Below are 72,089 nucleotides of genomic sequence, written 5' to 3'. Positions count from 1 at the left end.
GGGAAGGGAAGGGAAGGGAAGGGAAGGGAAGGGAAGGGAAGGGAAGGGAAGGGAAGGGAAGGGAAGGGAAGGGAAGGGAAGGGAAGGGAAGGGAAGGGAAGGGAAGGGAAGGGAAGGGAAGGGAAGGGAAGGGAAGGGAAGGGAAGGGAAGGGAAGGGAAGGGAAGGGAAGGGAAGGGAAGGGAAGGGAAGGGAAGGGAAGGGAAGGGAAGGGAAGGGAAGGGAAGGCCACAAGCTGTTCCATAATAAATCATCCCATTTAATGACAAATTCCAAAACATGTATTAAAAAGGAAGGCATGCCCAGCTGTCTGCATTTTTTGGCTTTGTAGGCTACTCTCAAGTTTTCCAGCAATGTCTACACTGGGCATTGTGGAACTAGTGCAAGGATCCCAGTGCTTGAGTTCAATCAAGCTAGTAAATCTGGAGATGATCCATGCAGTGGTCTGTCCAAAGCACTCATTCTGAAAAAATTCCTGGGATGACAAAAGAGACTGTCAAATAGTATGTACAGTGCCTCTGAGGAAGATAAAGACTTTAAAAGCAGCAATAACCCCAGAAGTATGCAGACAAAATCTGAATGGTCACATAAAGTGAGATCTGGAAGAGAATTTATAGCTTGGCAGAGTTGCAACTTCAGTTTCTTCCTTTCTGCAGATAACAATATATTCCTTCTCTCATATCTCATTCCCTGCACTTGTCTAAATGATGTGGTCAAATTAAAAACAGCACAAGCCCTAGAGAAAAGAAAACAGGCCTAAGGAATGAGGATTTTATAAGCAGCCCAAGATTCCAGTCTCCAAAATCCCCAAGGCAGCTTTGAAAATCTCAGCCTAAATGTTCAGCTGAGTTCCTATCTGCTTTCCTTTCAAACTGCAAATCCCAGTTGTTCTCACCATTTCCTAATGCTCACTGTGCTTATCCATGAAACATAAGCTGAGGTTATGATGAAACCTTTGCCCTGCATTTTCTCCATGGATACAAACTGGCTGCCAATGCACTAGAGCCCTGCTACCATTCCCCTCACATTGCATCCACCAACAGCTGCACTCCAGGATTTAGGAGGCTTCAGAAACCATTTTTCCTAAGGATTTCCAGCCATGTAAAAAGCATTGTTGGTCGCCTGGAAGTTTTTAATATGATGCAGAAGGATGTGAGGTGGTTGCAAACACCAAGAGCTGTGGAAAGGAAGTAGGCTTTCTAGATAAAAGTACTTAAGATTAATTTAACATGCACAGGATTTCCCAATTAAAACTTCCACATTAGCACTGCATTTTAAACAGTTAATCTCCTAACGAGACATCCCCAGCAATAAGAAGTGAATTGCAGGACTGAGTAAGGCCCTGAGGCCGGCATCTGGAAAAGGCTGTGCTTCCTAAATGTTGGATTTATGCTGCTGCCACAAATTCTGCAATCAAAGAGCTCCACTGCCACCTACTGCCAAGATGTCTTTTCCCACCAGAAACCACCACTAAAAGTGAGAAATCCTCTCTGCTTCTGCACAACGTGCAGACAATCAGGCAACTCAAGCCTTCACACACACAAATTTTACACTTTTTGTGAAACCCTACTCGCTGGAAAGGCAGATTGTTTATTTTTCTGTGCCTCTTCTTCATAATATGGTAAAAGCTGAACAATGTGGGAGAGTCTATGCAAAAGACTGGTTTTCCCTTTCTTATTCCCAGATGTTAACTTGGAATCCTGGCTGACCTGCAGGTCATCCCTCATTTTCTACTAGATGCTCTATTTTTCACATTCACATTTTTTTAGGGATCCTCAAGGAAAAAGAGGAATAAAATAAGATATACATTCAACTTTCATTATCAGCTCAAAAATGCAGTTCTGCATCTTAAAGGCCTTACAACCAGACTTCTTTGGTTTTTATTCTCTGTGATGTTTAGGAAAGAAATAAACACTTTCAAGAGCTGTAAAATATTGCTGGTATGTAATCTATTTTGATAGACAATCTGTAATGATACCCCCACTGACTCATCCAAAAGAGTTACACTGAGATGGACCAAAAGATTTACTCTGAGGTTGACTTCTCCCCTTCTCTGAGGGGACAAAGACATCACCTCTGTGATGTGCCTGATCTCCAAGAGTCTGGCTGTGAAGGAGTCCTGCACAGCACCTCACAGCACCACTGTGGAGACACTACCTTAATTGAAATGAACTTTTATTGTGCTTTCCTTTTGGGGTCTTTTTGGACAGCTAAATTGCAAATCAATTAACATTTCCAGAGGAGCTACTCTCTTGCCTTGTAGACAAAGTCACTGACAATTGCTCATGAAATAAATTTTTGGAAGCAGCAGAAAACAAAGGGAATTAATATTTCAGACCATAATGAAAGATCTTAACAAACAGTGAAGGGGGGAAGAGAGAACATCAGGATTAATGAATGTCAGCTGCATTCTCTGTAAATTCAAGCCAACTTGAACAGGCAAGGATCTAGGATTTGGGATACAGCACTCTATACCTGGGTGGTTTTCCTGCTCTTTGCCTTACTAGTACATGCAAATAACATTAGAGGTGCATAGGTGAGAGAATCCCCATCCTTGTGTTTATAGTTGTTTGGTAGCATTGAGGCACAGCTTGACTCGAGCTGCTGCTAGGAAAATCACAGCATTACATATCATCTGCAAGCACCCTGGGGGAAAAAATATCTTCAATTCACTGTGGCAGTGCTGTCTCTGACTGAAGTTTTGTGCACACACTCAAGAAATATCAGCTCTTCCTACATTACCATCAAAATAAGCACTAAACAAGCAAGATAGCTTAATTACATTTTTTAAGACAAGACTTTCTTCTTCTTCTTCTTCTTTTAGACAGGAGCTCCTGCAAGTACAGATGGGGTGAGATTCACTTGTTTAATGTCTAGGGAATAAAACTCCAGACATCCTGACACTATCTCCTCCTCTGCCTTCAGGCTTAGCAGTACTCCACATTTCAAGCACAAACTCAACTACCAAATTTGTGTATCTCCATTCTGTATCTTTTTAGATACATAATATCTCACAGCACCAAAGGATTTCTGTGTTTAGGGCCTGGAAGAGAGCTGGTTTTTTTCAAAAGCACAAAAGCAGCACAATAATCCTTGAGAAAGCATAAATTTTCACACATTTGCACTTGAAAAGTGTCCTTTCACTTCTTATTTATCAAGAGAGTAGTTCTGAAGAAATAGTTCTGTTAGAAATTATTTTTTTTTCTGTTGCCCTGAAATTAAAATCTTGTATTTATCTGTTCATTGTCTAATGTGCTTTAGGGTTTTTATTGCAAATACATTCAGAATTTTTGTCTCTTTTAAAAAACAGTGGCAAGAGGTAACAAAAAGCAAACAAATTTTGTTCTGCCTTTATGGAAATTCTGCCTTTTCTTCCCACTGGAAATGCTTAAAACATCTTCCTTCCAGCAATAACCTCACTTGATAAGTTTTGTATGGCATACTATGTAATGTTAACAAAAGAAACTTAAAAGTTTTACTTGATCTATTCCTTCTATCCACTGTGTTTAACTGCATCTAATAGAATAGTTTCCATCAGGAATAACAGACTTTAAAGTCATCTCTACAACTGCCCTTCAGCCAGCAAAGTCAGTCTAAATAATTATATGTTTTCATCCTGTGTTTTTACACAAAATCACAAGATGAACACATAGCAAGAGAAGTCCAGAAACAACCTCAGGAAGACGAATCTGCCCCTCCACCCTTTCAATATCTGCTGTCTTGGGTTCACCCCAAGCTGGCCAGACCATCACACACTTGGCCCAAGTAATTTGTCACTTTTACCTATTTTAGCAAGATGTGCCCATGAGACACTTCTGAGCAAAAGTGTAAAAGCTCATGTCCTATAACACAACAGGAAGTCCTTAATCCAAAAGTATTTTGCAAATGAAAAGCCAAAACATATTGAATTCCTGTCTGGGTTTAGTTTCATAGAATTAGGGGGGTTTTACTCTGTTTTTTTCTATTTCTTCTCCCTCAAACTGTCTTGATAAACTTTGTCTTTATGTAAAGAAACATCCAATAGTATTTGAGCTGAACCTTCTACAATGTTCAGCTGTATCCATGGTAGGAAAAACAGGCTATTCATTTTCAAAAGAAAAGAGAGTAAATATGAGAATCAATGGAGAACTGAAAATAAAAATCTATAGGAAAACTATGAAGATGGCTTTGGCACGCAATCAATTTCTAACAAACTCTACATACTCCTTTTCATTATTGTTGTTTGTGAAGAACCAATCCTGCAATGCATTTCCTATTCTAAGTGACCTTTTTTAGTACTGGAAGGGCAAGGACAAAAGGCCAGAACCTCAGGCCCTGTAAATTATGTGGCTTGATGGGCCATAATAACACTGTTCTAACAGGAAGCACAATAAAGCAAAATCCTGATGAGCTACAATGTAAACCCAGGATTTTTACTGTTTGCAGTGAACTTGAGAATCCACTTAATGAGAAGCTTCATTAACACACAGCAGATATTTTATTATACAGGTTAAGAGAACAAAACCCCAGCTCTCACACAGAGAATGAACCTTTCAGAGCCCCAGCAGCACTTTCTGACAAGAGACTGAATGACAGGATGTCCAAATGACAGCGCTGGAACTTCACTGGGAAAAATAAAGACACAACTCTCCAAATGACAAAGGTTAACCACACACAGAGACCTGTCCAGGCTAACAAGAATGCCAGGTTACAAAGGCTTTAGCTGTAATTTCTCCTCAGTTTTGGTTCACTGTTAATAACATGACCCCTACCACAATAGTCATCACCACTGTCAGCTGTTACAGCTGAATGTTCTGGCTGGCCAGCACAGCTCTTTCACATCTTTCTCTCACAAACTGCACTACTGATAGTTTCAGGCAAAAGTTAATGAAATATCTGTAAGACCTGCATACATGGTCATAAAGTTCTCTTTTAAAAATCTTAGTGGCAAGCCCAGGTCATTTTAGGGCGTATCTTCCTGGGAAAAGCAGCATTTCCTGCAAAAGTATAGAAAGAAATGAGACCTTTTACACAGCATCTCTGTTTACTTGGAGATTCAGGTTAGTGTAGGCTTTTACAGATCCCTCAGTTCTGCCCACCTCAAAGGCAGTTATCTCACCTCCAGCTTGGCCCTTGGATAGAATAAGTATTGCAGCAGGATTTCTTGCTCAGGAGCTGATAATTCATGAGATATTTAATTTTAATATTCCTTGTTATTTATGCTTTAGCTGACTAAGTAAATTAAATAGCCAAAATTGTTAGAAATCAGTTTAGTACAGAGTACCATCCCTCATTTTCTACTAGATGCTCTATTTTGAACATTCACATTTTTGATAAGGATCCTCAAGGAATAAGAAGAATAAAAGAAAAGATATACATTCAACTTTCATTATCAGCTTGAAAATGCAGTTCTGCATCTTAAAGGCTTTACAACCAGGCTTCTTTTGTTTTTATTCTCTGTGATAGTTAGGAGAGAAATAAACACATTCAAGAACTGGAAAATATTGCTGGTATACAATCTATTTTCAAAAGGAAGAACACAGCTCAATCCTAGACACAAAAATAGTTTTGCAAAAGTATTGTCTTTATGCAAAAGTGGTTAAGCTTAAACCACCAGAGTTTAAGAAAAAGCACTTTTCTTTGGGGTTCTTTTTCAGTGTATTATGCACAGGGAGTTGCAATGAATTGCTCTTGACATTAAAGAGGAGATGATCAGTAAAATGTTCTGCACATCTTCCAGATACTGGCAATAACAGCACAAGGCAACAAACACACTCTCCTTATTGACGTGGTCTTTGTGAATACCTGTCAAGAGTGGAACATACCTGAGCTGAAGTCTCTGCTCCACAGTTCTTCCAGTCACAAAATAAAAAAAAAAAAAAAAATAAAAAAAAAAAAAAAAGCAGAGGTTGAGATAAAGAAACAGAAATTCAAATGGTAATTGTGCAGCTCAGAGAGACAGGATGCTGCTGAGCTGAGTGATACCTGGGAGCTGAGACAAAGCTAAACTCAAAAATGAGTCAAACTCAAAGCTTAACTCAATAAACTCAAAAATAAATTTAACTCTAAGTTAAACTCAAAAATAAGTATTACTTAGCAATGCAATGATTTTACATACTGATTGTGCCTTCAAAGGGCCTGTGCCTGGCTTTCAAAGGTGGTTCTTGCACTGTCATCTACGGAGCACTCTGCTGAGTGTAAGTGACACTCAGAGATCCATCCAGTCCTCAACTACATGAAAGAACAAGTTAGATTTGACTTTAACCCTTGTCATGGCACATGATCAACTTCCTGAACTTGCTTTAAGATTTACAACTATATTAATATATAATGAAGTTTATGTGCCTCTCACTTGGATAACCATGGGTGAATGGTGTGCTGGTTAGACACAGAACCCTCATTTCTTTCCACATGGAACAATTTGATACCAAGTCAGCCTCTTCATTTCTGAGCTGCCTTCTGCCACAGCTCAATCAAACTGCAGTGACAAGCAGGCTGGAATTCTGCTAAGGTTTTCCAATTGATGGCACAGGACCCCATAGCTTTGGCAGAATCCTTTACCAAGCATTTTCCCCAAGAAGGAAAGCTGTGACTCTCCTTACTTGGCAGTTGAATTATTAAGCTTCTGGTTTGAAACTTTCAAGTTAAATGAAGAGGAAATTTATGAACAACGTAGACTCAAAGTTCTCTTGGGTTGAAAGAAAGAAAAAGAAACAAAAACCCTATGGTATTTAAACAAGAAAAGAAAGGAATATAGAAGCTCTGAAGAGATTTCTAACCATCTAAAATAAGACTAAATATTTCAAAACCCCCAACATAATAAGGTTAAATAAGATGCTTGAGAAAAGTACATATTAAGGTTGTTTCTCTATAATGAACCAGCCTAGGATAACCTATTTTACATCTGAAGAATGAATGCAAGCCCCTTTACCCTGGGAACTTTTTGTAGGGTAGAGGCATGAGTACCTTTTTAAAAAGAGATTAACTATGGCCAGGACTGACTGGATACCTGACAAATGTAGGCTAAGCTCTTCATGCCTCACTCCTCCATCTGAGAAAAATTCTATTTTACTTGAAGGAACAAGGTTAATGTCAAGAAACCTTGCCAGAATTTCTTCTAGATACTTCAGTCACTTTCTTTAAGGCCTAAAAGACCACTCTTGTCTGCTGTGCCATGCTGATGCATGAAGATTAGAGATGCCAAGCCACATTTTTGGATTACCCAAAAGCACATTTTGGTGCTTTGCAAGAATTCCAAGTGTTGTGTCCTGGCTCTAAAATAACCACCAAAAATAAGACAGTATTAAGAATTGCACTGTCAAGACAAAAAAACACTTGCAACGTGAACCTGTCCTTTTATGACTTGACAATGGTAAAATGAGAGCTTAAAGGGAAGAGCATTATATTAAGAAAAATATCTTTGCTCCATCTTATGTATTGAAATGGTCTTCAAGTTTTACTGAAGTATACAAAACCGAGAAAACAACCCTTTATTTTGGAAGCATCACACTTCTGAGAAGCTGCTGCAGTGGCCAGGGTGAACCTAAATATTCTTATTCCAGAGGGCAAAGCAGCAGCCAGAAGGACTCAGTGGTGGTAGGGCAGAAGGCACCAACACAGAACACATGAGTATACCTCTGTCTGAAAAGCCTGAGTACATCTGAAGCTTCTTGGTCTTCTGGCAGAAACTTCTGGAACAGGTAGCCAGGGTATGACATTAGCTCCCTGATGGGGTGAATCCCCACCCCACAGGTCTTGAAGGACCAGGCACTCTACTCTGGCCTTTGAACCTCACTTCTTTCATTTAACTCATGGTTTTCAGGATTTTCATGCACACAACATTTTTAGCTGTCTCCTTGCCCTTCACAGGTTAAATTTTATTTTTAGAGTTGTGCATGTATGTCCAGGTCAGCAGCTGCTACAAATTAGGAAACAAGTTCTGTGCTGGAAGAGCTATGGAGTGTTTTTTGCTCCAGTAAGACAAAGAGCCAGGCTCTGCATTACATAATCCACGTGTCCATCACTCTCAAATTTGAGCACAGTTTCTAAGTAATTGTATAGAAAAACTGTTAAGCATAATTAAATAGCATTTCAATCCCATCAGATCCTCATATTATTCTCTTTAGAATTAGTTTTAGACTTCTAAAAACATAATATTAAGTACAGATAGTGAAAAGGCATTAATTAGCTCCATTTGCTCACTTTATGAAGCTCCACAGTGCTGCATTTTGCAAAAATGAGATACAATGAAGGATGCTGAAATGTAGGAATTGGTATATTAAAGATATTCCCATTGCTACCAACAGACTTGAAATAAAAACTGAACACAATCCTAAACTAACATTGTAACCAAACTCCTCACTTAGATTTCTGTTATTTCCCTTCTTCCCTCGCACACATTTATTTGTTCTCCGACCAAATTCATGGTATCAGAAGCATTTTAAGGTAAGTCAGATAGACTTAGGTGCTAAGAAATACTTAAGAGAAAATCCATCCCAAATCTGCAGCTTCAAAAAGTTCATGAAGAATATGGACATCTGAATACAATGGTAAATGTTATGTGATGTTTCTTAATTAATAATATTCTGTATGAATTTTTTTTATTAATGTGGCAATCCTGTGTCACGTACCAAAATGGGCACTACAGCTCTGAATTCCATCTGAGGCCTCCTTTGCACCAGCAGGGTTAGGGGGAAGGAGCTGACCAGCTGAAATTGATACACAGGGTAAATTGTTTTCATACTCTGATCTTTTGGAAGGGGCAGAATCTCCTCTCACCATACTGCATGCACACAGCAATGTGAGGAAAGAAAACCATGGTGCTCTGCATCAAACATAATTAATACACATTTAATATGGAAGCTACTATGTAGCAACAATCAATTATTAAGAATACACATGTTAATTAAATAGCAACCTTCCAGAATTTCTGTTTCTATTAATGCTTCTCAGTTTGGAAATCAGAGCCATTCTTGGGAGCACGTTGACTTCTGTACTGGTTTTTGGGTGGTGGTTTCCTGAAAGGTGGGAGGTGACAGGTGCTGCTGCACAGGGCTTTTCTATTGTCTCTTACCTTACTCACCTGCATGCATTCATGTGTCCTGAGTCATCCAGCAGTGGCATCACAATTATGGAGAGCTAAGATTGCACTGCATTTAGGCTCTCATTAATCAGTTCCCTTGTTCATATGATTTCCTTGTTAACTTTGCAGAAGGCTCTAGAATACTACAGTCCTGTTAGGCAATACTAAAAATGTGCACAGAAGACACCTCTTAATATAACATCACAAATTAAATCAGCAGCCCCACTAAGCATTTGCAAATAGGCATTCAGTTATGGATGCATCATGATGCATTTCTGACTTATTTCAGTCACTTCCCATAAACATTCCAATGAACACATTTATTCTGACACAAATATGCACTGAAAAATACCAAAAGTGATGTGAGTAATGCTGTGGCCATGCAGCTGCATAAGTGCTTATGGTAGATGTCTTTGTGTGTATACTGAAAGCTTTTTGTGGAATTATGGTTCATCAGAGCATAGCACAGAAAAAAAATAATTTGCTATTCAATATATTATTGCAATTCAGACGTATTCAATATATTACTGAAATTCAGAACTCCAGAGATAATTGATTCGTATTAAAGGCAAAAAACCCACAAAAGCATAGATTCAAAGGGGCATTAGAGAGGTGCTTTATGACTCTAACTCCATTTTAGTGGAAACTTTAGCTAGGCAAACTATCATTTGCTAAGTGAATTTGCATTGTGATCAGGATACTAGGGTATGGCAGCTAGTAATATTTCCAAACATTTCTTTCAATATTGCCTGGTTTTATTTAATATACAAGCTTGTCTTTTTATGCCATACTGTCTTCACATTTCAGATATGACCATTCTATTTAAAATAGTTTAATAAACATATTTCTAGAAATGACAGACAAGTATTAGCTGTTACCATCCCTTTAAAATGTGCAAACTTATTTTTAGGCTGAAATTATTTGAATTTTCCATCAAAACAATTTACAACAATTTTATGAGTAGTTTAGATTAATTAGTCCTGTAAATCTTTCATTGATAGTTTAGTAAATGTGTGCTGCATTTACTAAAGTAAAATGTGCAATTAAATGCAATGTGGGTGCATTTAATTTAACTCCATTTTGCTCTGTTTCTTCAAATTACTCCAGTATCACCTAACACGAAGATGATAATATTTTTGTCCAGTAATTACCATCAAATGAAAATCAAATAAGAAGCAAACTCAGATCTTTGTGCAGAAAAATATGTCAACATCCATTTGAATTTAAGCATGGAGTGTTTTTTTCCTGTTAAAATCATTATGGATGTCCACATGATTAAATCTAAGCAGGCCACCAAGTGGTAAACTGGATCAGGGCCCAAACATTTAAAGGAAAAATCAATCCTACCAAGAAATCCAAGCAGAGAAAGCCAGGGTTCCCACTTACCAAGATTTAAGAGAAGAGTCAGAAATGATTAACTGGAATCAATTTGCACATATTGTATGCACTGTATTTAGATCACACAAATTACTTCATAGTAGCAAATCAATACTTCCATTCATTGCAAGTTCCAAGACTGATTATCCCTTGCAACTCTGAAAAGACCATAGAGCATTTATATCCATTAATAATTCACACAAGGATAAAGGCATTCCCTAGGCGCTTAGATTAAAATAGATACTTTTAAATATACCTTTGATTAATATAAAACTAAACTAAAGAGCATTTGGGAACTTGTTTTGCAAACAGCCAAAGAAAAATTGAAGCAGTGTATTTGCAGATTCCTATTCTGTTACTGAACTATTCAGAATCTTACCTCATAGCAATCCCATCCCTTTGTAAGCAATTATAAATACACTATTTATAAATACTATTATAAATATACTAGGTGAGCAAAATTTGCTTATTTGGAAATGACCACCTGAGCTACATTAAAAAAAACTAGATCCCCAGAAGTACCTGGTTTTTAGGCAAATAATCCAGATGGAATAAGATAACAACAATTCCTGAGAAAAAAATAGATCCAAATACAATGATGTGTATATGTAGTGTAATATACATATATTGTATATATGTAAATACATATATAGTGTAATACAACGATGTGCTGGTTGGGATGAAAATTGGAAAGTACAAGTTTTAAGCAGAATGCCCTCAGTACTAATATAGGTGGGTGCAAACTCATTCTGTTTGCTGGCAGAATTGTTCTCAGCTGCAACCTGTGAGATTGTATTACCTGGGAGCTGAGCAGACAAGCCCACTGAGAGCCAAAGCAAATGCCTGCACGTTCAGGGCTCTGCCTGTGGGGCTATTCAGCTTCCAGACCAGACCCCTCTCATCTCTCACTTCCTGAGTGAATTGCTTCTCATTCTAGGGCAAGTCACTTCATCTTTTTGCTTCCCCTCCCACTCCTGCATCTTTCCCACTCGGTGTAAAAGCTCTGCAGAGCAATGCAGGCGTGATTTCAGCTGGGACTTCTGGAGGCTTCTGTAATATGAGCAGCAGCAATAAATCGGGAGAGGATAATAGAAGTGTCAAGCGAGCCCTAAGTGCAGCAGCAGAGCTGTAATGTACTGTAAGACACCCTACATCTAACACCATCCTTCAAGGACTTTGCACAGCATGGTTTATTCCACTGCAATAATAAATGTATCCATGATGCATCTCCAAGTATTACCCAGCGTTGAAAATGAATCACAGTAATGTTACCTTCGCTTCTCTCCAGCAAGAAGATAATACTTTTGTGGATGGGATACCACTCTGTATAGTTTTTGACAAACTGGAAATACTTTAGTGAAATAAGGCTGCACGGGGAGCACATGATTCATTCTGAGGCAGCAGCGTATAAAAAGACAGGGCTGAAATCACTGTGGCAATTCAATTCATATCTGTTTAGTTATGCTGGTTTGTTTTGCTATTCCTAATGGTTCTAGATTTCCACAGGCACTTCCTTTGCAGCTCCTCCCATTCCCCATGATCAGTACTTTCTGGGAGGTTCTTGAGGTGCTGCAAGCTAAGGAGGAAATACCAGCAGGTGTGTGTATCACTAGCTCATAGAAAGATTGGAGAGTAATCCATATGTAATTTTTAATTCTCCATTAAGTCAATGGTGCCTTTTTAAAACTTGAGAAACTACTGTTGGTTTTCTTATTTCTCTCTTTCTGGTCACTGGTAATCCCATGAATGTTACTGTGAAGAGCATAACCATTTTCTATTCATGCTGTTGCTTTTTTTCTGGCTGTTTGCTCAGGCCACATTAGTCTTCATTCTATTTCAGCAGTTTGGGCTGATAGAATGTTTCATGATTTTGTAAATCCATCTAAGTATCAAATGTTCTCCTAAAACCTCAATAAGTTCTGCCATGTAGCTGTTTCAATGTTATCTACTAGTTTAGCAATGTTCAAAAACCACACATTTGTCAGTCTCAGTGTCCTCTTTGTAAATCAGTGCCAACAGACATTGCAGTGAACAGCATGTTTTGAGTCTGAACACCCTGTAGTTTAACCAGTATTTTCTATAGCATCCCAAGAAAACTTGGTGTGTTCCCTTAGTTCCCACTACTCTACAAAAACACCTTTCTCTTCCATACTACTGATCACATCTGTTAATCCTCTTGGCAGAAGACTTTCTTTTTTCTATTGCTAATAATTTTGGAAGGCTAATTTGTGATTTTTTCTGAGCATTATTCCTCGTCAGCTTTTGATCATCCTAATTGCCTTATTATAATCTGCTCTCCTACAGTGATAAAGGCTTTTAATGTTTCATGTGCTAGGAACGAAAGGGAAAAAAACGTGAGCAAAAAATCTCTTTTTTGTTCCCAAAATATTACCACCTCCACAGTTCATAACTATTAGGGGGAAGAATTCATTTTGGCCCTCTGTTGTGTCAAAGTTTCATCCTTTCAGTGGCCCCACTGTCTCTTTGTGATTTTGTTCACTTCAGCAGCAAAATGGATTGATCATTGCAGCTCCTTTTGCCACCTATTTCACATGTTACTTTAACATCCCAGAATAATGATTTGGACTCACTTCTTTAATTTCTCTATGAACTGGGCATGCCTTTTTTCAATACAACTCCTTGTAATAATGAAAAAAGCATATCATCATGTTTGCCCAGGACCTACCTGAATTTTATAATCTCAGTTTTAACGTCCTTTTCTTCATTACAAAGACAGGCTTACAAAGCAGAGATTTAAAAACATGACTGAACTTGTGTGGATTTATCCACCATTTTGAGTTCTGTCCTTTGAGAAGTTAGGAATGGCTCCAAATAGTACAGTCTCTACCACCCTCCATGTTATTCTGCCTTTGAATTCCAGACTTCAGAAGCACACACCAGAAGCTTACAAGCAGTGCCACCAAATTCCTCATTAAAAAACTTTCCAGATTGTTCTTCCAATAATTTTATGGCCCATTTAATTCAAAAGCATATAAACTTAAACTTGTGACTTTTTCACCTGTTTTTCATTGTCATTCAACCAAAACTGCTCGTGGAAACATGTTGGTTTCAATATTTCCTCCAGAAGGGCTCCTCAGGTTTATAGTGGAATTAGTACTCAAAACAAAAGATAAAGTAAAAAAAAGAGCAAAGAGAAACAAAACCACTTCTGCCCAGGTATTGTCCCAGCCCATTAATTCCCAGGAGATTATCCTAATTTAAATTAGAGAAATAGTCTGCCAATGGTCTGTGAATACCTTTTTAAATAGCAAACTCCAAAAGTAGGAGGAAGAACAAGATAACAGCACTGGCTTGACAGTACTGCAGAAGAAGTGTTCAGTGCTTGGCAGGAAACCTGGGCTCCAGTTGTCCTTTTTGTTTGTAGCCCAGAGCTTGTTTTAGAAGGTATTTGGGACAGTTCTTCCTTATTGACAGTTACTGAAGTTTTACAAGTCTGAAGAAGGGACATTACTCCAGGTCTTTTGAATCCCAGCACATGGAAGATTTCTTCTGGATATTAGCCTCCCTCTGTCACCCCTTTGTAAAGCTCCTATTTTGGCAAATTGTTCTTCTGTATAGAAGGGAATGTTTCATTTGGACAAGAGAGACCCAAAGGCTGCATGGTCTGGTGGCTACAGCATCTGCCCAGAAGACTGGTATTCAATTGTCAGTCTCAGAAAAAAAGGGAAAGAAAAAATTATTTGAAACCTTTCTTCATCATTTCCTGAGCAGCAATTGTCTTAGAGAATTAGCAAATTACTGAGCACAGTGTCATAACAAGGCTATGCTGCACTGGGGAAAAGGAAGGTCTACTAACAAGGTCTACCTGCAAAAAGGCTTGCCTCACATCTTTTCTTGCAGGACAAAACCACTGAACAAACTTAGAAGGTTTTTATTTTTTAATTTGTTTTTTATTTAATTTTTTAAATTTTCAGTCACATAATTATGCTCAGATGAAATTCTGTTGTCATAGTATTCCTATTTTAGTTCTTGCTGTTCATCACATGAAAGAAACAGCTTTTTTTAATATTTAATTGTAAAATAGTGAATTATTATTATTATTATTATGAGCCAAAGGAAAGTAAACACACATTGAACTTGGCAGTCCAAACACTAAAACCACATCGTTCTCACTACAGTTATTTTGCAGGTTTACTTAAGTAATCAGCACAGATTTGTGTGAACACTTTTAAACTGATCTGCAACAAGTTTCTTGTGATGTAGCCTAAGAAATCATTTATTTAAGGTAAATCAGTATAAGCCTTTTGTGAAACCATTTAGGTTTATATGAGTGCTTCAGGACTGTTACTAAATTGATTAATTTAAATGTGAGTTCAGTTAAAGAGATTCTGTTTTTGTGTGGAGAGAAGGCCTAAAGGTGTGACAAAGTGTCTTATCTGCACTGACTCCATACCTATTTTTAATGTTTATTAGATTTTTAATCTTGTTAATGTTATGGCCTTCTTTTGAAAGGGCAAAACACCAACCTTATTTATATATTCTGTGATCTATCCCGTGCTAAAAAACAACTGCCTGTTGCTAATCCCCTAACTAGCTGTGATCGAATCCCAAAATAAACGTTACTGATTAAGGTGGCATCCTGCTTATTCACCTTAGCCCTCAGGATAATGAGCAGCACATTGCTCAAAGAATGGTTTCTTTCCAGGCTACAAGTAGAAAAAAACACCCTATTAAGGGTAGGCCTAGTGACAGCTCTAAGTACCATCATATTTTCTGGAAAAATCCCCTTGCCCAGGATTTCTTCTCCTGGGAAGCTGAGAAGCCTCAGAGAAAAAGGAAACAATATTATCTCATTTGCTTCTCCTGTGTTGTGCTCCTTTGGAATGTGGTTTGGAGATTGTTTCATAGGTTTCATGTGAATTGTTTTGACTTAATGACCAAGGTCAAGCTGTGTCAGGGCTCTGGAGAGAGTCACAAGTTTTTCATTATTATCTTTTTAGCCTTCTGTAAGTCTCCTTTCTGTATTCTTTTGTATAGTTTAGTGTAGCATTCTTTAATAAAATATAGTAACATAAAATAATAAATTAGCCTTCTGGAGAACATGGGGTCAGATTCATCATTTCTTCCCTGTGACAGGGGACCTCAAAAGTACCACAGGTCTCAGTTAGGGGTTCTCTGAGGTATCCCAGCAAAGCTGGGGCAGGATTGCAAACCAGAAGCTGATCACACTTAGAGAAAATCACACCTTTTGGATTCTGCAGGACACAGCATGAAAATGAGATGCTCTTAAAATATTGAGGTATAATCAGAATGGTGATGGACGTCAGTCCAGACAGCCCACAGACTGTTTCATACATAACATACATAACAATTCTTTTAGTGAACTTTCAGTCCCCCCAAAACCAAGGAAGTGTGTTTTATGACCTCCCTACTAATTAATAGAAGAGTGTGGTTCTTCTGGTGCCAGACTCTGGATATTTGCCACACCCACACTTATTTCTAATCTTTTTTATTGCTTGTCCCCTAGCTTCACATTTTTCCCAACACAAAGGAGAATCTCTCTTCCAATTTTACAAGATGTGAGGTATGACTTTAAAAGCTTAGAAAAGAAAAACCTCAGCAAAGGCTATCTACTCCTGCATTTCTGGGGAGTTTCCTTCCCTAACTTCTCATGAGTGTGTGGAGGGGTTTAGGATTTTTAGGATGAAAGTTACACAGTATCAGAATTACTTGGAAACAGTTCTGTTTTGATTTGTCCCTTTAGAAAAGACAGAGATCATGTAACCATGACCTTCAAAACCCTGGGACCTCAAATCTGTGGAGCAAACTTGAACCAAAACGAACTGCCTGCCTCTAGGCACATTTTCCTGGGATTAAATGACTTTGTCATGACATATAAGCAGATTTATTGGAAGACTGCTATGATATTTCCAGGAACATGATCATTATCATCACATTTTTCCGTGCAACAGCATGGAATAATGCATGGGAATAAACATTCTTCTAACACCAAGTTGAATTCAGAGAATAAATATAAGGATGTATTTCTACTATGGCAGCTGTGGTTCTGTGAGAAAACTAAAATGTTCCTCTCTTACATCATTAATAATAGATAGCCATGGAGCCAGCTACACAGACTGGGGGGGGGGGGGGGGGGGAAGAAAAAAAATAGAAAAAAAGAAGAAAAAGGACAGTGATAATTGATCCACAGCTATGCCATATATTGTGCATTAACAAATAACTTCATAGTTTAAGGAATGTGTTCTAAGTAATAACCATTAATACACAACAGTAAATGTGTGCAGTACATTACAAAAGCCTAAAGACATGTTCTTTTGTCTGGATTGCTTACCAGCTACCAGTTATAAAAATTCTAATGAGGCTCTTATTCCTCTAATGTCAGTGTGGTACCAGAGTGCCTTTCTATTAGTGCATTAAGCTACATGACTAGCATTTTCCTGTTTTTCTGTCCCCAGGTGGAAAATTACATGTATTTAAAAATAATTAATATTTTATTTGTTATCTGTGATGTGCATGCACTTTCACTAGAAAATGCAGACAGAATAGGATCTATCACATTTTACTGTACTGAACATAGAGTACTAGGCAAGCCTGCTGTACTAAAATAAATATACTTATGTGCTGAACATTTCTATTACTTCTCACTAAAGTTACACCAGAACATCTGTGAGTTACCCAAAGAAATTCTGTGGCTGTATTTTATTGTGCTGTTTTGTGTATTACACTCACTATTCATGATTCAACTTTCCTGTTAAAATCTCTTACTCTCCCTTTAATTTCCATGGCATAAACATCCAATGATTGCAAATCTCAAATACATAGTACATATTTTAGTCAGATTTAATAGGAAAATTTTGATACTCCAAAATGATTTTTCTGCTGGAGACGTGACATAAACAGCATTTTACTAAAGATGCTTTTTACCTACATTTGTATTAGATCTGTACAACTTTTTTGACATTGCAAGGAAAGCATGGAAAGACATATTTAAAAGATCAGTGCAGTTTGAAAAATCCGTGCAGTTGTCAAAAGCATGGGTCCTTCCAGTGGGCTTCTAGCATTTGCTTGGGAACTAGACTCCCAACAGACCAAACAACCCAGAGGCCAGGGAAATGTTACACAGGAATGTAATGTTACACAGGAAAATTCCCTTACTCATCTAACCTATCTAGATTCCTATAAATGGTGAATACAACATTTATTCCTGCTTAATTTTTTTTATGCAAATATCTCCCTTTTCCTCTTTAAAAAAAAAAACAGTGGAAAAGTTCTTTATGGAGAAGATCACAAGCTCGGCAAAATGGAGATGTGAAGTTCTCCCTTAAGAAGAAGGAGTTTTTGAAAGAGTGATCTATTTTATACAGCAGCCTGACATTCAGAGTGCACTGAACTACTGCAGTAGACAACCCATTTCTGCACTGGAGTAGATTCTCACAGCCCCATCCTCAAAACTCAGCAGCCATTTCAAACTGATCTCTCTAGAATCTAACTCCACTGGTTCATGTTTCTATGTTCTAGAATGACCTAAGTTCTGAACTGCATTCCCACTTCAGACACCAAGACCTGTTCACAGAACTACATTTTTTCATTTTTAACATCAATCTGTTTTTATCATTGCAATGGCTTTGTGGTTACAATGCTATCATGATTAGCCCTTTCAGAGGACTTCTGAGCTCAGAACGATTGATGAGGCAGGTTTCTTACGTTTATCTTCACCTCCCCTTAGACCTATACTACCATAAAATCATCTACTCTCTCATGGCTTGCTTTTTACCCCACCACCTTTACATCCCTGTGGCTTTTCCACCAACCAACAGACAGCACAGGTAGTCACCAGACAATTATTTTCATGCTGACTGACCTGCTATGTGCAACCACCCAGAGTATAAAACAGCTGAGTTGGTTCTGGATTTTCCTTAGAGCATGGGAAGGACATGTGGCTTTTTGCTGTTTTGTTACTGCCCTGGGTTTTCATGAAACTTGCAGTTTCAGGATTCCTGCCTTCCTTCCAAACTAGCTGAAGCTGAAAAGCTGGTTCAAAAGCTGCTGGGGAGAGATTTGCTAATGAGCAATCAGCTTTCACTTCTGCCCTCAAAAAGAGAAGAAATATCAGGACCATTCAATGGCTCACCAGCAAGAAAAGGCAGCAATCACACAGCACCTTTCTAGCAGGGGAAACCAGAAGAATCTCACAGTTACTCATCATGAGGTCAGAATTCTGTCAGACTGACGTGAATATGTCCAGAATTATCTCTGTTTCAAAGATCAGAGATCAGCCAGTCCTGTCATTTTCCCAGTACCTAATAGTGCAGATGTGTAATAGCAGAGAACCAGGACAGCAAACCCCTCAGTGATAAACTCTTATCTTTTTGAGTCAGCTGTACTTGTGAGCTTTAAATTCTGTCAGGACATCTATCCTTGATTAGTAGGTAATCAAGAAGGGAAAGGACATATCCAAACACAGTCCTATGTTTTATTTCTCATCTCAGAAATGGATTTAAGTCTAAACATGTATAATTTATTTACTCAACTGCTCCAGCTAGCCTATGAAATTAATCACATATCTAATATCAAAGTTTGGTCCACCACAAAAGTGGAAATGACAGGATGGTTAAAGGGGGCTGACCTAGGAAGCAGCAACAGCCAAGTTCATCTGCTAGATTTGATTAATTTCTCTCATGTGCCCGAAGTTAAATCACTGTGGAGCAGGCACACCAAGGCATTTACATCTGTGTACTCTGTCCACTCATGAAAGCTGGAGAGACAGACAAAGAGAATAAAGGTACACTCCTTTATTCCAAGTGTTATTGTTCACCCAGCTTTTAAAACGTTTATGCCTCCCTAAAACATGTGACATGTTGTGTGCCTGGCATACAGAGGTTTTGAGAAGAAAAATAGACTCAGATATCCTAGGTATGCAAAGCACAACCATATTTTGGCAGAGTCCTCAACAAGTAAGAACAAAAGTAACAAACTCCTCAAGAGTGTGTTTTAGGTTGCTTGTAGGGTACAAAGGTCTTCTAACTGTGTGAACATCACTTGACCTGATCCGAACCCTGATGAAGGAAAAGGACATTTGTAACTGAAATTAAATGAATTTGAACATTATCAGTCCTCAGTTAACAATGTATAGGTGCCTATCACACACTTTTAACAGGGGTGTACAGATCACCTCTGTGCTGCCAAGTGCAGCAAGACCACATCAAAAAGAACCCACCCTAATGCTGCTTAATCACTTCATAACCAGCTCAAATATTATTTTCTCTCATATATGGGCCATCCTTAATGAAAAGACAAATCTGTGCAAATACTTCAGTGAATTTAACTGACAATTGGTTAAAGATATGTTTGAATTCCAAAGTTATTTAAATCTGGTGGGAAATAGGGATGATATTCTAGAAACCAAAATGTCATAAAAATGCGTGGAGACAATATATTTGATCCTGCTTCAGAGAAAATACTTAATCTTGGTTCTTAGGTTTTTTACTTACATTCACTAACACAAAAACCCCAAGACAATAAAAGCAGCAAGGGGTGGGGTAAACCAAGATTGCTTGTATGGCTATAACGCAATCCTTTGGTGATCAGTTTGGTGACCAAATAGCTAAAAACAATTTTATTCTTTTGCCAATATGATAAAAAAACAAATGCAAAGATACATAGACTTTAAAATCCAAATTTTTGTCATTAAGAAATCTCAAAACCTCTTATTCAATCAACAATTCTTATTACAATTTTTAAACAAATCTGATTACTTAAACCATCTTTGGACCAGAATGCTTCTATTTTAAAACTAAAGCAGATTTTTCAACCTTGGTTCCATTCCTCTGTGTATTTTTTTAAGCCTATTTTTTTAAACTTTTTAAACTTCTTAACTTTAGTTAAGAATTGTGTAATTTTTTTTTTTTTAAATAAGACTCCAAAAGCTACAATAATTAAAACCACAAGTACAGTAGGAAGGTACCATTTTTCATGTTATATTATTTCTTCAGCATTATTAGAAGTTCAGCCTGCCTGATGTGAGTCTAATTCTTTATTCAATCTTGGGCTAAGTCCCACTGGAAAAGTGGGATTTTATGATTATTAAAAAAAAAAGTAGACAAAGAAGATGCTAAAGGCTCCCTGCTAATGAGTAGAAGAGAAAGAAATGTGCCAATCTACAGTTTAGTGTGCCTAAATTGAACTGCCAAACTATAAACCACAGTTCTTCATTACAGAGGGAGAAATTTTTTGATGTTCATACATATTAAGTAAGGAACGAACAAAAATACTGATAAGAGAAAATTTATTATTATTATTAATAATAATAATAATAATAATAATAATAATAATAATAATAATAATAATAATAATAATAATATACAATTTGGCATTTAAAATGTTTGACTACTTCTCCTACAGCCTTTGAACAAAAATGTAATTGAGATCTCTGGTGCACTCACTAAATACATGAGAAGATAGATGAATAATGAAGATGCAGTAAGATATTGATAATTGTATTAATTTTATATCTACTTATCTTAGCTGATGAAAATAACAATATAATTCAGCTTCAGAAAGAAGGAAGGCTGTTGTGCTGTAGAGTAGGACCCAAAAACAAGTGCATTGAACTGATCAAAAAGATAAGCAGGTGTGCAGACAGAATATTTAGAAATGACAGTTTTCCAAAGTTTTTTGGGGGTACTTGGGCTTTTTAAACTGAAGGAACTCTCACTTACACCACCTGTACTCCCAGAACCTTAATGCCATGCAAGTTAGAAAAAAGCACAATGATGATGAAGAGAAATGTCTTTGGAGGCTGCCTACAATCCAAATTCTCTAAAGACTGATGCTACAGCAACAGGTAAAATATTTCTGCTTGCAATATTATTGAACAGACACCATCTTTTCAGCAGGTCTCAACACATTCTACCAAGGAGGACTAATTTTTAGATGGAGGAAAGACAAATGGAATGCCTATAATCAACGTATATTCATATGGCAGAGGTAATAGTAGTAAAAATCCACATACTTGCAAAGTCTTTTTTTCTAAATTGCCAGGAAGAAATTTGTTCTACTTGACAGAATTACCCACGAGGGCTGGAGGAACTTTAGACACACCTGTATTTATTAGATGGCTGCAAAATGTCCCTAAAGTACTTGAGAACCTGGGGAAAAAAAAAGCATTTTTGCCTTGTTTCACACAAATACAGGCAGACTCACTGGTGATTCAAGGGAGCTCTCAATCTTTGCATCATCTTCACACTGGTGATATTTATTCCAGCCCAGATTTTGGCAAGCTCTGGAATGCTGTCTGGCCACCCCTGACTAAGAGCACGAGACCTGTGACTGCTTGGTGATTACTCATCACTCATTTAGCCACTCTTCATCCATACAGGGTGTGCTGAGACAATTTTGTACTCTTCTAGCTGCTGAATCAAAATTCTTTGTCCTCCCAAGCCCCCTTTTGCCATAAAAAAAAGCCTCCCTTACTCCAACTGCTCTCCCAGACCTATCAACCCAAAGTGTAATCTCATCAAAAAGGTGTCCTAGCAGCTTTACAGTATCTGTCTTCCCCAAGTCTAACAGTTATTACTGCCCTGATTTCACTCTTTATAATTGAGTCCTCTATCAGCCATGCCATTATTTTGCCTAAGATGCATGTCAGTCTGACAGGCCTGTAATTACCATTGTACCCTCTCTCACCCTTTCAAAATGTTGGCTCAACAATAGATTTCCATCCATTTTCTGGGTTTTTCCAGTGCCACTTCTATTGAAAAGAAAAGGCAGTGATCCCCTCGGACAGTTTTTCTGTAACATTTGGACATATTATAAAGAAATGCTGATTTTAAGAGGTGCCTTTTCAGCCTCATTAATTTTTGAGACAAGGTATTTATTTCAGCTTCAGCATCATCATATGGCTATCACCCTGCTCCTTTTCCACTGAGAACCAAGAGGAACATTTGGGATCAGCACTAACTTTGAACTTTACTCATAAAGCTGTAGCAAGCTCCACTTGGGAAAGGCAGCAAGTTAGACAATAAGGGAGCAATAGAGGAGATGCCTGCCTGGGGAGTAAAAAGGGTTGCAAGAAGAGAATATCAGTCTTCTTGAACATAGAAAAAGCAAAGTTGTTTGCTTCCCAGAGTGAAGACTACTAAGGAACCCCAGGGATTTGAAGAGACACACAATTTGGCACATTAAGGAGAAAAGGATCAAGGTACAAATGAAAACCTGTTCAAAATGAAACCTTGAAATTCACAGATCTTTACTTAAGGAATTTTTCCCCCCTTCATTTCCAATTATTTACCACTTTACAACTCCCCTGCTACTGCTGACCTCTCCCTACTTCTGCTTAATCAACAATTTCTCTGGCAGCACTTTGCTGTGCCTCCTGAATCCACTCAAAGGAGATCACTGAACACACTTGAGCTGGGAAACTCGGTATCTTAGCAAAAAAAAAGCTGGAGAGGTTAACACAGAATTCAGAAAAGTAATTTGTTAGCCAAGTAACAGAAATATTTGTTGACTGCCTCTGTTTTTCCTGCATTATTACATACATCTCTGACTTTTCCACATAGTAAGAAGCCAGCACCAGCATTACTGCTTTATTTTCCCTTTAAAAAACTTATCAAGGTCCTTAATTAAATGGCAGTTTCTTCATGTATCCTTCTGCTTCCTTTACAAATGTCTTCAATTCCTAACATCTCATTTATATTCATTTATTCTTTGTGATCAACCTTCTTTTTTCCCATTTGTTTCATTATATATTACAGCTGCTTTCCCTTTCCCTGTAAGCCAGGATAGTTTTCAGCTGCTGAAAAAATTTCATTAAAAAATGCCAAGGAACTGACCCTGAAACATTTCACTCCAGACATCCCTAGTTTGATAAAACTTTTGTCAAAACCAGCAGAGGATTCAGGAAATAAACTCAGATGGGATTCCTTGGGACTGCCACAGGCCACGCACTCACTCTCTGTTCTTAGCTCTGGGGAAAGATCCAACAACAAAACAAAACAAAACAAAAAAGGCAAAACCAAAAACCCACACACACACAAAACAAACATCAAATCAAACCACATTTTAAATTCTCATTGCTTAAAAACAAAGGAATGTATTTCTCAAATACTTTCAAAAGAGAGACACCTGAATACAGCAAAAACGCAAAATCACAAAACAAAGAGTCTAGGGCTTAGTCTGTGCTTGTGTACATTACCAGAGCTTCCTTAGTTACCCCCAGCTCCCTCAATTCCAACATTCTGTATTTTTTAATTTGTTCAACTAACTGATGGAACTCATGGCTGTCTCTCTGGCTGAGAGTGACTGACAGCTGCTGTGCAGGCACACGTGTAATGAATGTCACAGATAACACAGGGGCCTGCTCAGAGAATGCCACTGGGAGAGACAGCTTGTCTTCTGGCAGTTTGTAAATAGCAATCCACTGGGAGTTACATGGATTTGAGTTACAAGTCACTTCACTCCTGCCTGCTCTCTGGGGGAGTCAGGAGAATAAACAAGTGCTTTTCATCATGGCACTTCCCATCCAGGGGAAGGCAGTGTCTGTTCAGAGCACAGCCTTGCAAGAGACAAGCTGCATTTTGCTTTATCAACACCCCAATCTTGTAGTTGAGACTGCAGTTGTAGCCAAATAGTCATCACAGACCTAGATCTGCACAAGATGCATTTCTGCCACGTGCCTGTTCTCTGCTCTTTTATCACAGCACACACACCATGCACAAATGGTGGATGGGATTCTGGAGGTAAAGCCCTTTAGAGATCTCTTACCATGAGCATGACTTATCACTGCCTATTTTACTGAGTTATGCCTGGACACAAGAACAGACAGCTCAACAAGAGCACTCTCACACATCAATGCAGGCAGCATGTTTTCAAGATAAACTTTTCCTTTTCACAATAATCAGCATTTCCCAACACCACCCTTTTTTTTTCTCCTGTTTTGTTTCTCTTACTGCCTCTATCATGAGAAGAGCAGAGCAAGGATGAGCAGCAATACCTGGAGTTTTATCCAGCAGAACACAGATACAAGGAAAACCTTGGAATGCATACACAGTCGCTGTCTTTTGGGCAGGATGTCCCTAAGGCAGCTGACAGGCAGGACAGAATTGTATTCTCTAAAGATGTACCCGGAAAAAGTCACTGCTCGGGCACTTTCAGAGAAATCCCTGCATCCTGAGGTTGTGTGAGAGGCCAAAGCCAGCAGGTGGCACTCGGAAACGTGTGCCAGAGCCGGGATGAGAGCAGGATTTTCTGCACTACACAACTACTGTTTCTCAGCAGTACCTTGTCTGCATAACCAGACAGACACAAACAAACACAGAAAATAAAATTGTTCTGCAGAGAGTCTGATTTTTAACCCAATGGCAGAGAAACAGCTATGAACTCTTAGTCCCAAGTGAAATAACTGTATCAATAGGATCTCCAAAGTCACACTCACACAACCCAACCAGGAAAATTCATCTACTCCTGTTCCATTTCCTCCTTCTCTTTATGCCAGTGCGATTTGCCTGCTCAAAGAGCATTTCCATGCTTGATTACATTTCTTCAGTCTCAAGAGAGGGAAGAAATTTTATCAGAATTCTGTAACAGGTATGGGATTGGACTCCTTTTTTCCACTGCCTTCAGTGCTCAGCAGTGAAATATCTGAACACCTGCAGGCAATTGTACCTATTCACTGCAGATGATGATTGGGTTTTTTTCCAACATTTTTGCTGTGTGCCCCTGCAGCTTCTTTCAACACATAGCCATTTGCTCATATTAGCAGGTGTCCAAGCCCAAAACTAAAGCTTGTTTAAAAGTTTGTCTCTGTTGGTAGAAATTTACCACTGCTTTATTAATGATTAAACCAAGACTGCTTTAGTTTGTGATAAGCCATCACCAGCCTTGCCTGTCATTAAATAACAAGGAGTCAGTGCTGCCTGTCATTCCTAGAAAGACACTGAACCTAAGGCTGCCACTTTAAGCACAGCTCTCATTATTTATTCTCTTTATTCTACACAGCCTGTTATCAAAATAGACTTCCTTTCATATTTCACTTTTTTTTTTTTAACTTTTAAAATGACACAGGTTGGGGTGTTTTTTTTCTCCCATTATTAAACTTTCTGCAGGGAAAAAAAAAATACAAACCTAAAAAAATTTGCAGGGTTGGATCATACTGTAAAAATTTTGTTCCTAAACTTTTATGATTTCTTTCTGAGGCTGTGTCCTACAATTTATAGAGGATTTAATATGTGAGTCTTCAGAACAAAGCCCATACTTTTTCTGAAAGTCAAACTGACTGAATGACTGATTCAAGCAGACTCTCTAAAGTGGCAAGACAGACAAGCCAACCAGAAAGGTCATAAAAGAAAAAAGTAAAAAAAAAAAAAAAAAAAACAACTTATATCTCTTTCATCCTTTTGTTTTTTCTTCTTTAAATGTGGCCCTTATTGTTCACCCAGTACCAGGGCAGAATCAGCAGAAAAATCCCAAAATAATCTTATTCCTTCCCACCACTGAGAAACCCAATGAAACAAAACTCTTCATTCAGATTTATGCAGTAAATAGTTTGTGAGATAAAACTGTAAGTTCAGAAGTATTTCAAGACAGAAGAGTTTATGCAGTGCTTCATGACCTCTCATACTCCCAACCACAATGTTGTTGAATGTGTCTCCTGATAAGAGGAGGAAATGCTCCGTGTTCAGATTTAATTTTTTAAGAGCTACAGACCTGTATTTTCTTCATTCTAAATGGCCAGATAGGATATTTCAGAGGTGTCTCTTTTTTTCCTGCCAACAAGAGGGATAAATAAAGCAAATGTGGTTAAATTCACTCTGTCCTCTTGTTTTTTATTAAAAGAACTAAAGTGTGTATTTATCCAGAGAAGCCTAGGGGATTCTTTTCTCTTTTTTATTTTTTAAATTTTTTTATTAATAATTCCAATTCAACACTCAAATGAATAAGCAAATAAATCTAATAGTAGTTAAGGAGCTTGTCAGCTCGCCATACAAAATACAGCCTATTTTTGGGTGAGACAGACCCAATGCTACAGCCCTGAATAAACTACTCTCAAAAGTGAAGGGATCATCATTGAGTCAGAGATCTGGCACAACAGTTGGATTTCAAAGGCAATACTCAGAAATTGTCACCTTGCATGGAATTGTCAGGTACTTCAGACTTTATGTTTTGCAAATTTCATCTTAAAAAATATTACTGCCCCAATTACTCTGCTGCTTTTGTCTCTCATAAAATTTTAGTTTAAAGATGAAACAAATGAGCTTTTGAAATATTTATTTTTATTGTAAAAGAGAACAAAACTACCTTTGTGTTTCCTCTTTCTCATACTTGTAAGGTGACATATTCTTTCATGGAGATATTATTCACGTTGCTGTTAGATTACATACTTTGCTTATAGCTATGAATTAAATATTAACTAAAAGTGAGCTGCATTTAAGACATTAATTAGAAATTACCTACCTACTGTACAGTGGATGGCAGGAAGAACTACATGTTGATCTATTTTAATTAATTCCAGCTGACTTAATTACACAACTTGATGGTTTTCTTCTTTTTTTGCAAGTGGATGATCAACTTCAAAAATTCTGCCTCTCTCCTAAGATTGAAAATAAACCCACTATACATTAGAGAATGCAGAATGGTGCATTTTTAGTGATTTACAGAACATATGGTAGCTAGTAAGTAATTTTTCTAATGGTGACTGGGCCAATTCTGTGAAAAAAAAAAAAACAAACCAAAAACCCCAACCCTCAGAATCAATTTTATTGCCCTTTTCTGCATTCCTGCATTTAAAGAAAACTCAAATTTCAAAAATCTTAATATTTGACACCCTTTTAAAATACAAACACTATTAATATACCTATCTACATTAAACATACTTGCACATGAAAATCAAACTATTTGCATGCATCCATCCTTGTTCTTAACTGTCTGGAACACAGACTGATGAGAATCCATCCTGCTCCTAACTGTCCTGCAGAGTTAAGTGCCCAGGATCCATCCATGTGTCCACAAAGAAAAAAACCTTTGAACAGATTAATTGAGGCACTTGGATATTTTCAGACTTTGCTAAACAACAAGTTTTCAGTGATAGTAGCTGGAAGTCTGGCTTCATCATTTTAAAAATAACTGTCTTGATTAGAGAAGTAGAAAACCAACATAATCACAGTATTAGCATAGTAACTTTTATTAGAAGGTTGGGATCCATAATGAGGGAGAATTTTTTTTTCCCTCCAGTTGGAAATAGTTATAAGTGTTTTATAAATACTAAATGGAAAGAATTTTTAAGGTTATAGAAGGTTTAGGTCAATTTGTCTTTCGTAAGTTGTGGGGTTTTGTTTTTTTAGCAGAAAGTTTTACAAGCCTTAGACAGTCAGTAAATGACATGGGTGTCAGAATATATCTGCACAGGCTGCAGCTGTACAGAACATGTTGACATTTGGAAAAATATTGTTTCTTTTAATCAGATTTTTATCAATGGAGTGGAGTCCTTCATTCTAAGATGAGTGACTATAATTAGATGGTTCCCCAACCAAATCCTCCTATTCTCCCAGCTTTTGATACAACACTAAGTTATCTACTCACAGAATAAGCCCTGCACCAAGCTAATGAAATGCACAATAAATGCATCATTAATTTATGCTAGATGCTATTCTGCTCCTTTCATATCTATTGTCATTATCCTCCCCCAGCACTCAAGCTAATTCTAATTGATGGTTTCCATCAGCAAATTAAAAAACAATATACTCCAGACTCTAGTGATGAAAAATATAGAGAGTAAAACAATATGTTCTAAGAGAACACCACACTTTGTTATCTTTATGGTGCAGAATGAAAGACAAATTAGCTAAAGAATGCTGTGCAAGTCTTTTTATTGCTTTTATGATAATAAGAAGATACTCTTTATTTGTTGTGATTGGATGGTACAAATTCATTGTCCTGTTACAAATTATTGATATGGTTCAAAGTCAGCACTGCGTGATTTAATGTGTACAGGTGTTTCCTTCTGATAGTTTACATTTACAATTTAAATTGCATTTGGAGAGCTTAAATGACTAATCCTCAACTTGTAGGCACACTCCTCTATGGAAAATAAAAATCCAGTGTCAAACACCTTTTTTTTTTTTTTTTTTGTTAAGTACGCTATTGGTAAAGAATTTTTTACTTGTCCTATGAAGAGAGAGAACTCCAAAGTTCTGGGGGAAGCTGAGGCAGAGCCAGCCTTAGGGCCATGCTGGGGCTGTAACAGCATCTGTATAAAAGTATGGATTTATAGTATAGACACCTCTCCACAGAAAACTAAAGCTCCAGCATGTACTGCCCAGCCCTAGGGGAAGATTTAGAAAATCTTTCACATGAGCCACTCCAGCATCCCCATCCTTCTGAAACTGGACTACAGCAGCAGTTCAAATTCATTTTACACACAACATTTCAGATGCCTTCTTCAAACAAGCGTCCTCCCTTTCTTTGATCTGGTCACATCCCCTTCTAAGCCCCATGCCAGGCAGCTGGACCTGTGGCACTGCCCAGGCTCTGAACTGAACACATGTTGTGGTACATTTGGTGCCTCTAGGGAGCTGCTTGCCCTCCCTGTAGCTCCATCTCATCTCCAGCTGTAACCATGGCAGCAATATTTCTGTACAGGACTTTCATGTCTAATGCTAGAAATCAACATGGAGCCCAAGCAGACATCACTGTTTTCAACTGGTTGACAAAAAGATTGATGTTTGGTTTATGGCTTCATGTCACTGTCATATTTTCTGGAAAAATCCCTTCTCCAGGATTTCTTCTCCTGGGAAGCTGAGTACCCTCAGAAAAAAAAAAGAAAACAATATTATCTCATTTGCTTCTCCTGTGTTTTGCTGCTTTGGAATGTGGTTGGAGATTGTTTCTCCAACATGGGAATTGTTTTTATTTAATGACCAATCACTGTCCAGCTGTGTCAGGACTCTGGAAGCAGTCACGAGTTTCTCATTCGTATCTTGTTAAACCTTCTGTAAGTATCCTTTCTCTATTCTTTAGTATACTTTTAGTTTAGCATTCTTTATTATAAGTACATAAAATAACAAATTAACCTTCTAAGAACATGGGGTCAGATTCATCATTTCCTTCCTGCTACAGGAGACCATGAAAATACCACAGTTTCCAACTGAAAGAGAATAGGTTTAGATTTAGTATTAGGGGAAAATCTTAACTGTAAGGATATTAGACCCTGGAACAGGTTGCCCAGAGAAGCTGTGGATGCTCCACAGTGTTCAAGTGTTCAGCTGAACAACCTGGTCTAGCAGAAGGTATCCCTGCCATGGTCTTTAAGATCTTGTCCAACCCAAATCTCTCTATGATTTTCTGATGTTATTTTTATTTCATTGCCTCCTACAAGTCATACCCTTACAAGACAATTTTAAGGTTCTTCCTCCTTTCCTCTCATGCCATGTGAGTAATAACCTGTCCTCTTACTTAGGTTTCCATTCCACAACTACATTTATGAGAATTCCCCTTCCTCGGGTACACATCAAAGATCAACAATGTAGTTTTATAATTTTTTCTAATGTTTTTCTAAGTATTCCATAAATTACCAATGTAAACGTGGTTTTCACAGTTGATATTTGACATATATTTTATATATATATATATATATATATATATCTCTGAATTTTCATAACGTACAGTTCATTTACTACCATGATTAACACTGCCTCTGACCAACAAAATAAGTTGTACTGACACATGAATTTATACAACTCCAGCAGATTAACCACACACCACCAGCAGGATGCCACTCAGAGGAAAAATGCCATGTCTTCAAAAACAGATCATAAGCTGATGAGGAGCCTACAGCTCCCAAGCCACACTTGGAGCAGCCACAGGCCTTGGTTCTTCTGTCAAACTTTATCAAGGGAAAGGAGCTGCAAAGGGGAAGAGCTCTCTGAAGGCTTTCAGAGGCAGCAGGTGGTCATTTCAGGTTACTGCTGCTAAAAGGAGGTATTGCACCTGTGCATTTACTTTTAGCACCCAATTAATATTTTAAAGAGATGCTTGAGCATTTCTTATATTTTTTTTTGTTTTTATTGTTTTAATTCCCTCTGAGAACGTTGAAAAACCAATTTATTTTTCTATCAGTTTTGTCCTTTTCTATTTGATACACTTGTTTATCTGAGTTTCTTAGCAAGTCTCAAATTAACATCTTTTTCTTTCCCTTTTATTTGGAAAATCCTTCTTGCTTCACATGTGGAAGACACAATATCTTACAGCAAACAGCACAGCACACCACAAAACTCAAAAAACTTCATCCTGACTTCCCAGAGCAAGACAAGGGGCAGAAGAATCACATCAAAATATTGACAGCAGCAATGAAACAGCAGCCAGGCAGCAAATGGGAAGGGGATAAATACTGGTTTCAGACAGCTTGGGTTAAAACATACCTGGTTTCAGATAGCTTGGTATTTTAAAACATCCCAGGCTGGACACTTGGTCAGTGGGTCTGCAGGCACCTACTGTGGCAAATATGTCACATGTCATATTCCAGCATTAAAATTTAGATTGCTAACCTAAAACATCAGAGCTCACAGTCAGCAGAGGCAACCGTGGACTCTGACTACACAATTCAGGTAGAGATACCAAATTCAGAGCTACAGTCCTGAAATACCTAACTCAGCACCTGCTGAACTTGAAGGCCCCTAAAGCCACAGTATGTGACATGTAGGATTTCCAAGCTATATTCTTTTACAAGTTACTCCTCTTTCCTCATTTGACAGAAGCTTTCCATGCCCTCAGAACTGCCTCACTAAAAAGGAATTGACACTTCTAAGGCAAACCAGCAGGCAAGCAGTCCCACCTTTGCCTACAAGGGGGAAAAATCCAATAGTCATTCACTGTGCTGTTAAAACAGACCAGGTGAGAGGGTCTGCAGGCACCTGCTGGGGCAAATATGTCATGTGGCAAACTTCCCCAGCAGTCAGTGAAAAAGGCAATTCAAAGCCAAGAGCAAAGAGGCTCTGAATTGTCATCAGGAAAAGACTTTCTCTGCTGTCACCTACAGAAGTTTAGCTAGGTAATTTTCCTGGCTCAATTAAATGTGTACAGTAAAGAGCTAATGTCAGATGCTAGAAACTGGTCCTCAAATGCAAAGAGAGGGTGAAAATAGCATTCAGCAGCCTTTCATTCAGTTCAGGTCCTGTTCTCTGGGCTGTCCCTGGCTGCTGAATGTAAATTGCACAGATGCTGCTGCAGGCAGAGCAGAGGCCAGCAGTCCTTCTGCAGGCAGGCTTGAGCATGGTGCAAGTCATCATGTCACTTATGCTATCCCTTTTCTGTGACCATTGCAGCCTTTTCTACATGGTGGATCAGCTTCAAGGGCAAAGTTAAGATAGTTGCTGAGATTGCTGCCCCAGCCAGGTTACTTCATGTTTCACATCACTCTCCTGGTGCTAAAGAAAACACATATGGAGCAAAGCAAACAGCTCTATGACTATCACTCCTGTCCAGCTCTGCTTCAGGAATAAAGACAAATGCTCACAGCTTAGAAAAGCCAGTTAGAAACACTTACCATTAGGAAACAGCTCTATAGAGTGGAGGTGGTGGAAATGGAGATACCCACTCAGAGGTTTGAGTAGGATGGTAAAGGGTAAGAGGTAAGATTCCAGGCACAGGATTTATTTGCTATTTTTTACTCACTAGTTAATGCAGTTTGCCATTCTCACTGCATCATTTCAAATGACTTTTAATCAATTTAACTCTCAACACACAATGTGCAGGACTACAGATTGGTTACCCAGGGATCTGTTTGCAGCACATGCCTTGCAGATATTTACACTTTTTATCAGAACTACCCACAGTGGAAGCACTCCCTGCAAGCAATCAAGGTGTCAATAGCACATGACCATAAGAGAGATAAGATGTGTGAGAAAGCAAGTTTGGAAAAAAAAATGAAAGTCAGAAAGGGGACTATTAAAGATTACTGAGTGCCTCAAAGCAGATATTTTCTTCTGAAAAGGATTTGGGTTTGTTAATCCCAGGTGGTCAAGAGGAACATCAGATTCATTGTTGTTCATTTAATGCAGCAGCAATACCAACCTTTGTCTTGTAGGTGATAAGGTAACCAAGCATCCACAGAAACACCCAGCAAAGAATTAAATTTAGAATCACAGAATCATTAAGGTTAAAAAAGACCTCTGAGCTCATCAAATCCAACCATTAACCCAGCACTACCACATGTTCACCACCTGTCCCTAAGTGTCACCTTCACATGATATTTCAACGCTTCCAAGGAGAGTGATTCCACAAGTTCCCTGGACAGCTGGTTACAATGCCTAATCATCCTTTCAGAGAAGAAATTTTACCTAATATCCAATCTAAACCTCCCCTGGTGCAACCTGGTGCCATTTCCTCCCATCCTGTCAGTTTTTACCTGGGAGGGGACACCAAGATTGTTTATGCTTATTAATGCTTCCCTTGGAACATGAGGGGTAAGTAAATTATAAAACTTCAGGTTCCATGAACATTTAGAAAAGCAGGTGACTTCCCTGCCTTCAGATAAAGATCATCTCCCATGTAAACTTCAATCTCCTCTAGATGCTGAGACTCAGGATAAATTGTCCTGGTATCATATAAAAAGACTTTTTCTAAGATTTTACATGCCTCAAGGAAGTGGCAGATTTATAGCTTATCTTCCAGTGAAGTGAGGAAAGAATCCTTCACACCTTTAGTTTAACTTTCCTACTTTAATGGAAAAAAACCACTGTGCTTACATTGTTTAATATGCAGGTAAGCATACATCATCCACTCCCACCATAGTAAAGTTACTTCATTATCTTTCAAAAGTCAAACTCACAAACAAAGCAATGGTTCCATGTTAGTCTACCCATTTAATAAATAAAGAAGGTGTTGATACATTAATCTAACCACCTTTTTCCTAATGCCTGCCTCAGAGAATGATTTGAAAATGTGTCTCACCTTTGAATGTAAACCAACAACAATGATTTTTAATATAATTTCTATAGCAGACTTTGGGAGTGAAAAACTCTTTAAAATAAAACTGCTCCAACCCTGCTACCACTTTCTTTCCCCTAAGATATTTCTGAGTAGATAACAGTTTTCTAGCTCTCTTCTCTATATCCCACTATTAAAAGCCATTATAAACTATTAAATATTTTTTTAAACAGTTGTTTCAATTTTCCATAACTTTTTCTTATGTAATGTGTTCCTCTTGTAAGCAGAAAATACACTAGTTGCTGCTTTTGGAGAATATCTGTATGCAGCATATTGTACAGAGCTTTATTTTTACCCTTCTACTTATAAAAAAGAAACAAATGCTGCAGAAATGTGTTGGCCTTTAGGAATAACTCACCCTTCCAAAAAGTGAAGACTGGACTGACACTTTCATACAAAATTAGGATAGCAGAATTCAAATAGAAATGTATGAGGAAAGAAGCCAGAACTTGATGGCATTACCCAAAAACAGAAACTGAATTTCAGCCCGTGGCCCTCACTCTCCACTGCTCCCTTTCTTTGCTCATATTTTCCATGTGATTGTTATCCAATCCTAAATGGATTACTTCAGAAATTCTGCTTACAGTGACAGTCTGTACTATGTGATAAATGCACAGGTTAGTTTCCATCTTTCATTTCATTTCCTGAATAGAATTGAAAAATCATTTTCCTGGTCTCATTAACAACTCTGCCTGTCCTAGAAGAGGGTTCAGATGCCCCTTGGAAACATCCCATATTCAAGGATCATGTGAGAAATACAGTAGTAAAGGATAAGCATCAGCAGGGAGGATATACCCACCCATCTGAGCACTAAATCTTGGGTGTCCTGGGCTTCCCTTGGCTTTTGGGGTCATATTAGCCAACACTTCCCCCACCTTGAAATCACAACTGTGAGAGTAGTGATATCAGTAGGAATGCAATAAAACAAGATTTTTCATGTCAAGAACAGTGATTTCATGTAAAAATGAAACTAAACCTTCATCAATGGCAGAGCTAATGAAGCCTAGCCTGATACAGCCCAGGGCCCTCACAGCCTTCTCAGAACATCACAATAAATTCTGTCTCTTACAATTATCACAAAAAACACAACAGCTGCCACCACAAAGGCTGTATAACATGCCAGTCTTACCAGGATTTCCTTCTCTGGAGATGGTATTTTTTTTTTCTTTTTTTCTCTTTGCATTCCATTAACCACTTTTTTCTGATGTGATTTAAACTGGCTAGTTAAGTTCAAAAGTTATTGGACAAAGTGATGAACAGAGGCAGAGAGGTCCTAAATCATCCTTTCCTTAAGAAACTTACTGGAAAAAAAAAAAACTTTTATAGATATGAAGAAAATAGTTTGAAATATGTCTACATGTACACTCACTTAAAAGAGAGCAATAGCTCAGGTCTTTTGAAGCTGTTAGATGCTTGAATTCTGTATTTAGGCAAGAGAAGGCTTATTAAGGAGATTTTGGAAAGCACAATGTGAAATACAAAACAAGAACTCTGTGAAATCTGACTGACCATTTTGCCTCACAAAGCAGCTTTACCATGCTCAGAGGAGGATTCCAAAGCAGCTGCTGCTTGCAGGGGTTAGGTGGTGAGAAGCTTTCCCATAAACCTAGCTTAGGCCTTTTTGCTCAGAAAAGAGCTCATATTTCTACTGCAGGTAGTATTCTGCTATGTATGATGCTCTCTCAATACAAAAAGAACACAAAAACCAGACTGTAAAGGCTTTAAGATCCACAACACTTGCTTTTCTTAACAAATAACCTGTTTACAAAGATCTAATTACTCCAGTTACCTTGTTTGCAGACATTAAGTCAACAAATAGCAGGATGGATAAACTTTCTTGTGACTTGGGTAACCAGTATGGATAACTCATTCTGAAAATTATACTCAGAGGAGTACTTACAAAACTCCACAAGCCTAGTTTGGTCGTAAGATTATTTGATGAACTACATAGAACACACACAGTCATATAAAAAAATCATTAGGAGGTCATGGATAATTCACAGATGGAAAAAGTTATTAAATCCCAAGGTGTTTATCTACAATGAATATCCATGACCCAACTCTATTCAGCACACATGTATTGCAAAAGCCAAGTATATTGGTTCTTTTCTGACATTACACAGGTATTTACATACACTATTCCAACTAGATTGGAGTAAAAAATTGCAGATTGGAGTAAGAAATTGCAGATTGGAGTAAGAAATTACAGATTAGAGTAAGAAAAAGATGTCAAGCTGCTGCTGAAAAATCCAGCAATTACAGTGATTCATAAACCAGAACCTGAACAAATCCCACAGATTTACCTTAAGTATTTTCTTGAGTAAGCTATGGAATACAAAACCTGCGTGTTCTGTATTTATCTTGGGAAAATGCCCTCCGTGTTTCAGAATGGCAGTTTGCAGGAGCTCATTAAATTATTATAGGGTTGTTTGGAATCCTGTTCCATTGGTTACTCCATGTGCAAATGCCTATTGATTTCAGTGGAACTCCAATTGCACTATCTGCTGGGAAGTCTTATTTATTCCTCATCTGAAAACCCCACTACTGTGTTTGCTCATTTCATTTTATTATTGATCCAAATCTTGGTGATATTAGAGCAAACATATCCAGGCTAAATCTGTGAAATGAGAGAGACTGCAAATCAGAATGCTAATGATAAAGATGCTCATTCATAGAGAGAAGACCTAAATATTTTTTTAAGACTGCTAGGTATAACAAAATCTAATCAATAAATGACACTTAATCCTTCTTAGCTCTAACATACCATATATAATCTTACTTGTCTCCACTGTTTTTACAGAAACCTCCTTGCAATGTAAGATTAATTCTATTTAATAATTAAAATTACTTAGAAGTAAAATTGACTACTTACAGGTACAAGCACTGATTATGTTAATTTAAATTATAAATGCTTTTTCTTCAGTGCAATCATGTATTTTTAAGTCTTTTAGACATAATGCTTCAAGCACATTTGCTATATGAATGGATAACTTTTTTATGGTACTAAGTTTCCAATTTAATGTAAACCTTTTTATTCCTTTCATTTTTAACTGAAAGCATTTATCTTTTATTCATTACCTAATCCTCTTTAAATACAATAGTTATAAAAAAATCAGTAATTGCCTGCTTTATCCTTTTGATTGTTTAACATTTCGCACAGAAAAAAATTTTTATTATTATTTTGGCACATATTTCCATATTTTGCTTGGTCCCTGTGTTGCTGACACCCAAATCAGGAACCTCTGATGTTAATACATGGAGGGCTGATTCTGTAAAAATACTTAAAGCACCTGTGAGATGGTTGTGGCATAAAAGTACCTCCTTATGTGTTTAAATCCAGGCAAGGGCTTATGTGCAGCACCTTAAAAAACTTGATTTTATATTCAAGGCATTACAGTGACTGAATGCTCAGATGATACCTTGTTAATAATGGAGCATATTCCATATATATGAAAACAGCTCACTGAAGAATCAACTCTTGCTATACCATTCACAGGCTGCTTGCCATCAATTCTGCTTTTAACCCTTCACAACCCACAGTTACTCTTTAGCACATTCATTTGCTATGTGCTGGATGCTCTGACTGGTCAAATGGGGGGCCTGAGGGGCTGTGGAGTCTCAGTAATGACAGGAGAAATTGGATTTAAATCATCTCACTGTAGTCATAGAGAGATAGATAGATAGATAGATAGATAGATAGATAGATAGATAGACAGACAGACAGACAGATATGAACCAGTTGATTATTTGTGCTTTGTGGTTACTTGAAAATTGAAAAGGGGGTTGTATTTGGGAACATAACAGAGCAAATACACTGCTGACTTGTCTTAAAAGAGCCAGTGCATTAACTATAAAAAACAATGCTGATTCACAAAAAAAAAAAAAAAAAAAAAAAAAGGCAAAAAAAACCCCACAACCCAAAGCAACCAACAAACAAAATGAAAAACCAAAGAAATGGAACCAACAACCAAAACAACCCCCAAAAAATTCCAAACTCTTTTGGCCAAGTATTGTTGTAGAGACAAACAGGTGAAAAGGCAAAAAATCCCAAAAAATAAACCCAAGAACTCAACCAGACTACAGATGTGCAATGCTAATTCAGAAAGCTGCCCTTGCAGGGAGGTGTTGATTAGTCCCAAAGTTTATGAGAGTTCTTGAATGTTCCAAAACCTCTAGTGCTAAGGGGAAAAGCATAATCTATAGTGCATGTAAAGTATAGAAATATTATCATTAGTCCAACTGGTTTAACCTTATCTAGTTTATCATCCAGCAGAAGTTCTTTACAAAAGATTCCAAATAACATCTTTAGACTTTTCAGTGAAAAGCAGAATTGTGCTGTGTACAAAGTGTTTTTTTTCTGGAATGAGCTGGGGGTGCAAGCACACCAAATGTTTCCTAATTGTTTGCCAGGTGGATTTTAATTTGCCTGACAGTCTCGTTTAAGGGAAAGTTTTTGCACTCCCTTTGCAGGCAGAAATAGTTCACAAAGGTCACCCCCCCAAAATGGAAATGTCAGGCAAATTACCATCCAGGTTGCAAACTCTGCCTCTAAAGGATGCTCAGTGGGATCTGCAACTTCAGGGTTTTGGGTTTTCCATTGTTCATACTCCTGAGAAAAATCACTGTGGAGCTCATTTGTTCCAGAGCCTGCAGAGTCAGAACTCCAGCACAAGGAGCTCACAGAAGGCATGGCCACCAAACACGTCGCTCTTTTGTTCACAGAACAGCATCTTCCAGAGGTCAAAGGAAAATAACTGATAGGCTGATGCCAAGTCACACTTCACTGCAGAGATGGCTGCCTGAAAATCAAAGTTCTGTTTCAAACTGGGATCATGCAGTACATCCTCCACAGCCAATTCTTCAGGAACAATGCAGAAAGAGGAGGAAAAAAAAAAAAAATCACAGCACCAGCAAACAGCTTGAGGTTGAAAGGAAGTCTGTGGCTGTGTGTTTAAAATAAGAATGCTCAGGTGAAGGCTCAGTAGTTTACGTGTGTTTTGTTATTTTTTTCAAAAAATCAATATTTTAAATATATATCTATTATATATATTATATAAAATATATAAAAAATACATACAAAATATGTAAATATATCTATGTATATAATGTATATTTTAAATATAGTAATATTTTTCCCAACTCAAATTATTTACCACATTCTCTTGAAATTAAAATGATTACCAACATGGATATATTATACGAAAGAGACTATTATACATCTTCCATGACATACTAAAAATTCATGTAAAACCAGACTAAAATCTAAATTTTTATAGAAACTTAGGTGAAATTATATCAGTTTTACTACTTTTTAATTCTCTTTAAACTATAAAAATGAGACTTAGGTTAGGGACTTTGCAAAGTTATCATTACATAACTTATGTACATGTGGATACAGAGACTTGAAAACCTGCAGTGCCTGAGTTTGCATGTCATAAGGGGTTTAGCCACCAGCATCACCTACATTAGGGGAGATGAGCAGATAAATACATAAACAGAGTGAAATTTCAAAATACTCCTGTGTAGGATCTTCTGTTCAAGTGAACAATGACAAAATCAACTTAGAAATAAGAAGGAGGCACATTTGCTGAAAATTCTAGGTTGGAGGCTTTTGTAAAGAGTGGACTCTCTCGACAGGTCATTAGCAACTAAACATTATCACCACTTCTGCCCTGTAAGAGCATGCCCACAGGCAGAAACTGCAGGGCTCTGTAGCTCCAGTGTCAGGAGCTCAGAGCCTGCCAGCAGTGTCTATTTCATGTTCCCAAATGCATTTATGGTTGGTATTTAAGCCCAAAGAATAAATAAAATAAAATTATTCTTTTCTTTGCTGGCATTTAGAAATGTTATAGAAAAACCTACAGTAGAAAATATTCCTTTGCTGAATCTGGCCTAATTCTGTCCCCCAGAAACATCAAAAAAGGCTATATGTGCATTTAAATCTGTGGTGTTCACCTAATTAGGCTGCACACAGCTGTACCAAGTGGCAAAGAAAATTTGCTTACACACAGATTATTCTGATTTGCCCCGTTGTACTTGAAGTGGGTATTTTAGTAAAGATTTTTACTTTATTATACAATTTCTAGGTGCATCACAACCTCCTTGAAGTGGGGTGGTTAATGTTATCTGGTGGGTTCTTTCTCAAATCACCTGAATCTAATAGCTGTCTTTGTAGGCAGATATTTCATTTTCCACCACACCATCCAAATCTTTCAAACCTATGAGCAGTTCTTTAAACTTAAAAAACTCTGGGAGGGAAACAATTTTCTATTAGAGATGGAGAGCAAGGGCAGAGGCAAATGGACATGACCAACCCCATCCCACAAAGGGCATCTGTGCCTTGACTGAAAACTGACCCTGGGTTTTTTACCTTCAAGCCAAGTACCTCAGCCTCCAGACCACCCTCCCAAGTTCAAAGATGACTGCATAATTATTAAAACTTCTAGATATGCAAGTCTTCCATATGCCCTCATCACTGAGATTAATAGTTTAAAATGCTGTGTGTCACTCCAATCTTCCAAGAAAAAGGATTGAGATTTATTAACTCATCCCATCTACAAATATCTTTTCCATTGTCATTTTAGTGACCTTTAACAAGTGGAAGATAGATGGGAGGAAGAGTCTGTTGACATTAAAAATGGTTTTTGAGGCTCTAGAAAAACATTGACCCAGGATCTGCTTTCATACATTCAATACTGATGTTCTGTTGAAAAGGTTTCTTCCCTCTCTTTCATACTTTGGCACTTCAGCAGTTAATAAATCAACACTTTTCAATTGCAATAAAGTTATGCCACATGGTCTGAAGTAATTTCATTATTTCCATTCTAAGTAAAATAGTCACATTTAAATGTAGCTCTTGCCAAAGAGAATGGATATTTTCAGTTCAGTTCTACTCCAGCAAAGTCAAGCAGAAGCCTCTTGAATATGAAAAAGAATTCAAAGCCACTATTAAAACTATTGAACTGAACTATTAAAATACACACAAGTCCAAAAATAAATCCTGCAAGGTAAATCTCTAAAATTCAGAACATGTCTATACTTCACTGGTATAAAATGAACCACGCAGCCTCAGAACACCACTGATTAAAAAGCATTTAAGATGGATGTTCTTAAAGATGAAAAAATTTTGAAAATGTCCCCTAAAACTTTGGTCTTGAATTTGTAAATTGCATGAAAGGTATTAAAGCATGACAAAGATCAAGTAACAAATTAAAATTATAAACCAAATAATAAGGACCCAAGTCAAAGATATTTCACCATGAAAAAATGTTTCATAAAGTGTCTTGACACTTCCTCTGTCATTTCTTGACTACCCACTTCCCAGCATATTAATTTAGAAGTGCCAATTAACAGATTAATACCCAGCCACAGTTTTAACATTTGGGGGAAATAATTCAGTTTATTAGAGATGTTTACACGTAGTTTTTAAGTCCTGATGTTTTTCTTTAGGAGTTAACACAGTCTAACAGCAATTACTGTTCGTGTTTAAATACTGTCCATGTTTAAAACAATATTTGCTACCTTAAAAAACAAGAACAGCAAGAAAATGTCAAATTATAGAAGGAATTCTACTTCACTTTTAGCTATGAAAAAAGTCATTTTTGCCCTTGTTCCATTCTGGTTTTAATCTCTCTGTAAGAGAATATAATGTAATGGAAAAGAAAACAAAAGCCATGGTGTAACCAAAAGCAACCTTAGAATAAATTTCTTAAGTTTCCATTCTGTCCCATTGGTGGGTATCCTTAGCAAAAGTTATCAACACTTCATTTTGAAATATTTATTGAATTATTTGTTATTTGTTGAAATTATTGAAATATTTATTAATTTAAAAATTAATATTTTTTTAAGGTGGATTGTTAAAGATCGTTTCATCTCTCCACATTCCTTCTCTAATGGTCATGCTTTAATTGAGTTAGTCCATCAATGTCATACACTGTTTGGAAAATGGATGCATGGCTAGGACTGTTAGCACTGCATATGGAAAGGTCTTTGATTTAATTAACAATAATATCTCTGTGGAGAAATTTTAAAGGCTATAATCATTCTGTTCTAATATATTGGATTAGCGCTTTTTGTTTGAACAGAGTGGTGAATGATGTTCAGGTTTATTTCTTAGAAGTGGCAGGACATGAAATAGAGATAGGTTGCAGAATGTCAGTAAGTTCAAAAACACTTAAAAAATAAATTACTTCACTTTATTGGAAATTAACCAGGAGCACTGGTTTGCAAACCAGTCCTTGAAACTCTACTGCTTCCTATCTCTGTTGTTTTTTCACCTGCTGGGATGAAAATTCAGTTTCAACAACATTACTAAAAACAACCAGGCCTGTAGTTCCATCTTGAGTGCACAAGACATTCCTGGTTTATTTTGCCTCTGCAGTTAACTCCCGAAAAGGCTGAGTTAAGATAATTATTCACATGAAGCAATGCTCAAAAGAGACCAAGATACTCTGAATATGTGTTGATACTGGCAAATGAATCTTATTCAGCTTCATTGGTTTCCATACATCTTAATTTGTTTTTTATTTTGACCACTCCACTGAGCATCTTTAAAATAATAGCTAAATATATTTGTTTAAAAAAAAATCATTCTGGCTAGGGCATGAAGCAGACAGTGAGCTTGGACCGTGAAATAGAGAGAAGATAATGCTCACTTAAATTCTCCCTAAATGCAGTTAAACACCAGCTCTGGCAGAACTGCCTTCCAATATTTCATTAAGGTACAGAACACAGCATTAAACAGGCACATGATGGAATTTATCCCCTGCTTTTTATAGTACCTTCTAACTTGGTGTGTCAGGGCAGTAACAACACATGAGAGAAGTAGAGGTAACAGTGGCTGCTCTTATTTTAATCCAGAAATCTTGTATTTCAATGTCCACCAACCAAGAGTTGTTTGTTTCATACCAAAGAGAAGCTGTTTGCAGGAAAATAAGCGGAGCACACAGATTCTGAAGTAGAAATACACCTATCAGTACCAAAAGGGAGGGCTGATGATGCTTGTTCCAGATTGCAAGGCAAGATGTATTCTATTACCATCTGTAGGGCAGTTGTCTGGTGTCAAGTGAGCAATTCCCCTTATCTCTCTCTGTTTGAGTGATCACAATCACTCCTCCCTTGCAGGGGACATCTGCTGATGACTGGCTATTGAATGTCACTGCATGGCTGATAAGAACTATACCATCCCATTGTGAGATGCTCCACCCAGAGGGAGGAGCCAAACATTCCTACCCAGATATAATCTGGAGGTTCTGACACTCCAGCACGGCTTTCTCCACTGGATTCCCCAGAGGAACAGCAGCTGCTTCTGCTTCCACAGATCTGCAAAGGAAGAATCACCCTTTTTCTACAGGACCCCCTGCTCCAACAGAACCACACCTGACACTTCAGGAGGACTGCAGCCACTTTTCCAACTGGACTGCTACCAGCACCCTGACCAACAGGGTGCCAGGTTGAGTTCTGACTCTGTCAGGGCTGTTCTAGTGTGCTGCATTGTTTTATTTTATCCTTTTTTTTTTCCCCTTCCCTATTAAAGAACTGTTATTCCTGCTCCCATATTTTTTGCCTGAGAGCCCCTTAATTTAAAATTCATAGCAATTCAGAGGGGTGGGGAGGGTTTGCATTCTCCATTTCAGGGGAGGCTCCTGCCTTCCTTAGTAGGCACCTGGCTTTCCAAACCAAGACAATGCTAAACAGAACAAGGGACCTGAGAAAAGAGGAAAAACTACTCATAAATGCTTTAGCAACAGCTGATAGGGGACTCCAAAGTATTGATTCTATCTTTTATTTTCCTAGGCTGTGTGAGCAAGTAAATAAACAGCAGGACCACATCAAAACCAAGACTATTCAAACAGAGAAGAGAAAGATCAAAGTAATCATGAATATGTTTTATCTTTGTTTCCTGCTGGTAAATATTGTTAAGTGAAGACATAATAGAAGTCCATGAAAGCAGAACAAGAGTTATGCAGTTTGTCCTAGAAGCCAATACATAAAAAAATAATTAGAGCAGCAACACACCAGCTTAAGTTTAAAGAAAAAAAACCCTGCTATTATTACACACAGAAATTGAACACAAAAAGAAGCCATTCTAGAGTATTTTAGAACACTTCAGGTCGCACCTTCTGTGTGTGGCTTGCCTAGCTTTGCTATGGTTTATTTACTTGCTTGTTGAAAGAAAAAAGCTGTCAGCAACAATAAACAAGGATGATTAGATGCCTTTTGTTAAAGATAATAACATTTCCTCTAGCATAAAAACATTCTTTAAATTGAGTAGTCCTATGAATAATTGCTAAACCTTGCTGAGGCAGTACTTGATTCAAGGTAGCAGCAATCAAGTAAAAAGTGCCACTTAAAAATTGTACCTTTATGGCAAAGTAAAACAAGTTCAGTCTTCAGAAAAAAAATTAAGCAACCCCTATACTGCATTTAGCTGCCATGAGAGCTAATACAGGCAAGAATAAATATTTTTTCTAATTTTCCAGTAGCTCACTTCTCTGTGAGGAAGGCATAATCAAAAGTTATGACTCTATTGAATTGTATGAAAACAAGCAATGCTAAATATCTCAAGAACATCACAGAATGCTCTTGATATGCTATATATGTAAATTTGATAATAGGAGATAAATCACTGTGAATGAACTGCAAGTATCTCTTACTGACAAAGTTTGTTCATTTTCCTGTTTGCACAAATCTTTCCACTTTTTGAAAATTTTCTGTGGAGCATTTCTTTTGATAAGAAAAAGAAATATAAGAGCATTAGAAACATTTACCTTTTTACAGAAACATTCTGTGTTTCAGGAAGGAAGGACTAAGATCATTAATACAATTCTAGGGAATATCAATTGTTAGAAGAAATTAAAATCTATAATCATTAACAAACACCAGATATGTTTTTTCCCCTCACATCTTTGAAGTCCAGTGGTTTTCAAGCTTTGAAAAACTTGCAGTCTGCTATATTTTCCAGAGAAGATGCAGCTCACTTCAAAAACTTTTCATATATATAGAATGTTGTGGAACATTAATTAACTTTTCTTCTGCCTTTCTTATTTTGAAATTTTCTTAGAAACAATCACAGATCCTCAGCCCCTGAATGACTGATCTCAGATCAAAACCTTCCAATGTCCCAATTATAAGCTCCTTGGGAAAGAAATCTCTGGTAATCAGTCTACAGGTTGACTGTAGACTGATTGGAAAGATTTTATTTCAGTTCATTCCTTTTTCACCTTCCTGACTTTGGTCTGCAGAGCCTTGAAAGTTTTGCTATTCTATTTAATACACATATTTTGCACAAAATACAGTTAGAAAGAATTAGCTTTCAGAAGATGGAAATAATTATTTTTTCTTAATGAATGTGTTGGACAATAGTGGACATTCAGCAACTGTTCACATTTCCATCATTATTTTCTAGTGATCTTTAACCTTCCATAGCTTCAACCATTATAATATTTGTGTGGTCCCATTGCTATACTATTAAAATTCACCCAACCCAAATTTTCTTCAGAAGAACTTCCATGTTAACTTATCTTCTGGACTGGATTTGTTTTAAGCAACTCCTATGTGTATCCTTGTCCAGCATTAAAATTCAAAGTCAGTTTAGGTCATAGACACCAAACTAGATAATAATTTAATAACTGGAAATAGAGGGAATTCTAGGAGATCAAGGCAGCTGCCCAGAAAGCATAATGGGCTTCCTGAGGGCTGAAGGATTTTGGCTTCTTTCCTTATAGAGCTGCTCAAATTCTTAAGGTAGCACAAGGAGGACATTGAATAGCTCACAAAAACCTCCAAAGAATAGTCCTAGAAACAAAGTTATGAAGTTAAACCTGATGCCAATGAAGCCTGGAAATATATAACCCTAAGCTCAAAACTAAATAAATTTAATGCACATCATGCACTACAATTAATTTAAACCAGGGTCATCGTGTTTACAGCCCAGATACTCCTGAGACATGGCAGCCACCCAACAGCACCTGCTTGACTTTGAACATTGATTTAAGAACTTACGGGGTTGGATTGTTTGGTTTGGGTTTCTTTTGGGGTTTTTTTGGGGTTTTTTTTTTGTTGTGTTTTTTTTTTTTTTTTGGTGGGGGGCTGTGCTGTGTTGTTTTGCGTGGTTCAATGGGGTTTTTTTGTTTGGGTTTTGTTTGGGATTTTTTTTCCTTGCAATTTTTCAACAACAAGGTGAGTCATTCTACCACTAAAGAAACAGTGTCACTTAAAGTTGGCTTATCATTGAGCACTCATGGACAGCTACCATGCACAGTCTTTGCTTCTTCTGGGCAGACAAGAACAACATGAAGCTCAGCAAAGGCAAATGCAGGGTCCTGGTGAAGACTATTGGTGCATGACAAAAGCCCACCATGAATACACACCAACTTCATGAGTCTCACTATTGCTGTCAGCAAATAACACAGCTTGAAATCCTATGGCCTCTTTCTGTAGTAGATAGTTTATCTGAAAAAACATAACACCTCATCAGCTTGCTGAGTTAGATCAAGCAGTGCTCTATAACTCAAAGCCTCGTGTGCAGTTTTCACATAATGTAGTTTTTCATTTTTTTACCCTTCACTCAAAAAAGTTTAAAAAAAATCACCTGAAATCATTGTGTTAAAGGTTAAGACTGGAAAGTAAAGCACTCCAAATGGTAGGAAATAAAATAAAGGTGTATTGTGCAATCTATCTCAGAGGCTTCAGCCACAAACACTGCAACTTCAATGTTGCTTTACACAACATGTGCATGCCATGTGCTCCTTTCCCTTTTCTCCTCCCTGCTCTGTGCCTTCCTGCCAAAATGACCCAGAATCTTTCATTAGAAAAAGGCCAACCACTGTCAATGGTTGGCTTTGTCCTCTGGAAAAGAAGAATGGTGATATCAAAACAGGTGAACCCTCTCCCTGACCCATAACGGATGTTTCAGATCCAGTATAAGAATAAAAGAAACATATAGTGATAAAATTCCCTGTAGTCCAGTGATTTGCAACTCAAAGGTTTATAGAACTGATGTGATGAATATTCAAATCAGCAGGAACTGAGCTTTGAATTCAGGAACTACTGCATTAATACTAAAACTGAATGAAAACTGGATCAAGTTTGACACTTAAAATTAGTGAAAACTTTTGGCAATCAATTCTCTGCTGAATGGGGATAAGAAAGGAGAAATAAGGAAAATCTTGAGATTGCTGTGAAGATAAATTCCTTAGGTTTTGTGAAGTAGTTCAGTCCTACATCTAGCACATATATCAGAGGGGCACACAAGGAGATCAGTAATTTTGTATTCTGCAGGGTTTGGATGGCAAGGTAAATCAGACTTGGGGATATTTAACCTGTGATTCAGTACAAGTAAATTTTGAACAATTATCCCCATGGTGACCACTGTCCAGTTGTGTACAAGTGTGTATGTGAATTACATATATACACACACAGTGTGAAGGGCAGGGGTCCTGTGGAGGGGACAAACTCTGTCAAGTGCCAATTAAAACCTTTCCAACTGTATTCATTGAGGAGTTGAATGAAATTTCCACAGATTTCCCACATTCTGACATTTGAAAACATGATTTTTAATTTTTTTTAATGTGTGTCTCTGGGATGCATAATGCACACATCTATATTTACACAAAGTCTGATTGACAGAATTGCTTTTCAATGTTCTTTGATGGGCAGGAAATGCTTTCCCTTTTGTTGTGTTGTTTTTTAAAGATGTACTTGGGACATACATGCACTTAAATTTTGTTACATTATTTTAAATGATCACATCAATTCATCTTGATTTGTATCTTTTAAGTTCTTTTCTCCCTGCATAATGAAGTTGACTTTGTTAACGAGCCAGATGATGCCTGCTTCCCACAAGAAAAAAAAGACTATTGAGAATATAGTCTCCTCCTTCTCTTGTAGGTCATTTGGATACACAACTTTATTCCTCACTAACACTTTCAAAGGCATACTGAAGCCTCCAGACTACTTAAATGTAGTAAGCATTTAAGCACTGCTGAGCCTTGACCCAGCCTGTCCCAGCTATGGGACTTACTACGTGCAAGATCAGTATATGGGACTTCCTTGGGACCTCCAATCAGTAACAGAGCAAAGCATACAAGTCACAGAACCTCTCCAGATTAGCTGCACAAAACCCCAAGTGATGTGCAAAGACATACCCTGGATTTTTGTACTGAGATGAATTTCCCTGAGAGGAAACGTTGCTGTGAGCAGTGACAAGATGACAGATAACTATCAAAACAATTTTATATAAAGGATATTAAATCCTTATTTTATTTACAGCCCTTCTGAAATTTCTATATTTGAACTCACCTGTATGTATACACTTCCCCTTAAATCACTGCAGAGTTTTTTTCACAGGTTTTGCTTGACAAATTCACCTCCCCTTAAGTCTTGCTTCATCCCTCAGGAGTACACCAGGAGCTCATAAAAGCATATTGCAAACTTTTAAAACTATTATTTAGATTCTTTGTAAGGAAAGCCTGGGTTATAGGAAACCTGATGATTAGGAAGCCTTTAGGTGCATTCTGATTCTAGACTGGTTCCTGTAAAGACTGTGTGTCACTCCCAGGGAATGCAATAAGCCAGAAACATCAGAGTATACAAGGAAGCAGCATCTTGCCAACCAGCATCAACACAAAAAGCAAAATTAAAAGTAGCTTTCAATACACAAAGGAGATAAGAAGAGTTGTCTGGGTCTCCCTCTCATACTTCCAACATTGACAAATATTTGCTTTTACTTTCTGTGGTCAAGGAAAAAACTCCAGTTGCTACAAAAATGTCACTAAGAAGCACATCTGAGGATACACATTTGAAATCTATACAGAAAGGTACAATTGATTCAGCTGACCTTTCCATGTTACTGTAAATGCAGATATTCTAATGGCTAATGCAGGAAGCTACTGCATGTGTCACACCATACTTACTTCCACTTGCTTCAGCCTTCTGAATACATTTGTTTACAAGTACCAAAATGTCAATACCAAAAAAAAAAAAACCACTCAAAAACTTTGATTATAAATGAAACCTATTAAACCTTTCATTTGCTTTCATTTGAAGAGCAAGATTAAACTGAAACTTTTCAGTAAGCGGCTTGCAATGGGCCAATAAAGACCTTAGAAAATAACTACGTCTGCACTCCTAGCAGATGTCTACTCCAAAGAATGCAGAACAGCTTACAGACAGCAGCTACCCCAACTCTAAAGGAGCTGGTGCAGGCTTCCCTGTCCCAGTAGCACAGAGCTCCCACAGACATATGAATCTTTCTGGAGTGTAATTTTCCTCATCCTGGTGTACTCCCAATGAATAAATGGTGAACCTTGTTATGGAAAATGGTGTTCAGTGTGCCAGAGACACATATTTTCCTCCTGTTCATGAATTGCCACAAATGTGTTTCCACCAAGACATCACCTCTCCATTAGCTGCCCTATTTGATGGCAAAACTCACCCTGACTACCATATGCAGAAAACAAGAGAGTTATTGAGAAATAAATTCAACCCCCCTACTAAACATAAAATGCCTCTTTTTTGACTTAGGAATCGGGGCTTAGGAGCACAGACATTCCAGAGGCAGTGACACTGAAACATTATTGATCCACCAACATACTTCTATCTATGGCTGTGGACACGTTCTGCTTGGCTTCTGGGGAAGCATTTTCTGTGTAAATGAATTGCAGCTTCTTCAGCTGTCAAATGTATAAAGCACACAAAACAGCTGGAAACCATCCAATAGTAGCATATCATCTCATAAACCTGACCTTTATTAGAAATTACTCAGGGAAGCAGTACAGAGGGTGTAGAGCAATTTAAATTGTGACTTTTTGGATAGAATAATAGAGATTTGCCACCTTTAGAACACGTAGATAATAAAAAAGCTTTTAGACCTAAAACGTGCTATAGATAATTCAAATGCGTATAAATTTTACAATAACAAACTAAAGCTTAAGCACTGGAAGAACAAGTTTTATAGTTTGTGTAGATGGAGAGGCATTATGTGCAAGGTGGGAAAGAAGAGATTGGCAGCTTTAACCCACCTTCAAATTTTCAGTTTTAAGGCTGGTCTTGATCCAACTCAGGCATCTGCTCTATGCTATAATGTGTTACCTTTGTGTTATGTGCTATTGTGAAAAACATCTGGAAAGTAGCAGGCAAGCCAAAAAAAGGCAAAAAAACGATGGTCAGATTAACCTTTCCCAAGAGAACTATCTAAAGGAATATCCAGTTCTCAAGGAGATTTCTGTTTGCTTTCCTGCATTGAAGAAGTAGAGAAAATGCAGGGTCAAGCATGAAATCCAGCAGCACCTGTGGCACTCACACTTTGGAGATCAGGTTCTTCAGTTTTCACCATAGCTCTTCACTGGATCCCACAATTACTTCAGTAAAAAAATGTAAAGGTCTGATCCTGCTTCAAATAACTCAGCAGCAACATCATTGTTTTACCATATGGAGCAACCCATCAAAATTTTAGGTATGAATTCTCTCCACTTATGCTCATCAAGGAAGAGCTCCCATGTGGTTCTCCATGAATACTTGAGTTTCCCATGAAAGATTTTTTTCCATAATCTTAGTTTTATAACTCTAAAATCCTGCAATGATGCTTTTCTACCTGCATCTATCCTTAGTGCCCACACAGTTGGGGGACACATAAGAAATTTAATCTTTGCCATGTACTATTCACTCCATGGTGCTGAGTACAGCAGCAGAGCTCTGATTCTGCCAGACCATTGTCATATATTTAGTGCTGGTTGGTAGCCAGTGCTCCACTAGAAGATGCAAAATGCTGCTCATTGAAACAGCTGCAGCAATCTCACAGTGCTAGGTGAACAACTTCAGAAGGGAAGCACTTCAAAATGTGTCTGAGAGGAAAGACAATCCTCCTTTACCCAGAAATGAAATTACAGACTCAAAACCACACCAGATTATTCCTCCTTGTGTCTAAGGTACGATCAGTTAGGTTTTACTCACTACAACTTGAAATAGAAGGAATTCTTCTTAGTAAAGAGCAAGAGTGAGAAATGTTCCAAGATTAAGGAAGACCAGACTGTTGTCTAAAACTCTCTGCAGTTTCTGTGGACCTTCCCCAGCCCAGTGTTCAAGGGATCCTCATGGAGCTGGAGCACCCCAGCTCCCAAAATGATTTTATACAGCATAAGGTTAAAACCATGCTAGATTTCATGCTTTTTAAGCCATGCAATCTTTCAAGCACAGTCGGCACCAACTACCAGATCTTATTAACTGTTATATTGTCATTTGTAGAAAAGTTTTGTTAAGAGTGCTTCAAAGGTTCTCTTGAAATTAGTGAATTAAAATTGTTTTCACCCTCTGAGACCAGAACGAATAGATTCATGTTACTAAGGAGACCTATCTCTCAGCAATTTCCTAGATAGCAAAACAGCAATAACAACAACAATTTCTAAATCCATTGTTAATAAGGGTTTTTTTCTCTAATAATATTTATGGGACATGCTAAAAACATGACTATATTGTTACAAAGGCTCCCACTTAGATTACCTACATAGCTCATTCATGTCCTTCCTGCTTATCAATTTTTGATATATCTATCAAAAAGAATTGCCAGTAAACATTTGCACAACACCATTTTATCCCATGTTCTGTTTTTATGATAAATGCTAGTTGTACCTTAAAGTAGCCAGAATTTCAGTACATGAGCTTTTCAATACTGAAATAAATTTCTGCTGGTATCTTCTTGTAAAAGCAAACTGCAAGACCCTAAAACAGTGGCAGACCATAAAAATATCTCAAACATTCCTTAGGCAAATGTGTAAGTATGTAATGGAGATCAAAGCTGAATGCATAAATCCAGGATGGGAAAGAGAACAGAATATTCTCAAAGTGTCTAAAACCACTGACAGACAATCTATCTGCCTAATGTTAGACTATCAACTAAAAGATAAGAAAAGCACAGAAAGGGGAAAATAAACCTCTCATACTATAGGGGAGAAAAAAATTAAGCAAAAATTCCCTGGACAAAACCATTCCTGTACAACATTCATAATATGTCCAAGCTTATTTATGCATCCCTCAATCAGTGTATGGATAAGGAAGCATGAACCAAGAACAAACATAAAAAGATCAAGCATCATGGAATCATCAAATATTGGCAGCTGGAAGGGATCCATCAGGATCATGGAGTCCAACTCCTGGCCCTGCACAGGGCATCCCAAGAATCCCACCTGTGCCTGACAGCATTGCCCTAATGCTTCCTGAACTCAAGACACTGCTGCCATCACTTCCCTCGGGAGCATATCCCAGTGCCCAACCACCTTCTGGCTGAAAAACTGTCCTGAGATCAAACCTAAACCTTCCCTGACTCTGCCTCATGCAGATTTCCTGACTTTCTTATCAGCTGAGGTCAAACCTCAAACCCACTGAAAATCTCCTCCTAATCTTTGTCCATCAGGATAAACTGCAAGTTTTTGGGAATTCGTTCAAACAGACAAGTCTGTCTATAAATCTGCCTTTTAAAATTGTATTTTAAAAGTCAGTGAAAGCAGTTGTTCTACAAATTAAAATAAGATATAAAAACTGAATCCACGTTTATCATGCAAAATACTTTGAGGTCATTTGATAAAGAGAAACACTGAAAAGCAATTATAATAAAAATGAGAGTAAAATAATAGATCAGAGAAGCTATGGTACAAGAAGGAATAAAAATTTTAAATTTTTTACTGAATCAAATTTGAAACAATTGGTAATTAAAAATGTTTTTTTAGAATATTAAGCAGATGTTTAATCATCAGTTGAAAAAATTAAATACTAGATAAAATTTCAGGTTGTTGGTAAAATATTGCAAATTCAAGGTGAAATAAAGTGGCTCAGTTGCCTGTGGGAACTGGGATGAAAAATATTTTGTATAAATTTTGTTACAAGAAACCAGTTTAGGCATCGACCCTGTAAAAGCACACTTCTAATTTTGTGAGCTTTGGGTGGTTGACTTTCACCTCTGGAGCATTTTGGTCCCATCTGAGCACTCCATGCTGCACAAACACTTGACATTAAGAGTGCTATGTTTTCTGACACAGTCTTAAAATAATCAGCATTTAATTAAAAGTTAAAGAATACAGTCACAGAATAAAGCTTTAGGCTACCTGGAGAATTAAAATGTTCCAAACACTGGCTATTATTTTTGGCTGTTTTGTCTACTGGATTACTGTTGGATTGATAAACCTCCCAGGGAGAGCTTTGTTAAAACAGAGTTTTCATGACAGTGAAAGAAATTTCAGGACACTTTTTAGTGAAACATATATTAAGAGGTAGCTGTTAGCAGTAGGTTTTGGATTGTTGCACCAGAGAGAGAAAGGGTGAAGAGATAAAAAGAAGAAATGCTGCTCATTCCTCAGCTGTACAGATAAAGAAATGGGGGAAGAATTCAGCAGACAGCTTAAAATAGGAAGGAGGCATGCCAGGAAGATACAAACACATAAATGTTTGTATTTTAAAGAGAGGGAGTTGTACAAAATGTGACTGGCAAAAAGGTATTTTACAGGTTGGAACTTGAGTACAGCCCAAGTTGAGCTAGGGGATGAGGAATAGAAAGTCATGGAGCAGAAAGACCTTGGCAGAATTTGGCACTAGCAGAAATGGAGACAAAAAAAAGCTCTTAGCTGAGGTGTCTGGTACTATCATGAAGGACCATACATATACATATATTTTCAAGCTTTTCTTTCTTATTTGACAGTGATCTACTCAAATCCAAGAGTAATGTCAGGCAAAGCAGGCTGTTGTGTGCTATATGCAACAGACTGCATAAAGTATCCATAAAACTGTAAGTAAACCTGATGCAGCAAACTGTTTGTAATACTCACTAGAATTAAATTCCATTTAGCCTCCCAAGATAAGATTAATAATGGCAAATTAATTTCTGGTCCCCCTAAACCAGTAGACAGAGACATGCACCCAGTATGGTCATGATAACGTCTGGCTCACTTGTCTCCAGGGCAATAAATTTAGATGAAGTATTCTCTATGCAAATAGAAAACAAATATCTGATCCAAGAGAAAGTGATGCTTTATGAAACAATTTGCAGGGCTGTGTCAGGTTATACTGAGTAATGCTCCCATAAATTAGTGGGATATCAAATCCACCTAAGCCAAAGCCAGTCTCTTTTTGACCCACAGCATAAGATAGAAGATTATGTAAGTGACAGGATGGTAATGAGTGCTGTAATTGTCCACACTTATTTTGTATTAAAATTACAGTGAGGGGTAAGATTAGAATAGTGCAGTCACTTCAGGATTTGATTTTTTTTTTTTACGTAGATGAATGAATCATATAAATAAAGTAACAAAATATGAGTTCTAGAAAGCTCAAAGGATGACACCTTTAGATCATGCAAAGCCTCAGCTTGTCTGAGTCAGCTGGTTACCCCAAACAGAGTAAAAACATTGCAGGCAAAAGCACTTCAGACAGTTCTACTTTCAATGCAACCCAAAAATCATAAAAGAGGGACGCCCATCACCTTTCTGTCCATCTTTATTATGTTAGACAAGCTTCCCAGATTTTCAAAATTTAAAAATTGCTGTTTCAGTCCTGCAGAAATGCTCTTGGCACACTAGTGGCCAAGAGGAAAGTTACCAAAAGAAAGTTTCTGTACCATTCTATGCCCTCAGGTTATTTAGATGAGCCTGAAGGACACTAATAGGCACCAGCTGGATACAGCCCCTAGAGCAATATATGAAGTAAGCACAGCCAAAATGCTCTGTCATGCCCCTCTTCACACCTCCTGCCTGAGGGGTGAGGACAGAGACCTGCTCACCACCTGAGAGGTCACCTTTGCTGCATTTTCTTAAATTCCAGGCCTGATCCACACATTTATTAAAGTCCTGCTGCATTGTCTGAGTGCTTTTCCTCCCTAGATTAAATTTGAATTGCACGAAATGATAAAAAACCATCATGTAGAGCAGTAAGGTTCAATACATGCAAGTGCACAGAAAGGAGCTATGTCCACCTGAACAAGGAGCACAGTGGAGAACTTAATTTCACATATACAAAACTCTCCCAACAATAAACAACACAACATTTCCAGAATTTCAAATCTGAGCAACTGCACATGAAGCTTCCAGTCCTAAAAGCCAGCTTCCAAAGAAACAGTGGGAAGCAGCTATGGATTCAGAGACTGAGAAACCTCTTCAGTCAGAGTTGCACAACTAAAGTCACTTCAGAGCAAACCAACCCAGATTCCCTTGCTGTCCCTCTTTAAGCTTATCAGCAGTTCAGATGTAGGGAACAGGTATCAGTTATACTTGGAGAGCAAGACAAAATTGTTTGAGGAACCCCAAAACATTACACTTGATTTGGATTCCAACAAGAACTGAAAATATAGATTTTTTTTTTTTAATATCAAATGTTCCAACTGTTGCCTGCAATAATAAAAATATGTAGTCCTTATATTTATGAGTTGCTTGTAAGCCCACTGGCATACTGTCTGCCTTGTCTTTTCTATGTTCTCAAGCTGCAAAACCAAGCTCAAGACTGAAGGCATTACAGTTTAAATGTCACCAAAAGTAACTAAATAAATGTAATTTCAAATTATTCATATCCTACTGCTTTCATATCATTATATAAGTGCATTTCACTAAGGTCAGAATATAAAAATTACATAATATTGAGAATATGAGCAATATTACAAATGTACAAATGGTTGTAGAGTCAGCCCAAAGCTCCTCAGACCTTTCACCAATGGCAGAGTCAAAAAGAACACAACAAAAATAAAGAAAATACAAATGCTGTTTCCTTCAGTACTTGAGCACCTTCAAACAGGTGAGGCAGATTCCTCAAATGAAATATTTCAGTGGATGTTGAAATGCTGAAAGGATTTATCTTCCTGGAAGCTTTTTCTCATTGGATCAGCATAGTTTTAACACACACCCATGTCTATGGCAACTTACTTCACAGACCATTGTTCTTTCACAACTTTGCATTGTCTATATTATACCACTGCCCATATTCTATTTTAGTGTACTCTGGACAGAAAGCTGGACTCAAAGGGGTTTTAATAAAGCACAACAAGCTAAATCAGCAAGGCATTTCAGCTTAGAAGCATGGAAGCATTTCCAGCTCAATCATGTGCCTGTTGTGTCAATTTTATGCTCAAGTACTTTGCTAGTGTAAAACTGAAATTTGTTAATTTATATGGATAGTACCAGAACAGTTTGTACCTCTGGACATACATCCTTCAAAATATATACCAAAAAAAAAAGTCTTTAGTCTTAAAAAAACAAATCTCAAATCAAATGCAACACTGGACATTTAATTAGTAAGTTATCTACACATATATTTGTTAGCCCAGAGTAAACAGGCATCTGCAGTTTTGCAGTGAAATACTGTAACATCCTGGAGCACTACAAGTCAGAAACTGAAACAGTCATTAGCTTGCCTTAAATGAAAAGGTCTGCCTTTGCCCCAGCTGAAAGATGAGCAAAAAGAAAAAAAAGAAAAAAAAAAGCTGATAGAGCACACAATGAATGGGGGTTTCATCAAATCCCTGTGTTTGACCCATTTTTCATCTATAAAGGTCCCTTAGGCTGTCATATAAAATATAAAAGGCTTTAATAAAAGATTGCAGCCCTTAGCTATAAGCTGAATGACAGTAAAACCTAAATGGATTTTAATGCAAAGGTATTAATATACACTTGGATATTTTTTTAAATCACAGATTTTAAGATGATAGAACATGCAAAGTGAAAATAAGTTCATGGTCTATGCTATTATTATGATACATATCCATTATTAAAGGGATCACAGTGTTCCTGGTCTGTAAAAAAAAAAATAATACCATCAATGCAAGCTGCAGCAAATAAAAGCCATTTAGAAAAATAGAAATATGAAATTTAACACACATTGGAAAGCGACTCTACTAATTGCATTGTTCACAAGCAGGTCTTGTGAGCCAGTGGCTCAGAAAATCTAAAAAAATATTCATATGGGATTGATACTTTGGTTTTTTTTTAACCTGGGAAAACACCAGAAGAAGAAATGCAGCAGAGCTGGTATTCAAAAGTCACCAGCATTTTAATTTTAATAACAGATGTCCAATTACAGCCAAATCAATTACTCTAGCTCAGCATTAGGCTTTAACATATTCAGGTCTAACTTACACTAGGCTGTCAAGCATATCTTTAAAGTGTTTTGCAGTTGCATGGCACTAATATTGTACCAAGATGTTTACAAGCACTGAGGAAATTCATATTCATAGCCCTGGAATTCTGGATTTAGATTGGTGTCATGTACAATTTAGCTGAAGGAAATGTACACTCTTTGGCTGGATGAGATGTGGATGTGCAATCCTCTCTTTTTTCCAGCACTGGTGATAGCATGTGTCTCTTTATGCTGGCAAGGAGGTTACTCTGCTGCTTCTTTTCAGGACACTCCAACTCTTACAGATTGTTTTGTTTGCATTTAATTTCCTGAAAGCAGGCACTTTCTAAAAAGAAAAATCCACCTTGGTCTCCTTTGAAAATCAACAAAAATCCAATGACAGCTTTTAAATTAAGAATTGCAAGTATTAAATTTGCCCCAAGAAAATGTGAAAATTATGGTTTGTGCTGGCACCTAAGGCATTACCCCAGTCACACAAACAAAGCAGCATTACAAGGGCTCCTATCAAGTAGTTAGTTACCATTATACATCTGCTGTTCAATATTCTTATTTAAAGAACCTCAGCTCTTTCAGAGCTTTGCCCATCTGACTTTGCCACAGTGCTTGTCCAAAAATGATTGAAACTGAAATACATATATACATAGGAGAAATCAGAAATGTCACAGATCCACTGCAAGCCTAGAACTGTCAGTTCAGAATTTGAATTTTTTGCTTATTTGAGGCAAGATGAAAGCAGTGCCTTTCATTCTGTCTCCAGAACATCAGAAGCAACAGCATGTCCCTGAAGACAGTGACAGCACAGGGCATCAACCTTGAGAATTCAACAGATTGGTTACAGTTCTTACACTGGGAACAATTCAGCTGCAGTGAATTTATAAAAATAACTGCATTTGTAATCTGAAAAAGATACAGAGGGTATTTTTTTTCATGTGTTCTTATGTTTTTAATAGTCTTGAGTCCTAGGAAAAATAAACTGGCATAATCCCATTGATGAAATTATCAACATAACTTACTTTTTTACCTGAAGTTCAGAAGTTATTTGGTCCCAAGCTGACATTCCAGTATGTACAATGAGACCTCTTCATGAACCTAATTTCCAAAAAACAAAGCAAAGCATGTTACTGTCACACCCAAATTAACCTGTAGTATCCAGGAAAGAAAAAAAAAAAAAAGGCTTTAGGGAAGTCTCAGCTATTCTTTGGTATTTTCTACATTAAACCTTCACAATTAGTTGTTATTTTAGACAGTATTTTCCCATCTCTCACTGTGTTTGAAAATCTTTTAGACAGCTTCTGATCTCAAACATATGACAGGAGCTATAAGTCAAAACAAAGTATAAAAAAGTATGAGTAACACCCTCATTCTCTATTCTCATTGGAAGGAAATTCCACAGCCAAAACTGGACTCTCTGATAAAATGTGGGCATACCAGCAACTGCCTTGTGTGATTAAGTCCATAAATGGTAATTTTTGCTCCTTTCAGGGAACAAAAACCTGCAACAGTAATAACAACAAAAGAGGATTTTCAGTGATATAATTTGCACAAAACTTTGCCTGTACACCAAAAAAGAGTTTCCCACTGTGAACTTTATATTGATGCTTCTTTGAGAGTTGCCAGGTCTAACTTTACACTCAGCATGAACAAATCTAAGCACCTATTTTCCACCTTGCTGCCCTAATTAATTTTCCAGTCTCTATAAATACCATTCTCATCTCATCTGTAATTCAAACCACAGACCCAGGTGCTGCCTTCAATGCAGACCTTTCCCAAGCCCTCAATATGCTAAGATATTCTTATCTCTCTTCATTTTCCTACACAAATTTTCCAAAGGGAAGATTTTCTTTTGTGTCTGAACAGATGAAATTAGCACCTGGTTGCTCTGGTTTCCAGCAGACTTCTGTGTTCCCATCAGCCCTGACCTCCTCCACTTTACACCACTGAAATCCACTCAAAATGCTGCACAAAAATCAGTTTTCCTCCTAAATCCCACATCCCCTGTCAAGTCTGTTTTCCTTCAGTGGCTCTCTTTTCTTTCTGAATTAAATGTGAAATTATCTTCCTGTATCACTGGTTCCCTAAAGTGACAACCTCTTATTTTCCCAACCAGTTCTCCATCTGTTGAATTTTCAAAGATCTCCCTATAATCTCCTTCTGAGGCCATCTTTACTAGTTGGAAACACTTTCAAAATTCAAAAAGAATACATCAATACCCTCATCTTCTCCAAATTTTACCAGAATGGTGCTGAAACATGAAATTCACAAAACTTCAGTTCCATGCAAGGAGCAGATAGGATGCACATACAATTGAGCATGGCAAATGGTCCTTCTGCTTCATTATATGGCCTCATTTTTTTCTTCTAGCTAACACTAACCCTAACACAAATTTTGCCTTCTTGTTTTATGAAGAACTTTTTTTGCATGTTTAATCTTATTCCTGACAGTGGACAAGTGGACAGAAGACATATGCTAGGAAAAAAATCATCAAGCTGTGAGCTTCAGTTCCCTGTTGCAAACTTTGTATTTTCATTTTTTTCATAATTTCACCCTTGAACCATCATTTTAAAATCCCAAAGTCACATCAGTCCATTTCTCTGAACTCTTCTCTTTTCCCCCAGCTCATTTTTTATTTGAAACAAAAATAAATCCCAGCTATTTTCAGCTGAAAACATCTAGAAACAAGTATGAATTTTCAATTCTTAGGTGAATCAAAAAGGGCAACACATCACGAGCATTTCTGACAACTTTCAATGAACCCCTGGCATTGGTTATCACCCAAACCTCTTCCAGTAATATTTCTAGCTCATTTCCATGAGATCTTTGATGAGGTTACCACAAAATATTTAAATGGCAAATATACTGAAACCCTGGGCTTTCCCTCTTCTGTAGTTGGTGTTTTTCTTCATTATTCACAGACAACTTTTCTACAGTTTTCATTCTGCACACCAAAAAGCAGCTTAATTTTTTTTCTACCATTGATTTCATAGTGAACAGCAGACTTAAAGAGTTCTTGAGAAAATCCTCACCTCATTTGGAAAACCACCAAAAATCCCATTTCTTTCCTCTCTGCAACAACCTCTTGTGACATTAAATCTTTTCAAAACCACAATATATTTACTTTCAATAGCTCTGTGTTCTCTTTGTAGTTAATCTTAGTTTTGGTTACTCTTTCCTTAATACTAGTTACCATTATTCACCTTCTTCAGCTCCTCAAGGACTGCTTCTCAGGAAACCATAAAATGTCAGAACATTGCAATTTCTCATGCATGTTGGAGAAATTTAAATATGCAAATGATTTTATTGTATGCCATGCTGAAATATCTGTACCAGAAAGCTGATTGCTTCATTACTAAAGGGCTAATGAGATTCAGCTTGGCATCTAGCTGACCATGAGCCATTGCTCAAGTTGTACTTTGCAGTGGGAAGTTCAAACAGAGAAACTATCCCAAGTAAAAATGTTGATGTTCTGATAATTGACATTTTAGTATGGTTTTTTTTGAAAATGCCCTGTGACTCTTTTCTGCAGTCTTCCCTAAGAGCTATATATAGCCTCACTTGAGGGAAAATGGAATTAGGCAGGATTTAAGAGGTCCCACTGGCTACTGCAAGCTCTATCATCACTTCAAAAGGAAACTGAAGCCCTTTACACTGTCTTGTTGAGTTTTGTACCAAGATTTCCTAATATTTAACAGAGGTGCTGGAAATCCAAAGCAGCTTTAAACAACCAGGGAACAATGTAAAGCCAGAAGTGAAAATATTTTAAAAAAAAAGCAAAGAGGATTTCAAATCCATTTTACACAGCTGCATCTGCTGTGACAGTTTATTAAGCTGCAAGGCAAGGGATGTTTTTTTTCCCCTTTCTGAAATATTTACCATAAGCTAAATAGAATTGTCACCAGTGTCTCAAGCCACTGCTGTTGGAAAACTGAGCATTAGCATTGTCACATGAGAGCATTACTTGGTTGATCCTCAGAGATAAAGGGTGAGCAAAATCAGATCCAGATGGGAGCCTAACCTGCAGCAGTCAGATCTGTGGAAGGAACTGAAAATGGAGAAAAACTGGAGAGAAGTAAAAGGCTTTATGCATTCATGGACAGAAAGCAGCAGAGAATTTTCCATTTTTGCCAAAAGAGTTCAGAAAAATGAACTGATGTGACTTTGGGATTTTTTTTCAAGTTTCCAACCTTTGATGATGTACTAAGCAGAAAACACCAACATTTTAATCTTTTCAGAGAAACTGAACAATTTCATGAGGGTTTTCTCTTTGAGAAAGTGCCCACCTTGGGTGAGGAAAGTAATGTGTAAAATAATGGCCTGGAGGGTTTTTTTAAGTCTTAAACCATTAATGTAAGGTATAATAATTTAAATTGCATCATTCCCCAGTGCTGTATTAGTGGATTTGACAGAAAAGCAGAGACACAAACCCCTTGTCCTCCCAGCTAGCCTGTCACTGGAAATATCTCTCCCAAAACCAAACACCAACCAGCAAGCCTACAAGAGACCTCATTCTTCTAAGTAAATCCTTCTGTGCTCAATCCTGGTTAAATTTGCAGCCATGTGGAATAAGTTGGCATAACAACAAAATAAAGGTTTGGACCTCTGAACTGAGCATTTACTTTAGTGGGTCAGTTCTGACAATAAAGCAACCATGACAGTTTTATTGGTGGTTTTATTTCCTGCATGTAACCAGGGCAGGAGAGAAGGGAATTGGGAAAACACCCAGCAGCAAGAGGCAAATCCCACCAGCCTGATTCCTGCAAACTTCTGCAGAAGTTAACAAACCACCTCAGTGAATCAGGCATCACCCCCTCACATTTTCCCTTGGTGAAGTCATTGTACTCCATGTGTGTGCCACACAGTCAGGCCCTGGAATAAAGATATTGACCTTGAAAAAGCTTGTTCCTAATTAAAGTTCCCCCTTTGAAAGCACACAAGTAGTTCTGGCACCTTTGGCCACTCGTGGCTATTAACTGCTACCTGAAAAAGCACTGCAACAGAGTCTGCAATTACATGTTCTGTAAAGTTCTGTTCCTTTTAAATGAGTAAGAAATTGTGCACAATATTTATTGCATTCTTTCGAATCCTCTGGAAATATTTTCAACCCTTAATTAGGCTTAAACAGAGAGAATAACCCCCATGATGCTGAGAGAAAAATTTGACATTAATTACTGCATAGAAAGTCAAAGGTTTCATCATAGTGTGTCACATCTCTAAGAAGCTATTACATGGGGTCTAAGAAACTGAAATACAACCTGTGTCATGACTTACTGGTAGCACTAATTTTTCCCATTATATATTCTATTTCTATAAATTAATTTGTGCTGGAACGTAGTCAAGCATAAATTGCTGTGTTCTCTCCTTACAGTAACATGTGCATGTTCCTCTGATATTTTCATGGTCATCACAGAACCTTCAGCTTCTTACTAAAGGCTGAACAATACTCTAATCCTTTTTATTTTTGGTACAACTTTTTCTTTTGGGGGGAAGTTGGGAGGTTGAAGAATGGGGATGCTCAACAGGAATTTTCCAACCACTTACAACTTTGATGAAACCTATGGATTTAATATCTTTTGTAAAATGTTGCATCAGCAGGAAAGGGACATCATCATTTTCATCTATTTGGTATACCAGGCTCCAGAATTCAGAATATGTTTGAAAATCAAAGCTAAATTAATAAAATGAAAGAAGGAGAATATCTTTGAAAAGGAAGAATCAAGGCATTGCTTTAATGGAACAAACAATATCATAAAACTGATGTTTAAATGGGAAAGTCTTTCCTTTCTGAAAGCAAACAGTGGGGGCAGGGAAGAACCTAGGGAGTGTTCCCAGGATACTACACCCATTCAAAGAACAAAAACTCATTTTCATTTCCAGCATGACCAGCACAGAAAAGCTCTCATGTGACCCATTGTCCCTGAAAACCTCATTGATTTGTTTCTCTGTTTGTTTGTTGGGGTTTTTTTTTAATATTGACATAGTGATGATATGGATATTCACTGGTCATAAGAGGGTGGAATAATTACCTAATCAAGTCAGCACTGCAGGAAATTAGGCAAATACATGAAATATGCATGGGAAATGGATCAGTTTGTTTTCCTGGCTTCTACTCTGCTTTTTTTATCTGCATCTCACATACTAAAGGGGAGGAGAGAGGCAGAAGGAGAAAAAGGACTGGGAAAGCAAGAGCAAGGAGGACTGGTGAGCTGCATCTGCTTTGCAACCTAAAATAAAGATTAAATTAATAATGAAAATTAACTTCAGTTTCAACTGGTTTGTATTTCATGAGGGATATATTCATTAAATATTTCAGTTATTTAAAACTAGTATTTTTTCATATGTAAACAATTTTCCACCTATGCATTTTAAAAAGTGCACAGGATCCAATGTACCTTTATAAAAAAACTAAGACTTGAAACTGAGGTACACCAGGGCCATATTTAACCCATTCACTGAGTTCTAAACACTTCGGAATCCTGATTTCCTGACATTATTGCATGCCTTTTTTTCAAATTTCTAAGTAGAGGCCTCTGGTGCTGGGGAAATTCTTTTCCTTGTTTTTCCCTGTCTACATTTGTAACCCTACCACTCTGGTTACACTGGTAACTTTCTGATTATTCTAGATTATTCTCTGCTTTTCATAACACTCTCTGAAGTCTGGCAAGCTTTTAATTCAGTCTCACTGGGCCCATTCAGTGAAGGAAAGGAAAAACAAATGGCTGTATGATACAAAAAATAGGATAAACCTATTTTTAACCTGTTGGAGAAGTGTTTCATTAAAACTTCCCTTATTGAACTCCTCTGTTTAGTCAAGAAACGCAGAAGATGAAAATAAAATGAAAAATAAAAATTAAAGAAATAGCTGCAAAAGAAAGGTTGAGTACCCTCTACTGAAGTCCCATTAACAAGCCAAAATAATGGGAAAGTCATCACAGAAACTTCTGAATAGGAAAGGGTGATGAGTGAGGTGCCAAGAGTGATCTCTTTATACACAAAGGTGTTTATTTTGCATGCAATACACTGCCCTGAACACAAATGGGTGAAACAGCCCAGTTAATGAGAACAAGAAGCACTAACATCAGCATTCAAGAGAATGTCCCTGAGAAATTCCGCACTCCTTTTCACACCTAATGCAGAAGTGATGTACACAGAGTAAATCTTCATATATCTACCTTCAGCAATACCAAAGAACATCAAAAATTGAACTGACCTCAAAATAAACAGCATATTTACATTGAATGAAGGAAAGGAAATATCTTAAAAACAGGTTTCTAGCAGCTTTTCACCTCTATAGTACACCTTGGTTTCATTTTCTCTGTTTTTCTAAGTTATCAAATGAGCTAAACTTGAAACCATTCTATCAGTGAAAATATTGGATCAACTCAAACCATGGTTCATTTAACTCAGACACTAACTTTATCAGAGTGGGTTCAGTAAACCAACAATTGGGAGTGATCTTTTTGGTAGCCCTCACTTAGCCCACTCAGAGTGGGGATATCTACAAATACTTGTCTTGCATTTTCAGCACACTCATCCAAGCAAGAACAACTCCAGACAGCGAAGAACAGTGCTGAAAAAGAGCCTTCTCAGTGATGGATCCTTCTTTTAAGGATATTGACACTACAAGGACCACAGAAGTGCATCACAAGAGCAGGCTTCAGAGTCATCCTCTAGCATCTTCTTCACATGCTCTGCTTCAAGATTTGAACCAACTTCAGGTCCCCTTTTGTGCCAGAAACTCTCAGTTGCAATTCAAGTAAAGGACCTCACAATCATGGGGAAAGTCTCTGTGTTCCATGTACTGCTGGATTCCACTTAGATGGGTTTGTTTTACAGGTGTACACAGGCTGTGAGGCTCTCATTGAACCTTTCCCTTTGCTATTTGAGCTTATGCACGAAGCCACCATAAAGAAATCATTTCAGTCTTGGTTTTTTCCCCCCTCTCTCTGGTAATTATCAAGTGTGTGACTGATTGCTCATGATTGATGACTGCTGGGGAGAAGATTCAGCAGGTGTTAATGGGTTGGGTGATGTGAGTGACACAGAGGAAAGAAGTGGCCCAGAATTGCATCAAAGCATGATTGCTGATGTTGCCTGTAAATGGTTTTCCTCATGGTGGAGTGTGCATGAACCTGTATTATCAACTGAAAATGGAAATTTCCAGAATGCATTACTATAGAGGTCAAAAAGTTTTAAATATTTCCATAAAGAAAAGACTCACTGGAACTACAATCAAGATATATATTTATAAGTAGGTAAATACAAGACTATGAACATTATATCAAATTATTAAAGAATTTAGAAAAACAAGCTAGTTTTGTGCTAAAATGTGCGTTCATTTTGAAATAGTATTTGTAATTATTTATTTGTTAGCACATGTCTGTACTTGTAAAGCAAGATAAGTTTGATGCAACCATCTCCTATAAATCATCAAATAAGCAACTTCTGAATCTCTTGTCATCATTTTATTCCTATAATTGTTACTGACATTAGTAAAATCCTCTTTTGGAACCTCTTGAAATTTCCACAGTTATCTATTCAAAGGTTGATACAATAAATGAATTCCAAACCCAAAGTTTGAATCATTTGAATCTAACACTAGGAAAAAGAGAGTTTCCAAAATTAAGTATAACCCAAAATCTGTTGGCTGTACAAAGCTACAGTAATTCTTAACTGTTAGTAATCAAATTACTTTAAGGTTTTAGAAATGGAAATTTCAACTTACAGCAGCATGAAGCGCCATATGCTCCTCACATCAAGAGCTGTTTAGAAAAGAGTTTTATTAAGAGTAGCTCTTCTGTTTTAAAAGCAGTTACTAATAGTGGGTATAAAATTCAAACTTGCTTTCAAGTTCCAATAGGATTTCCACTTGTACATGGAATAAAAGCTTTTTTAAAACCCCATCCTCTTCTCCCTACCACATTGGAAACTCTTGGTGAAAACCTCTTGCTGAAATGGATTCTTTTTGCACTTGAGTCAAAACAATGAACTCTTTAAGGACAAGGACTGTGAACTAGATTCTGAACTCTGCTGTGGGAACAAAATTATTTTACTGTAATACAATTACTGAAAGCTTTTACTTTAAATAGGAACAGCAACATAGACATCTGTCCCTTACTAGACTTCAGTATATTCAAGCTGAAAATCCATTTCAGTGACTTCAACAAAACTGGTAGTCAAAAGAGAGATTTTTACAGGGAAAGGGAATGGGAAAAGGGATTTGTCCTCAAAGCTGCAAGAATAAGAAACTTGGGACAGATGAATATGAGTTTTTGATCAAGTTAGAGGTTGCAAAAAAATTAATCTCCTTCCTCTTACTCAACCAGACAAATAAAATAAATATTCTTGCTGCTTTCAGTAGCAATTGGCTACAGCTTCAATACTTGTAACAAAACCTAACAATGAATGCTAAAGAAATAGGGAAACTAGTGAAAAAACAAGGCATATCAATGATCTTGGCAATAAAGTTGTTGAGGTCAAGCATTAAGGAACACAGGGATACACAGCAGGAGCATGGCTTTTCCTGCTGTATCCCAAACAGCCCAGAGCATGCTGTCCTGGATTACCTTTTTCTCTAAAGAGGAGTTTGACAACCTCTTGCTAAAGTGGCAGTCAGAAACGATGATTTCCTGACAGAGGTGTGTGCCCATCACAAATCAAGCTTTCTGAAGGCAGCAGTTCCAGTTGCTATGCATCCCATGATGAATAGCAGATTTATAGAGGAAAACACTGGGAACTACCACACTTAAATATTGTGGTACAGAGCACAGATTTCTGTTGTTCAGGTCTGAACAGGTGGGATTTTTTTTGTAGGTACTCCAAAGAAAAAAGAATCTGCAATGGACAGGCATAGCTGAAAAATACAAACACACACACACACGCATCTGGCATGCATACATTTGTTGTGTCCATTACACCAACAGATTTTTACTTCCCTGACTTATCAGATTGCATCACAATCATTTCCCAACTTCACTACAAAATTAAAAAATTTTTGCTGCTAGTATTGTTGTACATTTGTAAGAGGCTGATTACAAGATAGAACGTCTCTATAACCTTTGGCAAATAAATTTTTGTGTAAGGATATTCCAAGTACTAGTTTCCATCCTTCTTTACTCCTTTGTTTTCTTTTCCTTTTCCTTTTTTTTTTTTTTTTTTGGGCAAAATATCAGTTTTATTCCAGTTTGGAGACTTAAATCTTTGGGGAATTTGTCTTCATGACAGCAGTTTCTAATAAACAATGTAGTCTCATGGTTCTTACTAATGAAAGAAGACATTTTCATGGAATGAAAAGGTATAAATATAAAGGGGGAAAAAGAAGTTTCTGTTTCTGAGCTCCAAGGCTAGAGCATTTAAAGCATTTAATGGTATTTATTGAAAAATGCTTATGTGTATTCTTTTGAAAAACAAATATTTTTTCTAAGGGAAAATTAAAATATTTTATTATTATTATTATTATTGCTGCAGACAATCCATTTACTGAATGTTTCTGTCAACCACACACACAATCCCACATCCAATGCACCACTCAGCAAGCCAGCAGTATATTGCCTTTTCAAGGACGTGTTAGGGACTACAATAAACAGGAGTCAAGAGGAAGAAAGTTACTACAGGAGGTAAATGAGTTATATTTGCACAGCCTGAAAGAACAAAGCAGAATTTTGATAGAAAGCTTTGAAGTACTGTCAGATGAAAGAAGCAAAACCATAAAGTTTAATGTCAGAGATAGATGGAGAATAAATTATGAGTGAACTGGACTAACTAAGATTCTTAGAACAGTTTAATTGACTAAATGACCCTGTATTTCCAATATTATTAGCACAGTCACAATATGCCTAAATACATATATCAAAATCATGTTTATTTCCTGTAGTCATTCTTCAAAACCAGTTCTCTAAAACTGTGTGAGTCCAAAGTAATGTTTGCCAGCCTCTTATTCTTGAGGGTTTTGTTCTGTTTGGTTCTTGAAATCAAGACTATAAATAACACTTATTGCTTTTAGATAACTTGAAGAATTGTTAGATCAAGCAGAAAAGTGAAAAATTGATTAGCAATGCAGTGTTATCAACTTCAGGCCATCATCATTACCACTTCTGATACCCTCCATAAGTCTGACATTAGATGTGATCATTAGAACATCTATCTGGTCTGCCTAGAATTTAGGATTTCCATTAATCAAGGACCAGGCCAGACTTCAAAATTCAGTCCTCCAAAATAATCTCTAGAGATCTTTCTTTCTAGCCCCTACCATTATTTCTTCCTTCATGCCTCCAGATCTGAGAAGCTTTAGGCCTAATTAATTTTATCCCATCTAATGTAACTAAACTGCCTGTGTTCTCATTACCTGTGTAGTTGTCTAATCCCACTAAGCTCTTGACTTTCTTGGTATTTCATGGCAATAATTTCCATCAGCTAATTATATGTAGGGTAGAAAAATGCCTCCTTTAAATCTCTGTCACGTCTCTCAGCATAAGCATCCCTTAATCTCCCACAGTCCCACAGCCAATTTTGTACCCCTCAGAAATCCCTTGCTTGGTGTTCAAACCCCCAGAAATTTTTCTGAGAAGCCTCATGGTCTTTGGCCACTGCTTCTTCTCACTGAATAAACTTGGATCCCAGTGAAGACATCCAGAATTTCCCTTTGCCAATTTAGTTCACCTGTAACATTTTCTTAGCATCCAAAGCACCTGGCCCTCTGTGTTCCAAAAAGCAATCTCACTTTTCATCTGCTGATTTTGGTTTGCATGTCTGTGCCTTCAGCTGACCAATTTTCATGTGTCTAACATCAGTTATTACTCTCTCTCTCTTTTTTACCTGTCCTTGTCAACACTCCAGACCAAAATGACTTTGTGACATCACCTGTAGGTAATGTTTCTTCAACTCCTCCTCCAGAAACTGGCCTCCCCCTAACAAGGTTGCTTATTTTTCCCATATCTTCCTCTCCTTACTGTCTTTTTTCTATCTTCATGTAATGATTTCTCAGACAAACTTTTCCAAACCTTTTAATAAGGTTTTATATTTGAATAGTAGGTTCTGACTGAACTATGAACCCCAAAGGAGGAAAGCAGAGGAAATACCAAGCTTATAAAATAGAGAGCTTCTACTGGTCTAACATCACCAAAATTTTGGAAAATAGAAGCTGTAAGAACTTTCTGCTGAGTGCACAACATGGTTTATCTTTGAGCTTAATGGTGAATAAATCTGCTGTAATTCCATAGCCTTCATTTCTTCAAAATATTTTGGGGAGAAACCAACCATCAAAGTCTTTATGCATCATTCCTACACACCTCATTTCTCTCTACTGCATTAGGAAATACTTGTAGATGTTATCTCTTGCATGTGAGAATTCTTTTTTAAAAATTGTTTTGATTATGCTTCTTAAAAATGGACAATCTCTGATGGCAACATGCTAATTTAAAAAAAAAGATACTCTGTTTCTTTTATTATTTCTAATTTGTCAGAATGACACATCGAGTTTGCAATTTTTAAAGGACACTTGATCGAAACATAGGCAGATTTTAATTAAATATTTTTTTGTACAAATGACGCCCGTAAAAGTAGACCAAAAGGTATAATCATACTCACAACTAAGTTTCCTTGATCTAGACACATTTTACATTTCCATACACATGCCTGAAATGCTAATTTATATTTTTTCTGTTTTCCTCTAGTAGGGGACACTCTTTTTGTCAACAAATCTGCTGTTCAAATTAAGAAGACACTGTAACAAAATTACCTTTTCAATTGTAAAAATTGTATTGCCTTGGGGACACCTGAGCTAATAAGAAACATATTTAATAAATAAAGTGTAGAGCATAATTTACTTTGAGTAATTATGCAGAATCCTGAAGGGCCATGATGCTTTGCATTACCAACAGGAAAATCTTCTGGGAGACACAGTAAAGTATTTTGCATCAACAAAGCTGGACCCCACCATCAAATAATGGATTCAGTGTTTGTTGTGGTGTCATGTTAAAGAAAATTAATGCTACACCTGCCAAAGCAGTAAATAAAATAAATAAATACTCTATAAAACAGAGTAAAACTCTTTGTGGAGAGGGTAATTAGCTGTAGATGGCAGTGATTGTCCCTCTGTGCTAGGTACTAGCTCAGGCCACACATTTCCTTTTCCTTTCCTTCCTTGGATTCTCTACTGTATTAAGGTCATTTCAAAGATACATCATTAATTTAACTACTCCCAACCTGAAAGTCTAAAATTCTCTTCTATCTCTCATGGTATCAGTATTTCAGTAGTCACTGTCATAGATTCACAGCCTCTGTCAGTCACAGGTGTATTTGCTGAAGAGAGAGGTCCAGCCCCTCTCCAGGGCACTGATTTCTCTGTGAGAGGATTTGCCTCTTCTGGCAGAGAAAGTGCCTTGCATCTGAAAACAAAACACAGCAGCTGACAAAATGAGATTTTAGAATAATTTAGTCCATCTAAGTAGCCAAAGCTATTAACAAATCAGGTCATTAAGCTCTCATGAAAGAAGTTGTCTGCACTGTATTATTACCTCTGAAATCACAGTTTATTGCCCTAGTTTACAGAATCTAAAGAAAAATTCTTCAGCAAACAGAGATGGGAAATGTATTGTGCAATCCAAACCCAAAAGTAGTTTGACATTCATTAGTGCTCCCCAAAATTGGCACAGATACTGTGTGTCTTCCTTCTGGCCACTCTGCTACTCAAGTCATATCCAAATCTATTCTGATAATCATTTTTATTTATAATCTCTTTATGGGGTCTGAAATAAAACTATTCAGTGTTAACATTGCAGAGGTTAGAATAATTAGACAGCAGCTACTAGGATTCTTTTTCTTCCATGTCACAAGTAAAACACCTCAAAAATAATTTGGGTATCTAGAAGACCACAAGAAATAAGAAATTCTGTGAGTGATTATTTGTCCTAATAACACTAGCAAGCATCTCCTCTCGAAAACTACACATTTCTGCACATACTTTGATGTTGAATTTAATTTAGTTTCATCCAAGAAGTCCAGGCAAAGGTTAAAATATTTTGAAGTGGACCATCTATTGAAGCCCAGAACACATATTCTGCAGTTTTAGTTTTTCTGTGGAGGCCCATCAACCTCTAATGGCCATACCATAGAGAGTGGTGGCCAAAGCAGGCTCGTTTTCATCAATCACTTCAAAATTTTGATGGACTGCGCTGATTTTATCTCAAATAATTGATAACCTCACGTGTATTTTAAGAGGTTATTAGTCATTTGATATAAACATAAATGCTGCTAGAGAAACAGGCCAACAAGAACTACAGTCCAGTCTCTAACAAACCATTCATCAATTTTAAACATAAAGTTAAAACATGGCAGTCAGAAGTCGCTTCATTCCAAAACAATAAACCTTCTGCCTCATTAAATCATCAAGACTACTCCTCCTTTACTTCCTTTTGGCTGAATCTGCTCTTCTCAAAACTGTTGAGCTGTAGCCAGGCCTAATTCTCCATCCTTTCAAGAGTTGCTCCTCCTCTGAATAACTGAGCCCCATCAGCTGGCTCTCTCACTTGATGCCCACCCCTTGCAGCTGGAATAGAGAATTCCATGATTCCTTGCACACTTAAGAAGGTGAATACCACAGGCAGAGACTAGCAGGGGAAAGTGGTGCCTATTCCAGCAGGCCCTGACAGAAAATATGTATTTTCACAAGAAATAAGAAATACTATAAGAGATTCTTTATCCTAATATAGAGACTAGCAAGCATCTCCCCTCAAGAAGTCTTTTCAGTTAGTTCAATGGAAACACTGCTAATATTCCCTTATGAAAACTCCATCAAACAAATATCTCATCTTATAGAAAGCACTCTGGATTCTTGTTGGCCAGAAATTGACCTGCTACATGATGAAGATTTTGTTGCAGAATGGCTGGAAAAAATATTGATAGAAAAAGTAAAAATACATCAAAATACGTTTAGAATTAAAAATACATTTCTTTTCCCTGGAATAGAATGAGCTGGTTAATCTGCAATAGGTGGCCTAAAGTATGAGCCAAACAAGACTGGAGTGGTAAATCTTATCCAGAATCACAAATATCTCAGATGTTCTATATCAATACTATCAAAATAACAGAAAACATCAGAATAATTCCAAGTGACACTGGAATAAAAGCCCAACAATTATCAGAGGCAGACAAATGTTTAGGATTGAGTTCCTCAGGGGGAGAAAAAAATCTGCAGAGAGCCCTCAGATTTTGTGGAGGAAACATAATTTCATGAAATTCCCAGAGAACTCTTCTTACATGTTTGTGAAAAATATTTGGCAAAGAGCTGCTTAAGAATTAGAAAAAAAAATGACTCCTCTATCTCAGTGGACAACCTAGAGCAGTGTGTACTGTGTTTGCCTGCAGAACGTTTAGATTTACTTTTGGAGGTGTGCCTGCATGCCCAAAATGGGCAAAGCATTTAAAGGGGACCACCTCCTCAGCACGGAAGGAAAACAGCAGCTTAATCAAAATGGTTTATTTAGATATGTAAATATGATGCTTTCAGTTCCTTCAATAACACTGGTGATGTAGGCTCAGCTTGTAATTCACTCTAAACTCTGTATTCTGAGGATGTATTGCTGGGTTATTGC

This window comes from Haemorhous mexicanus, chromosome 4 (genome assembly GCF_027477595.1).
Source record: "Haemorhous mexicanus isolate bHaeMex1 chromosome 4, bHaeMex1.pri, whole genome shotgun sequence".
Taxonomy (NCBI): Eukaryota; Metazoa; Chordata; class Aves; order Passeriformes; family Fringillidae; genus Haemorhous; species Haemorhous mexicanus.
Note: the sequence above shows the minus strand (reverse complement) of the source record.